Source organism: Pinus tabuliformis, chromosome 4_1 (assembly GCF_031772625.1).
Source record: "Pinus tabuliformis cultivar Carrire ecotype Pingquan chromosome 4_1, CPIR1, whole genome shotgun sequence".
Taxonomy (NCBI): Eukaryota; Viridiplantae; Streptophyta; class Pinopsida; order Pinales; family Pinaceae; genus Pinus; species Pinus tabuliformis.
The window spans coordinates 485,770,499-485,842,587 of record NC_142303.1 but is presented as its reverse complement, the minus strand read 5'-3'; the positions used below and the strand labels follow the sequence as shown (position 1 = coordinate 485,842,587).

The following is a 72,089-nucleotide window of genomic DNA, read 5'->3' as shown; positions in this document are numbered from 1 at the left end:
CAACTCCCCACCCACAATTTTATACAACCTTGGTATGATTGGGCTTCACTGCCAAGAAGGCCTCTTGTAAGCGCCTCACACAACAAATGGCACAATGGTTATTCAATTGCTTTTGTGATATGCAAGTATTACTTGTGAACAGTTCCTCTGCGCCTGCAATAGCTTACTTCAGTGCCCTGCAATAGCTTATGCTCCCTGCAATCGCTTGCATGAATATTTCTTACATGCAAGTTACTTTTTGAATAGATTTTTCCCTTCTCCTCGTTCCTCTATGCCCTATAGTTGCTCCAAAGCATGCATTTTAATGTCACTAGTAAGTGTACTAGAAGTGTGCCTAGTGTCTGTAAATGCATTTCTACGAGTTACTAGTAGTACATACATATGTTGTTGCAAAAGCTCTATTTATTTAAATATTCCAAATCTTGTATTGGGCTAGTTTTATACCTTCGTTCTAGTTAGATACCTCACATGCCTTCTAAACATTGTAGAACTCGTTCATTGTTGACACGAGGGTTTTCAGATACGAATTTTTATAGATAAAGGCTACCATTTAGGTCTTCACCCCATAAATAAATACTTTAAGAGAAAAAAATAAAGGTTCCTTCCACTTACAACAAAAGGCACATGGTTTTTATCATAACATTGTACTAGAATGATCCCTTTACAATAGTTATAGAGAAGTAAAGAAAAACAATAAAGCATGAAATATGAAACAAAAGACCACGATGCATTCACATTCCTTCAGTACACAATCTCGTGCCCCCTCTGTTACTTTTATGGTCTCCTTTAGCTCCTCTATTCTTTTGTTCCTTGTCGTGTCACCTCCAATATTTTTGAAGAGGTAGTTGTTAGCTTTTCAACTCGGGAATTCATAGAAGGGATATCAGTTAAGAGGGTTTGTATTATTAATAAAGAATTTGGTAAGTCTGAAAATGTTGTGTATACAACTTCTATAAAGGCAAGGTACACATGAAGCTTATCCTGAAAATGTTGTGTACAAATTGCATAAACCCAAGGTACTCATGAAGCTTATCATGAAATGTTCATGCAATCCAAAATCTAGATATTAAACAAAAACAACACGAAGTACATGTATTTAAATTTTCTCAAAATGGCAGAATTGTTTTGACATGAATTCAAAATTTGTTTGTTTGATTGAATTTTGGAAGAAAATACCATATGTTTAAGTGATTGTGCATATGCTTCTTGATAAAATTGGTTTGCTTTCATTTTGTTGGCATTACGAGATCACGAGATAACTTACCAGAAAATCATAAGTTTACAAGCATTTAACAAAACTCTCTAAATGGGAAGGTGTGGTGACCATTCAGATTAAACCCTTTAGATAGAACTGCAAACATACTTTTTTTATACAATATAATAATATTGCAAAAAGTTTTCAAATTTAAAGTTTGGTATAGAAATTTATGCATGGGTTTAGAACATACCTGCATATTTTGTGGATTGTAACTAAATGTTACACATGATACAAATATCATTTTAGCATATTCCATTCCGAAAGCATTTCATCGATGGATATGCATGTTCATCTTCCATTGTTGATGTTTCTTCTTCCACTATAGATGGAACTGAATCCACTGTATCTATCGTTTCAAGAATTGTTCCTAGGTTAATGAGAAAGACACATATGGGCTTTCAGACTAACTCTAATGTTGTTGGCACTTGTGCTGAATATGTTACTGGATCCTCTACTAAGTAACATGGCGGGGAAACTCAACCATACCTTGGACTCATCATTAGATATGGAACATCCATTATGTATGTAAGTGTTGGGCTACTGATTTGTCATCATTTCACCGTTATTTACAGTTTTAACCATTTGCGCCATTTTTTAATCTGTTTCTTACCCCATTTTCCACAAGATCTCGTGAACACCTCATCAATATTTCCAACAGTCAAAGTGGTTAATTTTCATACATTTTGTTTGCTTTTGATGAATTAATTAGTATTATGTTTGGTTTTACTAATGATAGTTTGGCCAATTCAAGTTTCTATAGCTGAGTCCAATTTTTGTAGCTATCTCCATAGTTAAGGTAGTAGCACCACTCTACATAGTTTGGCCAATTCAAGTTTCTTCAGCTACCTTCTACAACTTGTGTTTTTTCTCTGCAAGTCTTCAGGAAATCTACATAGTTTGCTCCATTTGCATACACTTCTCTTCTCACACACTAACAATAAATCCAACCAACCTCCACTCCTCAATGTAATCTCGAATATATAACTTACTTGAACTATTAAAGTAATAATTTCAATTGTAGTAATGGAGAGTTAATCATCCTTGATTACACACTCTTGATTGTTTGGGTACTTTGATATTTCTCCTCCTTGCCCCAGTCCTCCATAATATTCATTGGATGAGAGATCTTATTAACTTGAACCCTCTTCTAGAAAACATCCTCACACTTTTCAACCCATTACTAAGTGAAAACCAAAGTATATGCCCATGCAATTAAGTGGAATAAATACAAAATCTAGGAAACTTCACCTACATGGAGTAGCACTCCTCTTTCATTATGGAAGTGCATTATACCACACCCTAGAGAAGCTCAACCTATGTTATAATGCACTATGTATGCTTGTTTACCTATGTTACCCTAACTAAACCCTTATTCTTGTAGCCTTCTTCCACCATATTCTGAGCTCAACTTCACGACATAACATGAAACCATGAGACATTGTGACACTCATATGAAACCACACATTGGACCAATACAAGAGTTTGAAACATTATTGCAAGGTTAGACACTAATAAGGACTAGTTGACATCAATGGAAACATTACAATATCAATGTGCTCCCCCTTTGAAATTGATTGTCAACCTAAACCTCACCTTTGTAGATAAGAAAAATACTCTCCCTCCCTTTGACATCAATGGAAAAGGATAATATCCACACTAAAGAACAATGCCAACAATGTGAGAAACAATATTGCAGAGATAGAGTATAGATCAAAGCTCATATCTAGAGCATATGTTAGAGGATGATGCAGCTATTGTGCATCCTTGTGGCTAACATGCTTGTGGTGTAGTTTGTTTGACCTCAAATATTGTTGATATAGAGATCAGAGTGTTGTTACAGCTGATGTAGTAGAGTTCATAGTTTTTGCTGATATAGAGATCGAAGTGTTGTTTAATAGTTTGCTCCAGTTGCATACACTTCTCTTCTCACACACTAACAATACATCCAACCAACGTTCACTCCTCAATGTAATCTTGAATATATAATTTACTAGAATTATTAAAGTAATAATTTCAATTGTAGTAATGGAGAGCTAATCATCTTTGATTACACACTCTTGATTGTTTCAGTACTTTGATATTTCTCCTCCTTGCCCCAGTCCTCCATGATATTCATTGGATGAGAGATATTATCAACTTTAACCCTCTTCTAGAAAACTTCACCCATTTACTAAGTGCAAAACGAAAGTATATGCTCCTTCAATTAAGTGGAATAAATACATAATCTAGGAAACTCCACCTGCAGGGAGTAGCACTCCTTTTTCCTTCTGGAAGTGCATTATACCACACCCTAGAGAAGCTCAACCCATGTTATAATGTACTATGCATGCTTGTTTACCTATGTTACCGTAACTTAACCCTTATTCATGTAGCCTTCTTCCACCATATTTCCAACTCAACTTGACGACATAACATGCAACCATGAGACACTATGGCTCTCATAGGAAACCACACATTGGACCAATACAAGAGTTTGAAAAAATACTGCAAGGTTAAACACTACTAAGGGCTAGTTGACATTAATGGAAACATTACAATACCAACAGGCTCCCCCTTTGGAATTGATTGTCAACCTAAACCTCACCTTTGAAGATAAGCACAATACTCCCCCCCCCCCGCCGCTCCCTTTGACATCAATGGAAAAGGATAATATCCACACTAAAGAACAATGCAAACAATGTGAGCAACAATATTGCAGAGATAGAGTATAGATCAAAGCTCATATCTTGAGCATATGTTAGAGGATGATGGGGCTATTGTGCATCTATGTGCCTAAAATGCTTGTGCTGTAGTTTGTTTGATGTCAATTATTGTTGATATAGAGATGAGAGTGTTGTTAGAGCTTATGTGGTAGAGTTCAAATTGCTGAAGTGTTTGTGATTACAGAGGTTCCATTGGAGAGTTTATTGCTATAGCTTCATTGGATGTTGAGATTTTTATTGTATGTTACTTCAGGGTTTGATTTTGATGAGAAGATTGATTGTGTGGCCTGGTGTATTGATTGAGTTTGTATTGCAAAGATTGCGTTGGAGGGCATGTATTCAATGTTTGATATATATGAGCATGTTGCTATTGTGAGTCTAGTATGAAATGGAAAAGATGTGGCTACAAGTGTTTGTATGAAGAGATTGTGGACCGTGGACAAGAACAAGAAGAAGATGTCTCAAAAGAAAAATAGTAGCAAACAAGTCAGAGAAGTTTCAAATTTAGAAGAACTCCTCTTCTTGTTGTTAAGAATGGTGAAAAATTACCAAGTTGTCCTTGCACATGTAATGATTATGATACTCTTGAGATTGATGGGTTTGAAGATGATAACCAATTGATTTAGATTAATCTTTCAGATAGAAGTGGAGGTGATCCTTTTGGAGAAAAAGTTAGTAGAAACGACGGAGAAAAGGAGAGAACAATTGAAGATCAAACTCAACATTGGATATAGTACAAAGGCTCTCACTTGAAAATAGAGTTTTGAAGAAAATGCTTCAAATTCTTGAAGAAAGGGAGAATGTTTTCAAGGAAGAAATTTCTCATTTGAAAACCCAACTAGAGGAGGCAAGGAGAACTCAAGAGGAAGCGAACAATCAGATGAAGGGGATTAAAGAAAAATGTGAAGCACTAAAAGCTGAAGCAAATTTTGCTAGAGATGAATTAAAAAGGAGTGGATCTAGTGCAGAAGCATCTACAAGCATAACAAGAAATGTTAGGAGCAACGTGAAAAAGGAGAATCATCAACAAGACTGTCATCGTGAAAGAGGAGAATCATTAGATCCAACTTGTTTTAGATATTTTACACCTTCAACTTTTCATATTACATATGGGCAGCAAGGAGGAGTGAGGGAGGATCTTACAAGTGATTCCCCGAGTGCTAAAAAAGTGTTGTGAAGATCAAAGAGATCCATATACAAAGATATGGGACACCGCAAAAGCTATAGGAAAAATAGAGTTCTAGGCGTGATCAACACAAGATCAACTTCGAGTTTTTTTACTCTAGAGATTTGCAAAGAACACATTCGTTCTTGTCATGATTTTAGACTATTCATAGTAGCGAGAATCTATATTTTTATATAGGATAAGTTCCAATTTTATAGAAGATTGCTTGTAATATAAGCATATAAGTTTTAAATATAGGAATAGTGAGAAAATCCATTCTCTAGAATATGTACTTTCTCTAAAAAATTAACTGAAAATGTTTTTTGTGTTTTGAAAAAAATACTCTACATCCCAACCAACCACTTAATTTTTTAATAAATTCTGAAAAGATGGAAATAGGACGCCTATCAACCCATTAGTTTTATTAAATAACGTGCCACATGATCTTGAATTACTTTTCTTATGTTCACTCATCACTCACACGATGTTATGTTATTTTGCCTATGTTAAGGTGTGTCGACTTGAGGGTGGATGATGCGGTGGTCGTCGTGTGTGACCCACATGGATTACAATTTGCGCCGGAGTAGTCTATAATGCGACTTTTCAGAAAACCGGTCACCCGAAAAGTGCATTTTTCCGGCATCTTGGTATCTGTGCTGCTATAGTGTTCATCTTCCCGTTTCCATGATTCTGTTACCCATCCAAACGCCGTCTCCGTTTGCACCACCGTTACAGCCTCGACATTTGAACTCGCCTGCGTCCCATCTCATACCATCAATTGTCCATACCATCATCCATACATCATTCATTTTGAATTTTGTAATTGGGCACGCAATAATTTTGAAATTTGAAATTTGGCGCATTTAAATTTTGAAATCCCTTCAGCGTCTTCTTCCTTCATTATGCTCTTTACTCTGCAATATCCTAGCTGCCATTAATGGGTTTTATGTCAGTTTTCGCTGCATGACTAGTAATTTTTTCATCAGAGTCTCGGATCTTCCAATATCATCAGAGTTTAGGTCACTGGCAGAGGCATAATGAGGAAGTACTCAGGATTTGGTTGCTCAATCTGCACTTGGACATGGATTTTCCAGACCAAATTCTAATAGGAGCGTGTACAAAACCCTTGGCAGAAGAATCCTGGAGCTTAACACAACATCGATACCTGTCATTTTATTTAAAGGTAATACCTTACTTTCGATCCCAATTTGCTGGTAATCCTGGCAGCTTTAATGTGCACACTGATATTCGCACTATGTATACATTTTATTTTTAAATGGACACTTCGCTGCAGTGAAATGATTGCAGTGAGGTCTTCAGGGGACACATACAAGGAAGTGCCTAACTGTAATGGCTTAGATAAATTGGCCATGAGAGCCCTACCTGCCCACTCTAGTCTATGCCAAAACACAATCCCAACATGCCCAGAATGATTGTCCTGTCTGCTTGGCAGAGTCTGAAGACAGAGAATGTGAGAGTTTTGCCCAAATGCAATCATTATTTTCACACAGTGCATTGACAGATGGTTGCTTTAGTTGTAGACGGTATTGTATTGTTCTTGATGTCATGGTTGAATGTCCAAGCTTGTGGAGGGCTTCTAGAGAAGGTTACTATGAACACTGTCGACATACGCCTAGGGTATGTCTGCAAACTGTATCGACGATGAAACTAATGAGCAAGCACGAAAGAACGAGAAGGTGTTGTTCGACAAGTTCATAGTAGGGAATCGAGATTCCTATTTTGGCCACGAAATTGATGAAAATTCAAGGGAGAAGCATTAATGAATCTTTGTCGGCGATTGCGAAGAAAATAGTCTCCATTCTCTTGAAACGTGACTAGTCTGCTGCAGCATCTGTGCAGTACGGGTGAGACCAAAGAGCTGTTCTACAAGCGACTGAAGACAATGGAAGAAAGTCTCAAGAAAATTCCTATATTGAAACTTGATAAACAACATTGATATATTCAGAGTCCAAAAATATTGTTGTCACTATCGTGGACCGGATTGCAAAGGTTTAAGACATCATATTTCCACCATTGATTAGATTACACTCTTCTCTTTCCTTGCCCTATAGCGATTAATTGTGCTGTGAAGATTAGCGTAATATTGTAAGCAGACTATTAAGTATGTGTCATCTTCAGTTAATATAAAGAAATTATATATATTTTCAAATCGTAATTTTTATAAATTGTGCATGTTATAATTTTTTTGAAAAAATTAATATTCTTAATTATTAGATCCATTTATTAAATATACATTAAAATTATAAAATGAATCTCAAAGCAAGATAAATGGCTCATTGAACCACCCTTTTTGACAAAGAATTTTCAGCATTTAATTTCTTTTTCTTTACTTTTAATTTTTAGGATTATAGCATTGTAAATTACATTTATTAAAAATATTTGTTACTTCTATGAAATATAAAATTCAACTTAATTGAGATGTCTTATCAAATTGATTATTTTAATAAAAAATAATAATATTTTTTTTTCATTTTCATTATTTTGATAATAAATTTATTATTTTGTTTTTTAAATTTCATTATATATGTATATAAATTATATTTAATAATATAAAAATAAAAATTTACTATTTTAATATATATAAATTATATTTAATATATTTAATAATATAAAATAAAGATTTACTATTTTGATAGAAATTTAATATTTTATTTTTTAAATTTCAAGTTATATAGATTATATTGATTGATATAAAAATAAAGATTATTTGATTAATTATTTTAATAAAAAAAACAATAATTTTTTTTTTATCATTAATTTGGATGAAAATTCTAATAATTTTTTTTAAATTTAATATTTTATTCTAATATGGATTTTATTGATGAAAATTTTAATATTTTATTTTATTTTATTTTTATAAATTACATTTTAAATAGTAAATAAATATTAACTAAATATAAAAATATAAAATTTCAATATTTTTTTTTTAAATATTTTGTTTTATAAACGTTTATTTTATTTATATAGTAGTTTAAAAAATAGATTCTATTTTATATATCTTAAGAGATATATCTCATTTAAGTAGTTGAATAGCTTATTTGAATTCTAATAAAATGGAACATTATTTAATTTAATTTTCATTTTATTTCCTAAAATTATATTTAAATTTGTAAGATTATGAATTGTAATTTTTTAGAACAAAATATAAAACTCAAAAAAACATTATAGTCAAATTATCCATGGTGTTTTGGATAAACGGTGATCAAGTGCTCTGTTAAGGCACTCCTTGATGTGAAGTAATCGGTTCAATTTCCCGCACTGATGTGAAGTCACCGATTGACATGATGAAGATGTAGGTGCTCTGTTAAGACACTCCTTGATGTGAAGTAACCGGTTTCATTTCCCGCGTTGAAGTCACCCATTGACATGATAAAGATGTAGTACTTCTAGGCTTACAATTTTTTTATTATTATCTATTTTAATAAGAAACTAAATATTTTCCTCAAACTATTTTTTACTAAATAAAATTAATTATTAATCTAAATTTATTTAGATATTTTCAAGAGTACAGGATCTTAATATGCTGTTCATTGTTGTGTATGTATGTATAGAATATGGCCACTTATAATGGTACTTTTGTGATACATAAGCCATAGCCTTTATTATTGGAAAATATTTTTCAATATAATTTGTTAACTCATTTCCTTATATATAAAAGATTGAATGGATTAAAATTAATTCAAAATAAATAATTTTTAATTTAATTTTTTTTAATATAGTTATGGAAATATTTTTATTAATTGCCAAATTTGTGTTCGATCACAGTTGTATATCAAGAGTTACATTATGGTATCCTTCCAGCTTTAGATTCTTGAACAAAAATTGTCCTCCCAAGAGGAATACAACCTATATTAAGCACATACAAGTTTTTGGAAGTGAATACCTTTCAATAGAACCCAAATTTAAACAAAACTTGCAGTACATATAGCCTACTTCAAAATATAGTCCTTGATTACAACATATTTCCCTCGATCCACTAGATTAGTCAAGTCTTAATACTTGATATTAGAGTTGCTGAAACTAATTGAATCTTTCATATTTAAGACCAAACTATCGACCAAAGATTTCAATTCTTCAGCATGCTAATAAAGGGGTTTGATTTATTCCTCATGTTTATCCAATTTTCCTCTCGCTTCTAGCCAAAGGTCAATGATTGTGGAGGCAGAGGTAGTGTGTTCATCATCTCGTAACTTGAACATAACGAGATCAACCTTGAGATTACACAGAGAGTCATATCACTGTAGACCCACGACTGAAGTCTCCCCGAGAAACAAATAAAGCACTCTCTTCACTGGCTAATTCTTGAAGAAAATTCCAATTATGAACTAAATGCTTTGGGAATCCTTCCAAAAGCTAAGACTAGGAACATATCCATCCCTCTAAATATGACATTAATTTGAATGCACATTAAAATCTTCCATTACCTACGGTGGATTAGTCTATGTTCTCACCATTTGAGTGATCCCACACTGCTCCCAAATCGCATCAAGGTACTATTTCATAACTCCCTCATTAACGTTTATCCTAAGTCCACTACTAAGAATGATTGTAGCATAATTGTGACATGTCTGAAGGGAATGGAGGCACATACAAAAGCTTGAGTATGCATGCATTAACAACGTGGGGGTGCCAAGTTCGCTAGCACACCCCTTCAATTTTTTTGATATTTGAACATAGGATTCATGCTTAATCCACTAAAGGGTGGAGGATGGTCTTAATTGGCCATTAACCATTAACTCTCCAAACTTCAAATTGCAACTGTGGTTGGCACATCGATCACCTTCCTAGTTATTATTGGTTATAATGTGCTTCAAACTCATTTTTGGGATATATTTTTATATCTTCTTAATCATATTCATGAGATATCCAAAACATTATACTTTGACCAAACACTGAATTATTAAAAGGGAGTCACCCAAAGCAGTGGGAGAAGAGACATGGAATTATTTGCAAACAAAAATGTCTTGGAGTAAACCATAAACTTCTTCTTGATTATTTGTCATCTTCCACAAACGCCATGCATATGTAAAAGACTCCTCACCCTCCTACACCACCTCAAATATATTAATATGAAAATTATTATTGTTAAAATGATAGAAATGACATTATATAATTTCAAATAACATTTAAACTTATGACTTCCCAATCGGGATGCGTACGAGAATCTCGACCAATCAAATGTTTTAATGGGAATGGCCTCAAAAGAACAACCCACCACCCTCCACATGCGTGGCAAGGCTGGTGAGGTCCCGTCGGGCAGATGGAAGAGAAATACGTATGTGGGTGACAACATGAGGTGTATTCAATTTCGTTGTGAGGTGATGGGTGATTGCATGAGGTTAGAAAATTGGAGGTTACAAGGAGTTTACAGCTGCAAAGATTGGACGGACCAGGGGAAAGCTCAACCAGGCACTGTGTGGGTGAATTGGTATGTTGTCTGCTCCATCTCACTTTTCGGAATGTTGAAAGTATACTGGATTTACGTTCTAGTTTGGTCGGGCATAATTCAGTGGGGTTCTGAGAGTCTAGGTCCTATAGAGTCTGGGTTTGTGTAGAGTCGAGGGGTCTATATATGGAATTGGTCAGGAGGTGTCACCATTCTATGCAATTTGGCATATGATTGTCCTATCGGGGCATTTTCTTAGCCTGGAATGGAGGGATGGTTTGCATGGAGGGTAGGCAGGGTTGGGGAATTGCATGCATGTGACCTGCTGGGCTTCTGGCTGAATGGCCTTGGGAAATGGTTTATGCTGGGGGGGTGGGTGAATCCATGCAACCATAAATTGTAGCTTGCTTGTTAAAATTGTGGCCTCGTCTCTGCAACTAAGCAGGGTTGACTTGACAAAGAACTGGGTAATTCTAGCGAAGCCTATGTATGACTGGTGTTAGAAGTCTGTGGAAAATTGGGCCGAGGGAGAGTAGAGTAACCAGGTGCATGGGGATATTTTTGTGGCTGTAACCTCCTGTCAGCATGGGGAGGTTATTCCCTCAAGTCGCACTCAAGCAGGGTATAATTTATGGAGCCAAACACATGGAAACCACAATTCTGAGTCTGAATTGGCATGTGTCACTTCTAGAAATTACATTAAAATATGTTCTGAACCTTAGATGGCTGGTAAGAAATTATTTCAAGTTTTATGTATGCTTGTTGCTCTTTGTACAAGTAAGCAGGTTGGAAATAGTTCTGGGTATTCTGAAGGTCGAGGGCTCACTCCTCCAGAGAGCATCCATCGCCACAGAACACCTTGTAGGAAGTGGGATAAGATGGTTTGTGCAACGAATAACTCTCGCAGCCCAACCTTTCATGGTCGAGGTTGAGGCCGGAAAATCAAGGGAAAGCAAGAGGGAGGGAAACTCAACAATCCTGGAGGAAAGCCGAGAGGTCACAAACCAATTGTTAATATCATCAATGAAGCAACGAAAGCCTATCATGAAGGCATAGATGAAGAAATTCAAAAGTTGATAGGGAAGTGGGAGGAATTCATGAACTGTCAGGCAGGTTCTATGGAGATTGAATCTGACAACTAGCGGGTCTTAGTGCCTGAACTAGGGCACACCCGAGGCTGAGTGACCCATTTCAAACACACTCTTTTCCTCTACTGGTCGATGAAGAGAATACTAGGCAAGGCCTTGGAACAAATTTCTTCGAATATGATTGCTACAATGCAGACATCCTCAGACTACAAAAAGGACTTCCAAAAACTCATGTTTCATATGCAGAAGCAAGATGGGCACCTCCAGGGAATCGAAAATCATTTTCCATGCATACTGCCAATAGATGAACTCCCAAGGTCGAATGCAAAAGACCTGACTCCAGTTGAATCTGCCTCAGCAAAGAAGCAGATGAGTGAAACGATGTCTCTATCTTTTTGTAGATTTTGATGTGGATAAAATTTACTTTTACTTGTAATTATAATTATGTTAGTAGGAAATTAGATAGAGATATAAATATGGACATACAGTCATATGTAGCTTGGATAGAAAGACTCAAAATGTATTTTTTTTGGATGGAATACCATGTTGTTAGGTGGCTAATAGACTTGGTTTCCCAAAGGGAAAGTTGAGGCCACCTAAAAAATTTCAGAATTGGTTGTAACTTGATGTTAAAATCAATAGAAAAATGAGGTCCTGCCAATCTTAACAAAAAAAAACCATTTAAACTTATGACCATAAATAAATAAAATACTATTTCTAAAAACAATTTAACCCAAAATATCATTTTGTTTTTCATTAATTTACTCCCTAAAGGAACATATATCATTAAGATTTACATCTTAAACATCTCACAACCTAAGTCAAAAATTTTTATATTTACCAAAGACACACTAAAACAATGTTGTAGAGATAGAAATATAAATAAAATTGCACAAAGAAATGGATTAGATAATGCTGCTTATCATAATACTCAGTGATATAAATATGTAGAAAATTGCATAAAGAAAGTGAGCCCCACTCGGGAGCCTGAGGGTCGTGCGTAGGGATGTGAAGCAGTGTGAGCCATGCTTGGGGGCCCAAGGGTCATAGGCAAGGTTGTGGAGTAGCGCACCGCTTCACAGTCTTACCCGCAGTCCTTAGGCTCTTAAGCATGGCTCCTCTTGGTAGTGTATCTCAGTCCATAGTTGATAGTGTCACGAAGATATCTTAAGAGATTCTTTGCAGCAACCCAATGTATGTGATGAGGCTCAACCATATATTGACTCAACTATTTACGTTGAAGAATATGTTCGGTCGAGATTTTACCAAGAACATCAAGGCCCACACAAGATGTCTATATTCAAAAGGTTTTTCCAATTTGGGCCCAGTAGCACTTCCATATAGCTTCTTGAAGTTGAGTTCCATAAGAGTAGACACAGACTTGCATTCCACCATCCCACATCTTTCTACCAACTTCACAATATATTTTCCTTGAGAGTGAAGAGAGTGTTTTGTTTGTATACCCTAGGCGTATGTCAACAACATTCATGGTCACCTTCTCTAAAAGCCCTCCCGACGCACGGTCACATTTCGTCACCACGGTCAAAGTTCGTTGGCCTCGCTCGTCCACAAGCTTAGACATTCAACGATGACATCAAGAACAATACAATACCTTCTACAACTAGAGAACGTGGAATGAGAAAGTGGCCATCCGTCAATGCACTCTGTGAAAATAATGATTGCATTCGGGTAAAACTCTCACATTTTGTCTGTCTTCAAAGTCTGCCAAGGAAACAGGGCAATCGTTCTGGGCATGATGGGATTGTGTGCTGGCATAGACAACAGTAGGCGGGGCTCTCATCGTTGATTTATCTAAGCCATTACAATTAGGCACTTCTTCTAATATGTCCCATGAAGACCTCACTGCAATCATCTGACTGTGACAAAGTGCCCATTTAAAAATAAAGTTTATACATAGTGCGAATATCAGATTGCACATTAAAGCTACCAGAATTACCAATAAATTGGGATCGAAAGTAAGGGATTACCTTTAAATTAATTGACAGGTATCCACGTTGTGTTAAGCTCCAGTGTTATTCTGCCAAGGGTTGTGTACGTGCTCCTATTAGAATTGGGTCAAGAGAATCCATTGTCCAAGCGCAGACTGAGCACTCAAATCTTGAGCACTCCCCCATTATGCTCTGTCAGTGACCTAAACTCTCATAATCTTGGAAGATCCGAGACTGCGATGAAAAAACTACCAGTCATGAAGTGAAAACTGACATAAAACCCATTAATGGCAGCAAGGAGATTCCAGAGTAAAGCGCAAAATGAAGGAAGGGAACCTGAATGGATTTCAAAATTATTGCGCGCCCAATTACAAAATTCAAAATGAATGATGTATGGATGATGGTATGGGCAATTGATGGTATGAGATGGGATGCAGGCGAGTTCAAATGTTGAGGCTGCGATGGTGGTGCAAATGGAGACGGCGTTTGGATGGATATGTTTCTAGTCTTAGCTTTTTGAAGGATTCCCAAAGCCTTTAGTTCATAATTGGAATTTTCTTTAAGAATTAGCCAGTGAAGAGAGTGCTTTATTTGTTTCTCGGGGAGACTTCAGTCATGGGTCTACAGTGATATGACTCTCTGTGTAATCTCAAGGTTGATCTCATTATGTTCAAGTTACGAGATGATGAACACACTACCTCTGCCTCCACAATCATTGACCTTTGGCTAGAAGCGAGAGGAAAATTGGATAAACATGAGGAAGAAATCAAACCCCTTTATTAGCATGCTGAAGAATTGAAATCTTTGGTCGATAGTTTGGTCTTAAATATGAAAGATTCAGTTAGTTTCAGCAACTCTAATATCAAGTATTGAGACTTGACTAATCTAGTGGATCGAGGGAAATATGTTGTAATCAAGGACTATATTTTGAAGTAGGCTATATGTACTGCAAGTTCTGTTTAAATTTGTGTTCTATTGAAAAGTATTCACTTCCAAAAACTTGTATATGCTTAATATAGGTTGTATTCCTCTTGGGAGGACAATTTTTGTTCAAGAATCTAAAGTTGGAAGGATACCATAATGTAACTCTTGATATACAACTGTGATCGAACACAAATTTGGCAATTAATAAAAATATTTCCATAACTATATAAAAAAAAAAAAATTAAATTAAAAATTATTTATTTTGAATTAATTTTAATCCATTCAATCTTTTATATATAAGGAAATGAGTTAACAAATTATATTGAAAAATGTCTTCCACTAATAAAGACTATGGCTTATGTATCACAAAAGTACCATTATAAGTGGCCATATTCTATACATACATAAACAACAATGAACAGCATATTAAGATCCTGTACTCTTTTGAAAATATCTAAATAAATTTAGATTAATAATTAATTTTATTTAGTAAAAATTAGTTTGAGGAAAATATTTAGTTTCTTATTAAAATAGATAATAATAAAAAAATTGTAAGCCTAGAAGTACTACATCTTCATCATGTCAATGGGTGACTTCACATCAACGCGAGAAATGAAACCGGTTACTTCACATCAAGGAGTGTCTTAACAGAGCACCTACATCTTCATCATGTCAACCGGTGACTTCACATCAGTGCGGGAAATTGAACCGATTACTTCACATCAAGGAGTGCCTTAACAAAGCACTTGATCACCGTTTATCCAAAACACCATGGAGTTAAAATAGACAATTTGACTATAATGTTTTTTTGAGTTTTATATTTTGCTCTAAAAAATTACAATTTATAATCTTACAAATTTAAATATAATTTTAGGAAATAAAATGAAAATTAAATTAAATAATGTTCCATTTTATTAGAATTCAAATAAAAATAAAATAATACTAAAAAAATATTTAGCTATTCAACTACTTAATGAGATATATCTCTTAAGATATATAAAATAGAATCTAATTTTTAAACTACTATATAAATAAAATAAACTTTTATAAAACAAAATATTTAAAAAAAAAAATATTGAAATTTTATATTTTTATATCTAGTTAATATTTATTTACTAGTTAAAATGTAATTTATAAAAATAAAATAAAATAAAATATTAAAATTTTCATCAGTAAAATCCATATTAGAATAAAATATTAATATATATATATTATGAAAATATCTAGTTAATATTTATTTAATATTTAAAATGTAATTTATAAAAATAAAATAAAATAAAATATTAAAATTTTCATCAATAAAATCCATATTAGAATAAAATATTAAATATATATATATATATTAGAATTTTCATGATAAAAAAAAAATTATTGATTTTTTTATTAAAATAATTAATCAAATAATCTTTATTTTTATATCCTTCAATATAATATAATCTATATAGATTGAAACTTAAAAAATAAAATATTAAATTTCTATCAAAATAGTAAATCTTTATTTTATATTATTAAATATATTAAATATAATTTATATATATTAAAATAATAAATCTTTATTTTTATATTATTAAATATAATTTATATATATATTGAAATTTAAAAAACAAAATAATAAATTTATTATCAAATTAATGAAAATGAAAAGCAATATTATTTTTTTTTATTAAAATAATCAATTTGATAAGACATCTCAATTAAGTTGAATTTTATATTTCATAGAAGTAACAAATATTTTTAATAAATGTAATTTACAATGCTATAATCCTAAAAATTAAAAGTAAAGAAAAAGAAATTAAATGCTGAAAATTCTTTGTCAAAAAGGGAGGTTCAATGAGCCATTTATCTTGCTTTGAGATTCATTTTATAATTTTCATTTTTATAATTTTAATGTATATTTAATAAATGGATCTAATAATTAAGAATATTAATTTTTTCAAAAAAATTATAACATGCACAATTTATAAAAATTACGATTTGAAAATATATATAATTTAATATATATAATTTCTTTATATTTACTGAAGATGATAAATACTTAATAGTCTGCTTACAATATGACGCTAATCTTCACAGCACAATTAATCGCTATAGGGTAAGGAAAAAGAAGAGTGTAATCTAATCAATGGTGGAAATATGATGTCTTAAACCTTTGCAATCCGGTCCACGATAGTGACAACAATATTTTTGGACTCTGAATATATCAATGTTGTTTATCAAGTTTCAATATAGGAATTTTCTTGAGACTTTCTTCCATTGTCTTCAATCGCTTGTAGAACAGCTCTTTGGTCTCACCCGTACTGCACAGATGCTGCAGCAGACTAGTCACGTTTCAAGAGAATGGAGACTATTTTCTTCGCAATCGCTGACAAAGATTCATTAATGCTTCTCTCTTGAATTTTCATCAATTTCTTGGCCAAAATAGGAATCCCGATTCCCTACTATGAACTTGTCGAACAATACCTTCTAATTCTTTCGTGGTTGCTCATTAGTTTCATCTTCGATACAGTTTATCAGGCAGACATACCCCAGGCGTTTGTCAACAGTGTTCATAGTCACCTTCTCTAGAAGCCCTCCATGAGCTTGGACATTCAACCATGACATCAAGAACAATACAATACCGTCTACAACTAAAGCAACCATCTGTCAATGCACTGTGTGAAAATAATGATTGCATTTGGGCAAAACTCTCACATTCTCTGTCTTCAAACTCTCCCAAGCAGACAGGACAATCGTTCTGGGCATGTTGGGATTGTGTGTTGGCATAGACTAGAGTGGGCAGGTAGGGCTCTCATGGCCAATTTATCTAAGCCATTACAGTTAGGCACTTCCTTGTATATGTCCCCTGAAGACCTCACTGCAATCATTTCACTGCAGCGAAGTGTCCATTTAAAAATAAAATGTATATATAGTGCGAATATCAATGTGCACATTAAAGCTCCCAGGATTACCAGCAAATTGGGATCAAAAGTAAGGTATTACCTTTAAATAAAATGACAGTTATCGATGTTGTGTTAAGCTCCAGGATTCTTCTGCCAAGGGTTTTGTAGACGCTCCTATTAGAATTTGGTCTGGAAAATCCATGTCCAAGCGCAGATTGAGCAACCAAATCCTGAGTACTCCCTCATTATGCCTCTGCCAGTGATCTAAACTATGATGATATTGGAAGATCCGAGACTGATGAAAAAATTACTAGTCATGCAGCGAAAACTGACATAAAACCCATTAATGGCAGCTAGGCTATTGCAGAGTAAAGAGCATAATGAAGAAAGAAGACGCTGAAGGGATTTCAAAATTTAAATGCACCAAATTTCAAATTTCCAAATTATTGCGCGCCCAATTACAAAATTCAAAATGAATGATGTATGGATGATGGTATGGGCAATTGATGGTATGAGATGGGACGCAGGCGAGTTCAAATGTCGAGGCTGCGACGGTGGTGCAAACGGAGACGTCGTTTGGATGGGTAACAGAATCATGGAAACGGGAAGATGAAAACGATAGCAGCACAGATACCAAGATGCCGGAAAAATGCGCTTTTCTGGTGACCTGTTTTTCTGAAAAGTCGCATTATAGACGGCGAGTCCTATTTCCACCTCTATAGCAAAGTTAATGCTATAGAGGTACCCCTCTGACAGCCTCATAGAGCATCATCGACCATACATCATCGGACCATGCATCGTAAACTTTATCTGTCTCCGGCATCCCGCTCCGGCTGCCCATCGAAACCCCCGGCGACCCTGCCCGCAGCCACCCGCAGCCTCCCATCAGATCGTATTTGTTGCGGCAACAGTCCCTCTATTTCAAATTTCAGATTTGAGTTTTGAGCGGGATGCACCTTTGTATACGATACATATACGATTGAATTTTGAAAACCCTCCAAACTTTGAAATTTGAATTTCAATGCGCGCTCAAATTTTTGGAATGAACTGATGACAGAACCATTGTTGGGTTTCCACCATGGTTTTTGTGTTACATTCGCCCAGCGCTGACGTTTCATGAAGTTTGTGGTGAAAGTATCAAAACGTTTTTGAATGAATGCCTCCGCCTCCTCCTCATGGTTTGAGGTCCCAATCCCCGCCGTGGATGAACGGGGTCGAGGACTGCGTGGAAATTTTGGTCAACACATGCTGGGAGCTGGAGTTTCCGTTCATCGAATACACAGAAAAGGAGATAGAGAAGCCCATCTGGGCAGCAGGGCCTTTTCTGCCCTTCTCCTCTTTCTGGAATCAGTCAGAACCATGTACTGCTATAACGCATGATAGCGCCATCCGCAACAGGAAGAGCAGTATCGATGAAGACCGATGTCTGGAATGGTTGAATTCCAAGGCGCTTGTATCAGTTCTCTACGTTTCTTTCGGCCGCATAGTCTGTCCCTCCGATGAAGAGATGACAGAGCTCGCTCTTGGATTGGAAGCTGCCCAGAAGCCATTCATTTGGGTTTTACAGAACCATCGCCGTCCTCCTCCTCCTCATCCTGATCATCGTCCTCATGATCATCAGGTTAGTAATGGCGGAGGAGGAGAGTACGTGCTTCCAGAGGGCTTCGAAGGTTGAATCGAGGGATTGGGTTTGATAATCCGTGGTTGGGCGCCTCAGCTGCTCATACTCTCTCATCCCTCCACGGGAGGATTTCTCTCGCACTGTGGATGGAATTCCACTGTCGAAAGCATCATCCAGGGCGTTCCTATCTTGGCATGGCCCACCAGAGGAGATCAGCACTACAATGCCAAAATGCAGGTTAATCACCTCCAGGTTGCTGCCATGATCGACCGGCCAACCCAGGATGGACGGATGAGCAGGAAGGAAATTGGCAATGGAGTGACGTTGTTGATGGATAGCGAGCATGGAGTCCAAATGAGAGAAAGAGCAGCGTCTCTTAAACTCAAGTTGGGCTCTAGCTGCCCCTCATCTTCTGAAGCAGTATTAGACACGTTTGTTAATCACCTTTTATCGAATCAGTCTGAAGTTCTTGAAAGGAACATAATTGTGTAGTGCTGAAGTTATCACAATGAAATGAGCGGAGGCCCTAGAATAAAATGCCCAACGTGCAGGTGCAGAAATTGGGAAAACAATGAAATGGGAGGAGGCCATATATTGTTCACCTATTTTACTGATGTAAAGGTTTTTTTCAGAGTATTTTAATGATGTAAAGGTTGTGATGTGGGACCTGCATCATAATGCCCAGATGATTTTGCAATGAAGTTTTGGTTGCGAATTCAACTTAAAGAGGCTTTACAATTTCATTATATGACCGAAGAATGTGATATTATGTTTCTCAATTTCATTATTCTACAGAACGATGTGATTTTATTGTGCATCATTCTTGACGTTTAACTTCTACACAATTCTATTTTTCGAAGGCATATCTCTTCCTCGACGTACCCAGCAATATGGTTTCATTCAATCCTATAGATTTTGATTAAATATGCGGTGAAAATGAATTGTATTAGTTTCACTAGTACAAGGATTGATTTGAATTATTCAAATCGATTTATTTCTCTAAACCTCTCAAAAACACTTAAATTGAATTTAGTTATCTATTATTTCTCTAAACCTCTCAAGTGTTCACGTCTTCTGAAGAGGAAGATGCTTTCCCTAATGCCATTCAATTTGAATTTCTATATAAATAAATGTTTTCTTTAGCTGTTTTTGTCCTCTACTCCAATTGTAAATAAAACTAGCAATAGGTATGATAGCAATCAGTTAAACCATAAAAAGAAGTTTCTTATTTTTCAAGTTTTTAATTTAAGTTTAAATTGTTTATAGGGAAGAAAGTATTATTATTATGTTATTGGTCTGATTATCAGTTAAACCATAAAAAAAAGTTTCTTATTTTTTAAGTTTTTATTTAAAGTTTAAATTGTTTATAGGGAAGAAAGTATTATTATTATGTTATTGGTCTGATTTCTCATGAAGTAGGTCGGTAAGCATAGCTAATCTTGTAAATATTTTTTCAGTAAAGTAATGCTAATGCTATTGCCTGAATTATTAAAAAAAACAAAGAAAAAACATTTATGTTGAAGCAACAATTTATAGGTGTGATGTTTGATAAATTAATATGATGAATTTGTAATGTGCTATACTATTTGCTAATTTTACAAGTTTACATGAAATGAGGGAAGTTGTGGAAATAGTTATGGACTTAGTTGATTTAAATAAGTTTTTATGGTCACTTATAGTTATATAAGGTACTATTGGTACACTAAATTAATAAGTTTTATGGTCACTTATAGTTATATAAAGAACTATTTGTACACTAAATTAATATTGGGGAATGACATAATTTAATAGATTTTCTACTAAATGAGGGAAGTTATGGAGATATTTATAGAGTTGGTTGAAATGATCACCTATAGTTATATAAGGGACTATTTGTAGACTAAATTAATATTAGGGGAATGATATAATTTAATAGATTTTCCCCTTAGAGGGTTTTCTTGATCCCTTTGTTCCTTCATATTTTTTTGTGTAATCTTTTTCATGTTTTTGTTGTGGGCTATTAAAGCCAACAATGGTATTAGAGCATTGGTAAGGAGTAATAGAGGAAGCTGGTGAAAGACTCGAGAGATTGCTATGAACCAAGGGTGTTGTGGATTGAGGGTTTGTAGAAAGAGAACAACATATTTTGCACAAAACCTTCGAAAAAATAAATAAGAAGTCATCACTACCCGCAAGGAAGGTCGTGAATGCAAGAACATGGAAAACCATTGTCCAACATTTGGGCAGTGTGCAAGAGTTGTTTGGAAGTAGTTGTAAACTTTCTTTGGCATTCAACTATGAATGCGAGTGGATTAAGGAGATGTAGTCACCATAGTTAATACTGAAGATCCTAATATTACGAGCTTAATAGCCCTAACCAGGAACAATCATATTGGACGAGTATCCACTATGTGGAACTATGATCAATTGTCCCAAATTATATACTTGTTTCCAGGAAATATGCAAGACTCACCATCGGCATTCAAAACGTAGATAACATTCAACACAATTGGTGCCTCTACAATTCGAAAAGAGGAGTGAGAAATTTTTTTGAAAACAAACTGATCTTCTCCAACACCTTAAAGTATGAATTCAACAATGATTTTGATAAAGATTTAAATGATAAATGCAAAACCATTCAATGGACTTGGCATTAGTTTTGCAATTCATATTTATTGTTTTGTATTTCTTTGTAGTTGTAGCAATAGTCGTATTTGAGTGTTATTTCATTCTCTTTGATTAAAAAATTGTTAGTTTGTTAAAAGCAAATTTGTAAATTAAATGGGAAGGAACTCATAAAAAAGAGGAGGCACTCACAAATAAAGAAGCCATTATTCTTAAATTAAATGGAAAGGAACTCATAAAAAAGAGGAGGCAATCACAGATAAGGGAGCCATTACTCTCTCCTTCACGCTAAAGAAAATAGCAATGGAGAAGTTAGATGAGAGAAAAATTGGAAAGAATGAAAGAAAAAGAAACAAAAGAAGAATGAAATAAGCAATTTTCACAAGTCATTTTTAGAATTTGGTAATGTTTTAAATGTTGTTGAAAAAAATTATGGGACTCTATATCGAAGAGAGTAATGTATTATACATTTCAAGACTTGTAGTGAAATGCAGAGTTTTTTCATGGTTTATGTGGATTCCTCTTATGGATATTTTATAATATATAATTTGTTTTAAATTATTTTCTAAGAGTGGTTTAAATAAGGAGTCCTCATAAAGTAGAGTTAAAGTTGACAAGTCCAATCAAATTTAGACTGAATTAAAGTCAAGTGAAAATTAAAGTTATTGATTTATTTTATTGAAAAGAGAAAAGAAGAGGGTTGCATGATTGATTATACCCAACATTCCAAAGGGTTGGTCCAAGCTGTAAAAGTCTAGCCATAATAAAGTGGATTTCCCTAGGTATTTCGTAAGAACCGTTGATTCAAGCCTACATGCATTATTGTGGTAGCACATGTAATTATGTAGCATGTATGCTCTTATGCATAGAGAGGATGCAACATCAAGTTGTGGAATGAACCACTAAGTAGTTATGAAGGTGGAAAGTGTACTTGTATGCTATCTTTATGTGCAATAAAAGAACTTGAGTCTTGACTAAGGAATGAATGTCAGATGGAGTAATATTATAATGTGAGAAGGTTGGGATCAAATTATGATTAAGAAATTTTAACATGTTGTTGAGCCATGTGGGTGAAAAGGATTCTTAGAGAATTGGTGAGTACATTAGATGTCACTCATGTATCTTAGTAGATTGAATTCTTTTTTATTGACATCAATGATCAATTGTTTGCGGGAAGAAGCAGAAAGCTCATGTAATAATCAATTTAATGTAATGATTGTAGTGAAACATATAGATGAAGAATTAAGAAGAAGATGCAATTCCAAATGAATGAAAAATTTGTTACAAGTGTAAATGAAAGAAGAAGACTTCATGAATGAAGTATCCAACGAAGAATGATGAAAAAAATGGATGAATCCATGAAAATAGAAGATGATAGCCAAAGAAGACTAATGAAGAGACATGAAGAAGCAGATGACATGACAAAATAAGATGATAGTTAAATAAAGAAAATGAATGATGAAGTGTAGTAGAAAAAGTAATGATAGGATGAAAGAAGATGATGACAAATATAATGATGTAGTAACAAAAGGAATGTCATGGGAAAATGAATGATCAAGACATAAAGAAGAAAGAAAGATGGTGAACATGTGTGAATGAAGAAGAAACTAGTGAAGCTGTATGTTCATGAAAAGAAGTGTATCCATGAAAATTTAATCTCTAAAAAGCTTAATGGTTCCTAATGTTTTTGGATCATGGAAAGAAAATTATCTTGATCCAATGTTTGTATAAGTGATAGATGACCTAAATAAAAAAATTCAATTGAATGTACATGAGTCAATGTTAATCTAAATCTAATGAGGCAAGTCCATCCATATTGAAAAATTTGTAGTGCTCTAAAAACCATTTTTTAGGGAAAGGTTTGTAGTAATCTAAAACCACTTGTCATGACAATGCAATGTTTTGTGGTAATATGAAACCATTTGATGGTTTGTGGTCATCCAAAACCACTAATGTTTTTCGTAAAAAAAAATCCATTTGATGTCATGTATTATTTGTGGTAAGAAAAAACCACTTGAGGGTTGTAATAGTTAAGGGTAAGCCAATGTAAAACCTTGAGATGTGATGGTTGAGGGTCATCCACAAAATCCCATAGGTGTAATAGTTATAGGTTAGCCAAATAAAACTCAAGATGCAGTTACTAGTAATCTAAAGAAAACCCAAGATGATAATTGGTCATGATGTAGGTAAACTGAAATTGTTTATATTTTTGCAGGTACAAGATGAAAATTGAAGAATATCAAGGCTAAATAATGAAAAAGACCAAATATCATAGAATACTTAAGATGAAAAAAAGAGCATAAAATATGAAGATGAATAAAGGATCACTTCAAAAATACTTGAAGAATACATATTGATATCATAAGCACTCATTAAAGGGGAATATAAAGAGATCACTCCTACATGTGTTGTTTAATAAATCAATATGATGGATTTGTAATGTGTTTTAATAATGTAGACCAATTCTAAAATTATGTGGGAAATGAGGGAAGTTATGGAGATATGGATTTGGTTGAACTAAATAAGTTATTATGGTCACCTATAATTGTATAATGGATCATTTGTACTATGAATGCAATATGGGTGGAATAATATAATTTCATAAATGTTTCTTTATTGATCTTATGTCCCTTGCTTCATACCTCTTTTATGTGTTTGCATATGTTTTTTATAGGCTATTAAAACCAACACACTCTACTTCTAGTCATATAGCTTTCCTATTAAGATATGTAGCAGCAACTCTACAAAATTTGAGCCAACATATTTGCATGGAGTCCTCCATAAAACACATCGGAACATTCAAAATTTAGATAGTTTGGAGTGTATCTGATTGAACAAATTGAGAAGATTTTAGTCCAATATTAATGAAGTATAATTTAGAGAATTCAAATTTTGAGACATCTCATAGAAATAAACTATAATTGCAGATCTTAAAATTAATTTGAACATTGGTTAGAATGGCTTTTTGGACTTTAAAGAAAGCTTCGTCTAAGTAAATGATAGCCTTGGAAAAAAACATAATCCATTTTAAAGATGCCAACTTTATAAATTGAAGCATAATCTATGCATCTTCAAAGTTGTTCCATCATATCACTCACCAACCGATAGGTCTATAGTTAATGCAATGATTTAAACCTCTAAGGTGGCTCACTAGAAAGCAGAGGCAATTTTTCAAAAATACGGAATGTTAGGTTGTATGTACATGAAAACTATGGATTTCCTCTTTTATTATTAGGATATATGTATGTATATATTAAACGTTGCTATTAAATTTTTGAACAAAGGTTCAATTGGTGGCAATCTCGAGGAGGGACACGTATCAATGACCGTTTAACTTTGGGCATTTTCCAAATAAACAAAATAGGGTTTCTGATGTGAGGTTTTAATGCACTTTAATTATTTCTCCCTGCCCTTTGTACTGGCCTTGGTTTTGCAAATGCAGTCATTTCACACCTGCCGAGGGAAACTAGGAGTTGGTCTCCATTCTTGCATCCGCTGTTGATCTGGTACGGCTCTGTGTGTGCGTTGTGCCTTCGCTTGTCTCTTGTGGTGGTTTGTTTGCTGGTTCTCAGAGGTTTTAGGTCGACTTTCAATCTGCAAGTTGTTTCATTTATTCTTTGTTACCGAGGCTCATGCTTCGTCTTTACTCTGCTCGTGGTGATTTTCAATGCTGGTTCTAGTGTTGATCTGGCTCTGTGTAACCACAGGTTCTTTCCTTGCTACTGCGGTGGGCATCTCAGCAAACACTACTTCAGGTAATTTCTTATTCCAGTTTCATTCCTGCATCTCGTTTTTGTGATTCTAACCCTCTGGCTCCTTAGTGAGCAGGTAAATTTTCCTCTGGTGAACCTGCTAAGAGAAACCCTCTGGCGAGAGACTTGGTTCTCATCCTCTGGCTCAGAATCAGGCCTTTTCTAGGTAAACCCTTGCTCCTCCCTTCTTTTATATGCTTTTTGTCACTTTGTTTTGTCTGCCCTTCTGGTTTCTTGACTACCCGTATTGTTTTTGTGGTGGTGTGTAGGTCGTGCCTGGAGAACGCTGCTCCATGGCCTCATCCTTGGGAGTCTTTGCAAGCTTGGGAAAAAAAACAGGGTAGGATCCTTCTGTGATTGTATTGTGGTTTTTTTCTTGCGCTATCCTTAGTTGGGCATATCCCTTGGGGTTTCGCTTTCTCCGTAAGTTTGTATGGTTTCGTCGGTTTCACACCCTTGCTTTTTTACTAGTCTTGGCCTGCAAATCGTTGTTTTTCGGTGTTCGTGGGTTTCAGAACCCTCGACTGTTTTGGTTGTATATATGTATATTGAACGGTTAAATTTGGAACTATAACAAATGCACAGGTGTGCTTTAATACTAAATGTAAATGTACTTGGGTTTTTGTTGAGAAAGGATTGTTGGTTTTGCCTTTGTCTGGTTCCTGGTCTGAGATGCCTTCAGTCACGAGATTTTTGTCGATGTCATTAGGCCTCTTAATGAAATATTTCACTCTTTTGCTTTAAAACAATATCTGAAACATTAATGCATAGGAAAAGAAGAAATTGTATTTCTTTCTTAATGACAGAGGTTTTAGATTCATTTGCTTTCATGTATATTCAAGAAAATTGTAATTTCAATTTCTGTGTCCTCTCTTCTCTCTGGATGGAAAACTCTCCTTAATGAGGATCTGGTTTTTCTTTTAATGCCTTACTAGCAGTCTCTTACACTTGAGGAACTGTTCCTCAGTTACCTTTCAGTTATCTAACAGTTTCTTCAAACATACTCTTAACTAATCCTACTTTATGATCTGAATTGGATCCTAAAACACTCTCTAAGTTTTCATGAACTCTATAAAATTCATGCCAAAGTTTCCAAGTCTTATAAAGATCGAGCTTATCAGAGATATCCTTGTAATAGTTAAAATTTGTGATCAGCGCGGAGCAACGAGGACCCTCGGTCAAGCGCGCAGACCATCGGCCCATGGTAACGTGCACTGTCACGAATTAGCAGAATAGGAGGTCATTTCAAGAAACGGGGGTAGTTTCTGATATGCGATTAGCGACATATCGCAAGGAAAACCCATCGAAGAAGGAAAAGCCCCGAACGCCCGGACCCGAAAAACCATAAAATGCAACGGATATCGCGCCGATTTCGTCAGAAGCGGGGCCCACAAAAACCGGCAGAATATCGGAAGGGCTTCGAGCGGTAAGTGGTTTCAACCGAGTCCCGCCCGATGCCACACAATGGGTGCCACGCGTCCGGCGGAAGAGAGAGGAAACCGTTCACATCAGACGGGTAAACATCATGTTACTTACTCGCCCGATATGAACGATGACCATAGGATCTGGGGCCCCCAGATCGACGACGGAGATGCGTTCCGATGGAAATGTGCATATACGGAAATGTGCACATATAAGAAAGTTATGTATATACAGAAGATATGCACATATCTTCCGTATATATACAATTTCCGTATATGCACAATTTCTGTATGCATAATTTCCGTATATGTGCAATTTCCATATATAGAAATTGTGCATATACGGAAATTGTGCATATACGGAAGATATGCGCATATCGCATATCTTCGGTATATCCCTAAGGTAATTGTCAATAAACTCTCAACGAACTATCACAAATTATATCACGAAACCATATATTAGCTGTAGATCATAAACCAATCTTAGCACAGCTCATTCTATCATTAACCAAATGGTATATGGAAAACGCATTCACCACAATCAAACTCGGATTTAGCTATTTGTCTCAACCAATAAAATAAAATGGAGAGCTAATCGAAGTCAATTTGTGAAAACGCATTTCCCAAAACTAAAATGTGTTTGCAATTATTCTTGTGAGTGTTATAGGATTAATAAACGGAGAGTAATTGGTGATATGGTGTTTTATAAAATATTAATAATTTGAAAAATTATGGTAAAAAGGTTAATTGTTGAAAATTTAAAAATACAAATTTAACTATAATAAAATTCTGTAAATTGATATGCTAAAAGGAATATGATCTCAAAAATTAAAATGAATGCAAATAAATTAGGGATATAAATTAAGTATTGATGGTGGGTAAAGAGTGATAAATATGAATTTATAATTAATATCAAAATTTCATATTGCTAAAAAAATATTAATAAAATTTTAGATTATTATTATTAATAATAAATAGTATATATATATATATATATATATATATATATATATATATATATATATATATATATATATATATATATATTTCTGACCAGATTCAAATTTCTTTCCATTTTATAATACTAATTTCTTTCCATTTTATAATATTATAGATTAATACCATAATTTATCCATGTTTAAAAAGTTATTACTCATTTCTTCATATTATATTTGTTCATATGACTTTTTTCTTTAATTAATTAATTTAATAAAAATAAAAACAAATACAATTATTTTGCCAAATAAATTTCAATTATTTTACTCAGATCTATTAAAAATATTCTATTCTAAAATTTACCATCCATTTAATAATTATATTTAAATTACTAAAATTCTATTCCAAATTAAAGAAAAAATCGTATGACTAAAAATATCCTATTCTAGAATCTACCATCCATTTAATAATTATATTTAAATTAAGAAAATTCTATTCCAAATTAAAGAGTCGACGTATCGCCCTACTTACAAGTTACTCGCTCATTGACAATGTCCATATCAACCTTTCTTAAAGGCACGACAAGGACTACTGCAGCATAGTATTATTCCCTATCAATCTTTGGGATTAGGAAATTCATGTAAATAATGTAAATAAAAAATAAGGAGATTGGGAATATGAAGAGACACTGGGAGGTGAAGCCCAAGAGTCTCTCCCTCCATGTATATATCCATGAGCAATCTTAATGCAAAAACACAATTCGCATTATGGAGTTACCTCCTGGCCTGACATGGTATTAGAGTCAACTCCATTTTTAGCTTTTATGCCCTTGTAACTCCCTTCTTCTATTTCTGCAGTCTGCGGGGAATGGTTCTACCCTTATGTCTATTGAGGTAACATTTACTTTTGTTACATGACTTTTCTTGTTATAGATATTTAGTATGTGTTGTGATTATTCAAGAATCATTTTTGTGGGCGTGGAATTCAGTCGAAACTGCTAAGATGGTTTGTGATTTTTTCTCGAATTACTAAGCATTGAGATAAACCAGTGTAAGACGTTCTCCCTCACTGCACAGTTGACTCCTATAGTGTTTTCTAGGTCGTTCTGGTGCAAGATTACAGACTTTGGTTTATGAATTTTGTAAGTTTATGAGTACTATATACCAGGTATTCAAGTTCAATTATTGGCATACACAGTCTTTGTCCTCGACTGTGCTCCTCACAACGGTTTCTCCTTCCAACTGCGCTCTGTTCCCTTGGCATACCACACTTGAATTCGCTACCTCCCCACATAGGTGACTCCTCACCTCACTCCCACAACACCCTCGACCATCACAACCTTCGTTCGAGTCACTGCAGCGAACCATACCATAGTCAGGACCCGAAAAACTGCTAAAAATAGTGAATTGTGCTACAATTACGGAAACTGAAAAACTAAAAGAGACAGTTGTGGGGGTCCAAGTGGGATAGGTGGGTGGCCACCAACATCCACCTGGATCATGGCATCCTACAGTGATACCTCCCACACACTTGTCCCAAGATCGACCTCAGGATTCCCTACACTGTACACAATCTCCACTGGTCACCCATTGTGGCTCCTCGTTACCGCACAACCCAACTCCTCCCCTCCACCCTCCTACTCACATTTTCAACAGTTGCTCAGAGCCTTGTCCTCTCGGACCTCTCCCTCGAGCTTGGGTCACTCGGCTGCAATTGCTCATTATAACGCATTGCTCCCCTAGTCGACTCCCATACAATGCTCCCACCACACTGATAATACCGAATCTCAATTCAACCTCCCCCACATCATTCTCCCCCATATACAACCTCCCCTAAGTAATACCTCTTTCCTATATATCAGTGCAATTTTTACTATTTTTACACCAAAAGTGCATTTTTTGCCACTAGAACTGCATATATTTTCCACCAGAAGTACAATTTTTTGATATATTGGAAGCAAAGTACATTTTTAATACATTCATTGATATCTATTGTTGGAGTAGTTCTGCTGGGAAAAGAGAACTATCCTGATTGGTCAAGGAAGATAAAACAAACTCTCATTTTCAATGAGTTGTGGAAAGGAGTGTGTATAGGAGAAGGAGAGAATGAACCTGCAAAGGCCACCTCGGATAAGAAGATTACCATTTGGGAAAACAAGAACAAAAATGCCTATGCCTTGATTGCATCATCTGTAAATGAAGAGGTGAGTCGTCATAATGCACCATTTTCAAATTCTTTTGAAGCCTTACATAAGTTGAAGGAACTTTATGACTCACTCTCTCAACTTGAAGTTGTCCAATTGATGATTAAATTATTCAGTCTTGAATTGAAAAATGATGATCCTCTTGCTTTAGCATCAAAAGTAAGATCTATTATGCATGATATCAAAACCACTGGTGTTCAAATAAACATTCCTCTTATAGCTTATGTCAATGCACTATATCCCACTTATTCAAATTATCTTGAGTCATTGCAAGCAAGTGAAACTTCAAGGAGATTAACTTTGCCTCCCTTGAGAAGAAGTTTGCTGAGAGAGAGAAGGTTTCTGGGAAGAAGACAACTCCTTAGTCTTCTAAAGAAGTTGTGTGTATTGAAGATAAAGAGAAGAATCATACTCAAGATTCTTCTAGAGGAATAGGTGGCCGAAGAGGTAAAGGAAGAAGAAATTTTAGAGGCAGGGGTGGCAGACAGTTTCAAGGAGAAAAGTCTGATCTTCATTGCATACGTTTCAATAGAGATGGATATGATGCATCGACATGTAAGTTTCTTTAGGACAAAATTGAGTAGGAAATAAATGAGGCCAAAGGTAAAACCCTTGACGATGAGACAGGTATATACTTGTTTCTATGGCAGACTTGATGGATGGCACATTGCAGATATGATGGAGGTTGCTTCATAGACCTGGATTTGGCACATCGAGAGTCAGAGTTTGATGAGATGATCTCTTCATATTGAGGAGATACACATATGGATGATGATGTTGGGATAGATGCGGCTGATTTCATGTAGCACATTAGTACCAAACATCATGGACAACATGTTGCAGATGAGATGGAGACTACTTCATGGACCTGAGCATGGCTTACTTATATGGAGATGAATTCTTGATTGAGTTGATGATGTGATGGGATGTTCAGAGAAACAATTGATGGTGGCATGAGGATGTGCATTCTCATGGTTTGAGCGTGACAGTTGGATTAGCTACCCAACTAGTTCAAGCTATGGGGGCTTGCGGTGTGCAGAGATGTGTTAGCATTGTTGGAGTATCATGGCAGCAGTTCACATGATGACGATACATGATGAGGTCGACACGATATGTTGCAGGAAGCATGTAGCTTGAGATGGAGGGGCCAGCCTTCCATGATGGGAAGCAGCATGAGGAGACTATGACAAGGTGGTGATGATCATGGATTGAGATGATTTTCCGATGTATGACATATCGATGGGGTGTATGCCTTGGTATGGATATCTTGGTGACAGATGGTTGCCGGGATGAGATATTATCGAGGACGACAATGACTTCAAGTGGGGGAGGATGTAAGGACCTGCGGTCCGTGCGACGGGCAGGGCGACTCCACCATGCGAAGGACGTTCGAAATGCGAAGTGAATGACCAAGAGACGAGTTTATATGATGTTGGGCGAGTTGAGAAGGCGGTCCCACGAGTTGGGCAGGCCGACCCTCCACTAGGGTGAAGGAAACATGTTGAACGAGTCGGCTTGGGCGTTGGGTGTGGGTCGGCCGAGTGACATAACCCACCACCCGCCCGTATATATTGGAGGGCGTTTGGAGGCAAATAACCATCATTCGATCAACACGAGTTCGAACAAGGAGTTTTGCGGTGCGTGGATGAGCCCGCACGACAGGCGGAACTCGGGTGAAAAACTCGTTCAGAAAAGTTGGGTGAAAAACTCGGGTGAGAAACTCGGGCGAAAAACTTGTGGAAGAAACTCATGCAGGAAACTCGGGCGAGGTCGTCGGGCAGAAAACTCGGGTGAGGTCGTTCGGGCGAACCGAGCGAGGTCGTCGGGTGACCCGGGTGAAGTCGTTCGGGCGACCTGGGTGAAGTTGTTCGGGCGAGTCGGATGAGGTCGTCGGGCAACCCGGTTGAAGTCGTTTGGGTGCGCTGGGTGAGGTTGTCGGGCGACCCGAGTGAAGTCGTTCGGACGAACTGGGTGAGGTCGTCGGGCGACCCGGGTGAAGTCGTGTGGTGACTCGGGTGAACGGGTGGGCGTGCGTTTGGACGGGCCGGGTGAGGGCACGCCATGTCTTCCGTGTATGCATAGTTTCCGTATATGCGCAAATTCTGCATATACGGAAGACACACGCACATCTTCCGTATATGCACAGTTTTCGTATATGAGCAGTTTCTATAACATAAACGAAGATGTGTACAAATTCCATATACAGAAATTGTGCATATACGGAAACTGTGCATATAGGGAAGATGTGCGCATATACGGAAACTGGGCATATACGGAAGACATGCCCATGTCTTCCGTATATCCCTAACTTTCCTGTATGTGCATACCTTCTGTATATGCACGTCGTTCGTGTATCTGCATCGCAGATGCACAAATTCCATATACAAAGATTGGGCATATACAGAAATTGTGCATATACGGAAGACACGTGCATAGCTTCCGTATATGCACAGTTTCCGTACATGCGCAATTTCTGTATATTGAATTTGCGCGTATACAATGCAGATACACGAACGACGTGCATAATCGAAAGGCATGCACATATCTTCCGTATATGCCCAGTTTCCGTATATGCGCACATCTTCCGTATACGGAAACTGGGCATATACGGAAGATGTGTGCATATACGGAAACTGGGCATATACGGAAGATGTGCCCATATACGGAAACTGGGCATATACGGAAGATGTGGGCATATACGGAAACTGGGCATATACGGAAGATGTGCGCATATACGGAAGATGTGTGCATATACGGAAGATGTGCGCATATACGGAAACTGGGCATATACGGAAGATGTGTGCATATACGGAAGATGTGCGCATATACGGAAACTGGGCATATACGGAAGATGTGCGCATATACGGAAGATGTGGGCATATACGGAAGATGTGGGCATATACGGAAGATGTGCGCAAATAATACATGACATCAAATGGATTTTTTTTTACGAAAAACATTAGTGGTTTTGGATGACCACAAACCATCAAATGGTTTCATATTACCACAAAACATTGCATTGTCATGACAAGTGGTTTTAGATTACTACAAACCTTTCCCTAAAAAATGGTTTTTAGAGCACTACAAATTTTTCAATATGGATGGACTTGCCTCATTAGATTTAGATTAACATTGATTCATGTACATTCAATTGAATTTTTTTATTTAGGTCATCTATCACTTATACAAACATTGGATCAAGATAATTTTCTTTCCATGATCCAAAAACATTAGGAACCATTAAGCTTTTTAGAGATTAAATTTTCATGGATACATTTCTTTTCGTGAACATACAGCTTCACTAGTTTCTTCTTCATTCACACATGTTCACCATCTTTCTTTCTTCTTTATGTCTTGATCATTCATTTTCCCATGACATTCCTTTTGTTACTACATCATTATATTTGTCATCATCTTCTTTCATCCTATCATTACTTTTTCTACTACACTTCATCATTCATTTTCTTTATTTAACTATCATCTTATTTTGTCATGTCATCTGCTTCTTCATGTCTCTTCATTAGTCTTCTTTGGCTATCATCTTCTATTTTCATGGATTCATCCATTTTTTTCATCATTCTTCGTTGGATACTTCATTCATGAAGTCTTCTTCTTTCATTTACACTTGTAACAAATTTTTCATTCATTTGGAATTGCATCTTCTTCTTAATTCTTCATCTATATGTTTCACTACAATCATTACATTAAATTGATTATTACATGAGCTTTCTGCTTCTTCCCGCAAACAATTGATCATTGATGTCAATAAAAAAGAATTCAATCTACTAAGATACATGAGTGACATCTAATGTACTCACCAATTCTCTAAGAATCCTTTTCACCCACATGACTCAACAACATGTTAAAATTTCTTAATCATAATTTGATCCCAACCTTCTCACATTATAATATTACTCCATCTGACATTCATTCCTTAGTCAAGACTCAAGTTCTTTTATTGCACATAAAGATAGCATACAAGTACACTTTCCACCTTCATAACTACTTAGTGGTTCATTCCACAACTTGATGTTGCATCCTCTCTATGCATAAGAGCATACATGCTACATAATTACATGTGCTACCACAATAATGCATGTAGGCTTGAATCAACGGTTCTTACGAAATACCTAGGGAAATCCACTTTATTATGGCTAGACTTTTACAGCTTGGACCAACCCTTTGGAATGTTGGGTATAATCAATCATGCAACCCTCTTCTTTTCTCTTTTCAATAAAATAAATCAATAACTTTAATTTTCACTTGACTTTAATTCAGTGTAAATTTGATTGGACTTGTCAACTTTAACTCTACTTTATGAGGACTCCTTATTTAAACCACTCTTAGAAAATAATTTAAAACAAATTATATATTATAAAATATCCATAAGAGGAATCCACATAAACCATGAAAAAACTCTGCATTTCACTACAAGTCTTGAAATGTATAATACATTACTCTCTTCGATATAGAGTCCCATAATTTTTTTCAACAACATTTAAAACATTACCAAATTCTAAAAATGACTTGTGAAAATTGCTTATTTCATTCTTCTTTTGTTTCTTTTTCTTTCATTCTTTCCAATTTTTCTCTCATCTAACTTCTCCATTGCTATTTTCTTTAGCGTGAAGGAGAGAGTAATGGCTCCCTTATCTGTGATTGCCTCCTCTTTTTTATGAGTTCCTTTCCATTTAATTTAAGAATAATGGCTTCTTTATTTGTGAGTGCCTCCTCTTTTTTATGAGTTCCTTCCCATTTAATTTACAAATTTGCTTTTAACAAACTAACAATTTTTTAATCAAAGAGAATGAAATAACACTCAAATACGACTATTGCTACAACTACAAAGAAATACAAAACAATAAATATGAATTGCAAAACTAATGCCAAGTCCATTGAATGGTTTTGCATTTATCATTTAAATCTTTATCAAAATCATTGTTGAATTCATACTTTAAGGTGTTGGAGAAGATCAGTTTGTTTTCAAAAAAATTTCTCACTCTTCTTTTCGAATTGTAGAGGCACCAATTGTGTTGAATGTTATCTACGTTTTGAATGCCGATGGTGAGTCTTGCATATTTCCTGGAAACAAGTATATAATTTGGGACAATTGATCATAGTTCCACATAGTGGATACTCGTTCAATATGATTGTTCCTGGTTAGGGCTATTAAGCTCATAATATTAGGATCTTCAGTATTAACTATGGTGACTACATCTCCTTAATCCACTCGCATTCATAGTTGAATGCCAAAGAAAGTTTACAACTACTTCCAAACAACTCTTGCACACTGCCCAAATGTTGGACAATGGTTTTCCATGTTCTTGCATTCACGACCTTCCTTGCGGGTAGTGATGACTTCTTATTTATTTTTTCGAAGGTTTTGTGCAAAATATGTTGTTCTCTTTCTACAAACCCTCAATCCACAACACCCTTGGTTCATAGCAATCTCTCGAGTCTTTCACCAGCTTCCTCTATTACTCCTTACCAATGCTCTAATACCATTGTTGGCTTTAATAGCCCACAACAAAAACATGAAAAAGATTACACAAAAAAATATGAAGGAACAAAGGGATCAAGAAAACCCTCTAAGGGGAAAATCTATTAAATTATATCATTCCCCTAATATTAATTTAGTCTACAAATAGTCCCTTATATAACTATAGGTGATCATTTCAACCAACTCTATAAATATCTCCATAACTTCCCTCATTTAGTAGAAAATCTATTAAATTATGTCATTCCCCAATATTAATTTAGTGTACAAATAGTTCTTTATATAACTATAAGTGACCATAAAACTTATTAATTTAGTGTACCAATAGTACCTTATATAACTATAAGTGATCATAAAAACTTATTTAAATCAACTAAGTCCATAACTATTTCCACAACTTCCCTCATTTCATGTAAACTTGTAAAATTAGCAAATAGTATAGCACATTACAAATTCATCATATTAATTTATCAAACATCACACCTATAAACTGTTGCTTCAACATAAATGTTTTTTCTTTGTTTTTTTTAATAATTCAGGCAATAGCATTAGCATTACTTTACTGAAAAAATATTTACAAGATTAGCTATGCTTACCGACCTACTTCATGAGAAATCAGACCAATAACATAATAATAATACTTTCTTCCCTATAAACAATTTAAACTTTAAATAAAAACTTAAAAAATAAGAAACTTTTTTTAATGGTTTAACTGATAATCAGACCAATAACATAATAATAATACTTTCTTCCCTATAAACAATTTAAACTTAAATTAAAAACTTGAAAAATAAGAAACTTCTTTTATGGTTTAACTGATTGCTATCATACCTATTGCTATTTTTATTTACAATTGGAGTAGAGGACAAAAACAGCTAAAGAAAACATTTATTTATATAGAAATTCAAATTGAATGGCATTAGGGAAAGCGTCTTCCTCTTCAGAAGACGTGAACACTTGAGAGGTTTAGAGAAATAATAGATAACTAAATTCAATTTAAGTGTTTTTGAGAGGTTTAGAGAAATAAATCGATTTGAATAATTCAAATCAATCCTTGTACTAGTGAAACTAATACAATTCATTTTCACCGCATATTTAATCAAAATCTATAGGATTGAATGAAACCATATTGCTGGGTACGTCGAGGAAGAGATATGCCTTCGAAAAATAGAATTGTGTAGAGGTTAAACGTCAAGAATGATGCACAATAAAATCACATCGTTCTGTAGAATAATGAAATTGAGAAACATAATATCACATTCTTCGGTCATATAATGAAATTGTAAAGCCTCTTTAAGTTGAATTCGCAACCAAAACTTCATTGCAAAATCATCTGGGCATTATGATGCAGGTCCCACATCACAACCTTTACATCATTAAAATACTCTGAAAAAAACCTTTACATCAGTAAAATGGGTGAACAATATATGGCCTCCTCCCATTTCATTGTTTTCCCAATTTCTGCACCTGCACGTTGGGCATTTTATTCTAGGGCCTCCGCTCATTTCATTGTGATAACTTCAGCACTACACAATTATGTTCCTTTCAAGAACTTCAGACTGATTCGATAAAAGGTGATTAACAAACGTGTCTAATACTGCTTCAGAAGATGAGGGGCAGCTAGAGCCCAACTTGAGTTTAAGAGACGCTGCTCTTTCTCTCATTTGGACTCCATGCTCGCTATCCATCAACAACGTCACTCCATTGCCAATTTCCTTCCTGCTCATCCGTCCATCCTGGGTTGGCCGGTCGATCATGGCAGCAACCTGGAGGTGATTAACCTGCATTTTGGCATTGTAATGCTGATCTCCTCTGGTGGGCCATGCCAAGATAGGAACGCCTTGAATGATGCTTTCGACAGTGGAATTCCATCCACAGTGCGAGAGAAATCCTCCCGTGGAGGGATGAGAGAGTATGAGCAGCTGAGGCGCCCAACCACGGATTATCAAACCCAATCCCTCGATTCGACCTTCGAAGCCCTCTGGAAGCACGTACTCTCCTCCTCCGCCATTACTAACCTGATGATCATGAGGACGATGATCAGGATGAGGAGGAGGAGGACGGCGATGGTTCTGTAAAACCCAAATGAATGGCTTCTGGGCAGCTTCCAATCCAAGAGCGAGCTCTGTCATGTCTTCATCGGAGGGACAGACTATGCGGCCGAAAGAAACGTAGAGAACTGATACAAGCACCTTGGAATTCAACCATTCCAGACATCGGTCTTCATCGATACTGCTCTTCCTGTTGCGGATGGCGCTATCATGCGTTATAGCAGTACATGGTTCTGACTGATTCCAGAAAGAGGAGAAGGGCAGGAAAGGCCCTGCTGCCCAGATGGGCTTCTCTATCTCCTTTTCTGTGTATTCGATGAACGGAAACTCCAGCTCCCAGCGTGTGTTGACCAAAATTTCCACGCAGTCCTCGACCCCGTTCATCCACGGCAGGGATTGGGACCTCAAACCAGGAGGAGGAGGCGGAGGCATTCGTTCAGAAACATTTTGATACTTTCACCACAAACTTCATGAAACGTCAGCGCTGGGCGAATGTAACACAAAAACCATGGTGGAAACCCAACAATGGTTCTGTCATCAGTTCATTCCAAAAATTTGAGCGCGCATTGAAATTCAAATTTCAAAGTTTGGAGGGTTTTCAAAATTCAATCGTATATGTATCGTATACAAAGGTGCATCCCGCTCAAAACTCAAATCTGAAATTTGAAATAGAGGGACTGTTGCCGCAACAAATACGATCTGATGGGAGGCTGCGGGTGGCTGCGGGCAGGGTCGCCGGGGGTTTCGATGGGCAGCCGGAGCGGGATGCCGGAGACACATAAAGTTTACGATGCATGGTCCGATGATGTATGGTCGATGATGCTCTATGAGGCTGTCAGAGGGGTACCTCTATAGCATTAACTTTGCTATAGAGGTGGAAATAGGACTTGCCATTATAGACTACTCCATTTGCGCCCACTCCACTCATGATGGAGACAACAGTCTAGTCAGGACAGGCGGCCAGCCGGCTAGAATGAGTCGTGCATTTCGGGACCATCTACCGACGTCCAACACACATGAGTTATCCATAACTCTACCACAGGGAGGCCTATAAATGGAGGCTGCCTCAACACATTGATAATCACATTTCCCACTGTAGGAGTTTATTAGAGGTTATATACCATTCCACCCAGCCTTTCCCTTTTCATTTCCCATTGTAGAGGTTATATATATCATTCGAGATGAGGTACTCATTTGCTTTTGCATTGGCAGTAATGGTAGTAGCTGCACTGGTTGTGGGCAGTGCTGTAGGCACTCCCAACACGAACTTCGTATCGTCTGCGTGTAACACGCAGGAGATCCCAAGCGGAAGTTCCTTTTATAGTACTCTCGGATCCCTCCTCGTAGATCTAGAGGGAAACACTGCCTTCAGCGGTTACGACAACAAAGCATCGCGCGCAGGCTCACCCACCGCCTATGGGCGTGGGGTTTGCAATCAGGGAATCTCTCAGTCTGATTGCACCGCCTGCCTTAAAAACCTTGGGGGCCGCATCTGGAACATTTGCGGCAACGCCATCAGTGCTCGAGTTCAGCTAACTGACTGTTTCATCCGCTACGAGCAGTACAGCTTCTAGTTATATACTCAACGTCTGCACCCCAACGTCTAGTTATATACGCATTCAGCGTCTGCATGATTCTAAGTTTCAATAAAACGTGATTCTCTGAGCAAGAGAATCTGATGATGTTTCCTATGCTGAAACTAAGTACCATCAACAAAAATCAATTTTTAAATTTTTTTTGACTAGTAAAATTTTCTCCTTACTTCTTTGACATGCCAGAGACCCTTTGAAGGGCTCTGACGTGTTCAATTTTGATCCCTGGGAGGCCTATAAATGGAGGCTGCCTCAACACATTGATAATCACATTTCCCATTGTAGGAGTTTATTAGAGGTTATATACCATTCCACCCAGCCTTTCCCTTTTCATTTCCCATTGTAGAGGTTATATATATCATTCGAGATGAGGTACTCATTTGCTTTTGCATTGGCAGTAGTGGTAGTAGCTGCACTGGTTGTGGGCAGTGCTGTAGGCACTCCCAACACAAACTTCGTATCGTCTGCGTGTAACACGCAGAAGATCCCAAGCGGAAGTTCCTTTTATAGTACTCTCGGATCCCTCCTCGTAGATCTAGAGGGAAACACTGCCTTCAGCGGTTACGACTACAAAGCATCGCGCGCAGGCTCACCCACCGCCTATGGGCGTGGGGTTTGCAATCAGGGAATTTCTCAGTCTGATTGCACCGCCTGCCTTAAAAACCTTGGGGGCCGCATCTGGAACATTTGCTGCAACGCCATCGGTGCTCGAGTTCAGCTAACTGACTGTTTCATCCGCTACGAGCAGTACAGCTTCTAGTTATATACTCAACGTCTGCACCCCAACGTCTAGTTATATACGCATTCAGCGTCTGCATGATTCTAAGTTTCAATAAAACGTGATTCTCTGAGCAAGAGAATCTGATGCTGTGCTATTCTCATTCTCATAGGTCGCTATCTTATTTTACAGTTATCATGCACTCTCTTATTTTACTTTTCGTTCCGCCGTCGCTGCCAATAATTTCAATTATTTTCACGGTGTCACCGCTTTTGTTTTGAACATTTTAAAAGAAATCTGGCTGAAACTAAGTACCATCAACAATTACGTATAGTGCAACTAATGTAGTTTTTTAGTTTCCGTATTCTTAAATCGATCGTACTTCCTAAATTAATTATCAAGTATTTTATATTTTTATTTCTATGCTGTAACTGTAACTGGAATAATTTTATAATCTTATTATGCATAAGTATATTTATTGAGTATTAAAGAACCCAGAATAATTTAGTTGGATTATGCAATGAATCAATCAACCAAAATCTCGGGTTCAACCGTTTCATGGAAAAATAATTGAGTTGGATTCGTGCAATGAATCAATCAACCATTTATTCGTTATTTCCATGGGTGAACCAATTACTAAGCGCAGTCCATTCTTTTGATCTTGTTTACCTTATTTTACTTTTCTCAAAGGCGCAAGGACAGCCTCAGATTTCTCTGCCTCGAACGGAAATGGCTTCCTCTTCACATTGTATATAAACGTTATAAGAATGGCTTCTCCTCATAGATATTTTTCAGTAGAAGACTTCAGAAAGTTTAAATGGAAGACCAAATTTCAATGGCTATTAAATGTTTTGATAGGAAAAAGTTATATAAAATTTATCTAATGTGTGATATTTTTAAATTAATTTAAATTAACATTAAATTTAGGGTAGGTGTCTTAAAACAATACTTTTCATTACAACAACTATATACCTTTCTCATTATACATGTGATTTTTTTAACATATTTTTGGAACATTGAACCTGAATTATATTATATTCTAATCACCATAATTCTGGTTAATTAATATCTGAATTATAAATATATGGATCATAAAAACTTATTAAATCTATTCCATAACTATTTCCACAACTTCCCTCATTTCATGTATAACTTGTAAAATTAGCAAATAGTGTTAATGTCTTATTAATCCTATAAACATACACTATTATAAACTGTTGCTTCAACATAAATGTTTTTTCTTTGTTTTTTAATAATTCAGGCAATAGCATTAGCATTACTTTACTGAAAAAATATTTACAAGATTAGCTATGCTTACCGACCTACTTCATGAGAAATCAGACCAATAACATAATAATAATACTTTCTTCCCTATAAACAATTTAAACTTTAAATAAAAACTTAAAAAATAAGAAACTTTTTTTTATGGTTTAACTGATAATCAGACCAATAACATAATAATAATACTTTCTTCCCTATAAACAATTTAAACTTAAATTAAAAACTTGAAAAATAAGAAACTTCTTTTATGGTTTAACTGATTGCTATCATACCTATTGCTATTTTTATTTACAATTGGAGTAGAGGACAAAAACAGCTAAAGAAAACATTTATTTATATAGAAATTCAAATTGAATGGCATTAGGGAAAGCGTCTTCCTCTTCAGAAGACGTGAACACTTGAGAGGTTTAGAGAAATAATAGATAACTAAATTCAATTTAAGTGTTTTTGAGAGGTTTAGAGAAATAAATCGATTTGAATAATTCAAATCAATCCTTGTACTAGTGAAACTAATACAATTCATTTTCACCGCATATTTAATCAAAATCTATAGGATTGAATGAAACCATATTGCTGGGTACGTCGAGGAAGAGATATGCCTTCGAAAAATAGAATTGTGTAGAGGTTAAACGTCAAGAATGATGCACAATAAAATCACATCGTTCTGTAGAATAATGAAATTGAGAAACATAATATCACATTCTTCGGTCATATAATGAAATTGTAAAGCCTCTTTAAGTTGAATTCGCAACCAAAACTTCATTGCAAAATCATCTGGGCATTATGATGCAGGTCCCACATCACAACCTTTACATCATTAAAATACTCTGAAAAAAACCTTTACATCAGTAAAATGGGTGAACAATATATGGCCTCCTCCCATTTCATTGTTTTCCCAATTTCTGCACCTGCACGTTGGGCATTTTATTCTAGGGCCTCCGCTCATTTCATTGTGATAACTTCAGCACTACACAATTATGTTCCTTTCAAGAACTTCAGACTGATTCGATAAAAGGTGATTAACAAACGTGTCTAATACTGCTTCAGAAGATGAGGGGCAGCTAGAGCCCAACTTGAGTTTAAGAGACGCTGCTCTTTCTCTCATTTGGACTCCATGCTCGCTATCCATCAACAACGTCACTCCATTGCCAATTTCCTTCCTGCTCATCCGTCCATCCTGGGTTGGCCGGTCGATCATGGCAGCAACCTGGAGGTGATTAACCTGCATTTTGGCATTGTAATGCTGATCTCCTCTGGTGGGCCATGCCAAGATAGGAACGCCTTGAATGATGCTTTCGACAGTGGAATTCCATCCACAGTGCGAGAGAAATCCTCCCGTGGAGGGATGAGAGAGTATGAGCAGCTGAGGCGCCCAACCACGGATTATCAAACCCAATCCCTCGATTCGACCTTCGAAGCCCTCTGGAAGCACGTACTCTCCTCCTCCGCCATTACTAACCTGATGATCATGAGGACGATGATCAGGATGAGGAGGAGGAGGACGGCGATGGTTCTGTAAAACCCAAATGAATGGCTTCTGGGCAGCTTCCAATCCAAGAGCGAGCTCTGTCATCTCTTCATCGGAGGGACAGACTATGCGGCCGAAAGAAACGTAGAGAACTGATACAAGCGCCTTGGAATTCAACCATTCCAGACATCGGTCTTCATCGATACTGCTCTTCCTGTTGCGGATGGCGCTATCATGCGTTATAGCAGTACATGGTTCTGACTGATTCCAGAAAGAGGAGAAGGGCAGAAAAGGCCCTGCTGCCCAGATGGGCTTCTCTATCTCCTTTTCTGTGTATTCGATGAACGGAAACTCCAGCTCCCAGCGTGTGTTGACCAAAATTTCCACGCAGTCCTCGACCCCGTTCATCCACGGCGGGGATTGGGACCTCAAACCAGGAGGAGGAGGCGGAGGCATTCGTTCAGAAACGTTTTGATACTTTCACCACAAACTTCATGAAACGTCAGCGCTGGGCGAATGTAACACAAAAACCATGGTGGAAACCCAACAATGGTTCTGTCATCAGTTCATTCCAAAAATTTGAGCGCGCATTGAAATTCAAATTTCAAAGTTTGGAGGGTTTTCAAAATTCAATCGTATATGTATCGTATACAAAGGTGCATCCCGCTCAAAACTCAAATCTGAAATTTGAAATAGAGGGACTGTTGCCGCAACAAATACGATCTGATGGGAGGCTGCGGGTGGCTGCGGGCAGGGTCGCCGGGGGTTTCGATGGGCAGCCGGAGCGGGATGCCGGAGACAGATAAAGTTTACGATGCATGGTCCGATGATGTATGGTCGATGATGCTCTATGAGGCTGTCAGAGGGGTACCTCTATAGCATTAACTTTGCTATAGAGGTGGAAATAGGACTTGCCATTATAGACTACTCCATTTGCGCCCACTCCACTCATGATGGAGACAACAGTCTAGTCAGGACAGGCGGCCAGCCGGCTAGAATGAGTCGTGCATTTCGGGACCATCTACCGACGTCCAACACACATGAGTTATCCATAACTCTACCCACAGGGAGGCCTATAAATGGAGGCTGCCTCAACACATTGATAATCACATTTCCCACTGTAGGAGTTTATTAGAGGTTATATACCATTCCACCCAGCCTTTCCCTTTTCATTTCCCATTGTAGAGGTTATATATATCATTCGAGATGAGGTACTCATTTGCTTTTGCATTGGCAGTAATGGTAGTAGCTGCACTGGTTGTGGGCAGTGCTGTAGGCACTCCCAACACGAACTTCGTATCGTCTGCGTGTAACACGCAGGAGATCCCAAGCGGAAGTTCCTTTTATAGTACTCTCGGATCCCTCCTCGTAGATCTAGAGGGAAACACTGCCTTCAGCGGTTACGACAACAAAGCATCGCGCGCAGGCTCACCCACCGCCTATGGGCGTGGGGTTTGCAATCAGGGAATCTCTCAGTCTGATTGCACCGCCTGCCTTAAAAACCTTGGGGGCCGCATCTGGAACATTTGCGGCAACGCCATCGTGCTCGAGTTCAGCTAACTGACTGTTTCATCCGCTACGAGCAATACAGCTTCTAGTTATATACTCAACGTCTGCACCCCAAAGTCTAGTTATATACGCATTCAGCGTCTGCATGATTCTAAGTTTCAATAAAACGTGATTCTCTGAGCAAGAGAATCTGATGATGTTTCCTATGCTGAAACTAAGTACCATCAACAAAAATCAATTTTTAAATTTTTTTTGACTAGTAAAATTTTCTCCTTACTTCTTTGACATGCCAGAGACCCTTTGAAGGGCTCTGACGTGTTCAATTTTGATCCCTGGGAGGCCTATAAATGGAGGCTGCCTCAACACATTGATAATCACATTTCCCATTGTAGGAGTTTATTAGAGGTTATATACCATTCCACCCAGCCTTTCCCTTTTCATTTCCCATTGTAGAGGTTATATATATCATTCGAGATGAGGTACTCATTTGCTTTTGCATTGGCAGTAGTGGTAGTAGCTGCACTGGTTGTGGGCAGTGCTGTAGGCACTCCCAACACAAACTTCGTATCGTCTGCGTGTAACACGCAGAAGATCCCAAGCGGAAGTTCCTTTTATAGTACTCTCGGATCCCTCCTCGTAGATCTAGAGGGAAACACTGCCTTCAGCGGTTACGACTACAAAGCATCGCGCGCAGGCTCACCCACCGCCTATGGGCGTGGGGTTTGCAATCAGGGAATTTCTCAGTCTGATTGCACCGCCTGCCTTAAAAACCTTGGGGGCCGCATCTGGAACATTTGCTGCAACGCCATCGGTGCTCGAGTTCAGCTAACTGACTGTTTCATCCGCTACGAGCAGTACAGCTTCTAGTTATATACTCAACGTCTGCACCCCAACGTCTAGTTATATACGCATTCAGCGTCTGCATGATTCTAAGTTTCAATAAAACGTGATTCTCTGAGCAAGAGAATCTGATGCTGTGCTATTCTCATTCTCATAGGTCGCTATCTTATTTTACAGTTATCATGCACTCTCTTATTTTACTTTTCGTTCCGCCGTCGCTGCCAATAATTTCAATTATTTTCACGGTGTCACCGCTTTTGTTTTGAACATTTTAAAAGAAATCTGGCTGAAACTAAGTACCATCAACAATTACGTATAGTGCAACTAATGTAGTTTTTTAGTTTCCGTATTCTTAAATCGATCGTACTTCCTAAATTAATTATCAAGTATTTTATATTTTTATTTCTATGCTGTAACTGTAACTGGAATAATTTTATATCTTATTATGCATAAGTATATTTATTGAGTATTAAAGAACCCAGAATAATTTAGTTGGATTATGCAATGAATCAATCAACCAAAATCTCGGGTTCAACCGTTTCATGGAAAAATAATTGAGTTGGATTCGTGCAATGAATCAATCAACCATTTATTCGTTATTTCCATGGGTGAACCAATTACTAAGCGCAGTCCATTCTTTTGATCTTGTTTACCTTATTTTACTTTTCTCAAAGGCGCAAGGACAGCCTCAGATTTCTCTGCCTCCAACGGAAATGGCTTCCCTTCACATTGTATATAAACGTTATAAGAATGGCTTCTCCTCATAGATATTTTTCAGTAGAAGACTTCAGAAAGTTTAAATGGAAGACCAAATTTCAATGGCTATTAAATGTTTTGATATTATAAAAGTTATATAATATTTATCTAATGTGTGATATTTTTAAAATAATTTAAATTAACATTAAATTTAGGGTAGGTGTCTGAAACCAATACTTTTCATTACACAATATATACCTTTCTCATTATACATGTGATTTTTTTAACATATTTTTGGAACACTTGAACCTGAATTATATTATCTTCTAATCACCATAATTCTGGTTGGAATTAATATCTGAATTATAAATATATGGATTTATATAAATATTATATCTATTCCTCTTATATGGACAATGCCCAATTTATATATATATATATATTCTTTTAAGTGGTGTTAATGTCTTATTAGTCCTTAGACATACACTATTAGTAATCTCTTTTCAAATTAAACTAAGTTTTTATTCATTGTGGGTTAATCTATCTCAATCTATCTCATGAGCGCAATGATTTTGGCCACTAATAATATTTTCAATATGATTTCTTGGTTGAAAGGATTTACATGATTGGTATTTTATGTACATAAACTAATGTTGACATTAGTTTATTAGAATTAAATGTTTGGTTTCCTATTATATATAGGTTGTCTTATTCGCCATAGACCACACCACACGGCCATCTCCATGTAATCGCCATGCACTACTTTCATTTAGTGGCCATTTGCTACTTGTGAACGGTTTCACAAGCTGCATTTTCCAGGTAAGTGGTTTCAAGCATGGCCTTCTTTTGCGCCCTGAGTAACTTCTCCTACTGTGCAGGGTTCACATTTCCTTTAAGTTATCCTTTCACCCACCCAACTGTCCACCTACAATTTTCTACAACCTTGGTATGATTGGGCTTCACTACCAAGAAGGCCTCTAGTAAGGAGACCACAGCATGTAATGGACAAGTGCTACTTGCATGTACTCACCATATGCTACTTGTGAATGGTTCCACAAGCTATGCTTTCCGAGTAGGTGGTTTCAAGCATGGCCTTCTTATGCACCTTGCAAGGCAGTGTCTACAAGGTTCACATTTCCTTTAAGTTATCCTTTCACCCCTCTCGTTCTTTGCATTAGCTTCTTAATAGGCTCAATTGTCCACCCACAATTTTATACAGCCTTGGTATGATTGGGTTTCACTGCCAAGAAGGCCTCTACTGGGCAACTCCCACAACAAAAGGCAAGGGTTATTCACCACCTTCTGTGATTTGTGCATATTACTTGTGAAAAGTTCCTTTGTGCCATGCAATAGCTTACTTTAGTGCACTGCAATAGTTTCTGCTCCCTACAAGTTTATGCTCCCTGCAATAGCTTGCATCAATATTTCTTACCTACAAGTTATGTTTTGAATAGATTTTGCCCTTCTCCCCGTTCTTCTATGCCCTACAATAGCTCCAAAGCATGCATTTTAGTTCTCCTTTAGGGCTACCAAAACTGAATGAATAGGAAAGAGGTGAATGAAAAAGCTCAATCAATGTCACTAGTAAGTGTACTAGAAGTGTGCCCTACATCTGTAAATGAATTGCTACCAGATACTATTAGTACATACATATGTTGCTGCAAAAACTCTATTTTTTGAAATATTCCAAATCTTGTATCGGGCTAATTTTATACGTGCCTTCCTTCTTGTTAGATACCTCACGTGCCTTCTAAACATTGTAGAACTCATCCATTCTTGACATTAGGGTTTTCAATTAGGAGCCTTTATAGATAAAGGCTACCATTTAGGCCTTCACACCCTAAAGAAGTACTTTAAAATTTAAAAGTTCCTTCCACTTACAACAAAAGGCTCATGTTTTTTATCATAACATTGTACTAGAATGATCCCTTTACACTAGTTATAGAGAAGTGGAGAAACAAAATAAAGCACCAAATATGAAACAAAATACCTTGATGCCTTCATATTCCTTCACTGCACAATTCCGTGCCACCTCTGTTAATTTTATGGTCTCCTTTAACACCTCTATTATTTTTTTCCTTATCGTGTCACGTCCAATATTTTTGATGAGATAGTTGTTAGCTTTCCAACTAGGGAATTCATAGAAGGGGTGCCATTTAAGAGGGTTTGTACTATTAATAAAGCATTTGGTATGTCTGAAAATGTTGTGTATACAACTTGCATAAACCCAAGGTACTCATGAAGCTTATCCTAAAAATGTTGTGTGTACAACTTGCATAAAACCAAGGTACTCATGAAGATTATCTTGAAATGTTCAAGCAAGCCAAATCAAGATATTAAAGAAAAACAACACAAAGTACATGTATTTAAATTTGATCAAAATGGTATAATGGTTTTGACATGAATTCAAAAATTGTTTGTTTGATTGAATTTTAGAAGAAGATACCATGTGTTTAAGTGATTGTGCATATGCTTCTCGATAAAATTGGTTTGCTTTCATTTTGTTGGCGATAGGAGATCACGAGATAACTTACCATAAAATCATAAGTTTAGAGGGATTTAAAAAAACTCTCTAAATGGGAAGGTATGGGGACCATTCAGATTAAACTGATTAGAATGCAAACATATTTTTCTATACAATGTAGTAATTTTGCGAAACATTTTCAAATTTAATGTTGAGCGGAGAAACATATGCATGGATTTATAACATACCTATAAATTTTGTGGATTGTAACTAAATGTTACACAGAATACAAATATCATTTTAGCATATTCCATTCCATAAGAATTTCATCAATGTATATGCATGTTCATATGCCATTATTGATGTTTTATCTTCCCCTATAGATTGAACTGAATCCAATGTATTTGACTTTTCAGGAATTGTTCCTAGGTTAATCAGAAAGGGGCTAACTCCAATGTTGTTGGCACTGGTGCTAAATATGTTACTAAATCTTCTACCAAGTAACATGGCGACCAAACTCAATGAAACCTAGTATTGATCATTAGATCTTGAACATCCATTCTATATGTAAGTGTTGGGCTGCTAATTTGTCATCATTTCACCGTTATTTACAATCATCCTTTTAACCATTTGTTCCATTTTTTCATTTGTTCCTTACCCCATTTTCCACAAGATCTTGTGAACACTTCATAAATATTTCCAACACTCAAAGTGGTTAATTTTCATACGTTTTCTTTGCTTTCAATGAATTAATTAGGATTATGTTTGGTTTTACTAGTGACGGTTTGGCCAGTTCAAGTTTCTTCTGCAACTCAGTCCAATCTTTGTAGCTCTCTCCATGGTTAAGGTAGTAGCACCACTCTAGAATGAAATCCGACACTTGGACTTGGTTTCTAGAAGCTCCAATATGGATTTGTATTGGTCAAATTCCACCCAGCTTGCACGTGTGGACCTCCAACAAGAGATTAGAGGAAAAATACAATAATTTTGACTAGCTAAATTCTAACGCATTTTCTGAGCAAATAAAAATGAATTTTGAAAAATGAAAACATGGGTTTAATTCAAAATGAGCCCAACGAAGTTCTCACTCAGAAGTTTCCTCAAACTTATTACCATTTGAGAGATTCTCTAGGTTCTTTGGAGCCCTATTTCGAAGATTGCGTGAGTAAATGGTACAGTCAATACCCAATGACCAAAAACATTGGAACAAGTTGTTCTTTAGTGAATTTATGGCAATGAGATCATTCTTATCATAACTGGGCTGAATTTTTATCCAAGGATCCATCAAATAAGATTGGATTTTATTTTCAAAACTAATCTATAAAGATCTCATGAATAGAACTTAAACACGAAAATTTTGAGTTTGTTAATTGCCTAAAAACTCTATAAATTGTAGTTTGTTTGATGAGAATATCGATCATATGTAAATGATGAATATTAACCTGTAATTATTGTTTCTATTTGAAGAAGAAGAAATCTATTTTTTTCTAGTGAATTTAATCTCTGATCTCGCCCAACACTGAATGAAACTGGTGATTTAAATCAAGTGATCTGAGTTTAATATTCCTCACCCTCATCAAGAGGTACCCTTGTGGAGTTTTGAGATAGTATATTTGTCATTTTAATTTCATTTTTTCAGTATTTTCTTCGATTTAATTTTCAATCTCTTTAGATGTTTGAATGATTTGTTTTCAATATAGTTTTCTTACATGCTTTCTGTCTATTATAGGTTGAGTGCTCGATTAAAACTTTAAAATTCAAAAACACTTTCCTTAAGTATTTTCTTTCATTTTCATGGTTGTTGTAGTCGTCATTTTATATATATCGTTGGTTCTTGATAGAATATGCACATGAGTAATCTTTGGAGGCTCTTTCACTTGAAATTTTATCAACAGACCATTGTCTTTTCACTACTTTCTATAATAGTTTTCAATTACAAGTTTTTAGAATAGTTGTGCTTTCAATTTGATAGTTATATTTCATTTCAATAGTTTAGATTAAATTTATTTCAAGTCTCATAGATTAAAATTAGAGTTGAATTGTTTTACAGATCATAGAATAAATTTCCCTTTTCAAGTTGGTTATGTAGATTTCCTTTCATTGTTTAATAGAATAGACTTTAATTTATGTTCAGTAGAATAGATTTTAATTTCTTGTCAAACTAGAATATATCTCGAAATTTTCATAGTATAGATTGCTTTAAAAGTTCATTTAAATTTCAAAGTTTTCAGTTTGAAATCATTGGCCTTTTTAGACAAAACATGTGGGTATGCTTATCAAAATTTAGTCATAAATAGGTTTAAATACTCATGTGCAATTAGATTAGTTTCTTTGAATTGAAAGAAGATATCCTAACACATATAGTGCGCATATACTTCACAAGTTCATGAAACCCGATTTTGACAATTAATGATAAGTAATTTAATAGTCGATTAAATTACCCAACATTTTGGCGTAGTTTTCGAGGAAGTATACATAGGTGTTAGCTTTAAATTGCATCCATTTAGTTTCATAATATAATCTCATTTTAGTACATCCTAGAGGTAGATTCATTAAAAAAAAAGTCAAAAAGACGTCAATCACCTACCACACCCACTAAATCAAGTGGTGCAATAAGAGGTAGATCACCTTCCACATCTTCAATTCATATTTTTGCAAGTAGAAGAAGCATTGAAAAAAAGAGGTTGAAGAAATGGATGGAAATGATGTCAATGAGGAAGATCCTTTTGGATTTCCCATTCAAGAAACTAATATCAATGTTCATATGAAAAACATCACTCCATCCGTACTTCCTAGATTCAAAGGTATGAGATCAAACGACCCGAACACCTTATTTTTCGAATTTGAAACACTTTGTAGATCTTTTGGCTACTCATTACACACTCAAATATTGAATTTGTTTCTGGAAACATTGAAGAATAAAGCTCTTTTATGGTTCATGAATTTAGGAAAAATTTCTATAAGTACATGGGATGATATGAAACAAGTATTTTTGGAAAAACATAAATATTAACGCATACACCATGACCTTAGAAATGAAGTCTTTAAGATGACACAAAAAGAGAATGAATGCCTAGAATATTTAGTAGAGTGGTTACTTATAGTATAAAAAGATCTAAATTACATAATTTAGAATTCGACACATTAAAAGCTTTCCTATTAAAAGTTATAAGGGATGAAAGGATTAATCTTCTTAACCTGATGAGAAAAAGAGATGTCTCTCAATTTCCATTTCAAGAGATTTGTGAGTTGTGCAAGAACATATCAAGAGGAAAAGCAAAGTATGGAAGATACCGTCAAGATCCAGTTATGGAAAGAGTAAGTAAGTCAGCATTAGGATTGGTAAGTCAAACTGAAATTAAAAATTTATTAGACATTCATGGTAATTTAAATGAAGAAATGAATATGCTAAGAATGCAAAACAAGCAAAAGGTTGAGGGTGTTGCTTCATTTATATTTTTCCCTAAATGTAGAAACAAACATTCTTTGCATGAATGTCCACTTGATAACATTAAAATTTGTGAAATTTTTGCAGGATCACATACTACTAAAGATTCCCATCATTACCAAGGTTAAAGGTAGTTTACCAGGGAGAAAATAAAACACTAGAACAATCCTGTTATGTAGCTCTAAGAAGACCATGGCAGTCCCATCAACTTTGTATGATGCAAGATCTTAATTCTCAATTTCATGGTTATGTACAAAAATCTCAAAGTAATTGGAAAACACATTTGCCTTGGAAATCTTTGCCATCTCAATCCCAACCGCAAAACCAATGTTGGCAAGAAGATTCACAACATTGTTACAAAGGAAATCCACCATATCTTGAATATTTTCATTATTATCCTCAATACCAATATCAATCTTATCCATACCATTCACCTCAATCACAACATCAGTTTCACCCTTAGATGACCTCAATTCAGCCTTTCTCAATCAACTACATGCACAACCATTTCAAATCCCCAATAATAAAACACCTCAATCTACTTAAAATGTGGAGGTATTGCAAAAATGATGTCCAACTATCATTGATGAAAAAAACAAGAAGAAGAAGATTCAGATAAGGGTGAAGAATCATGGATGCTCGTTAAATATGAGCAGTTGTTGGAAACCGAGATTGAAATGGTCTTTGCATGCCTATCACAAGATTCTATTAATGGGGATTACATCTATGAAGACTTGATTGGAATGGTAGAAGGCAGCCAAGGAAGACAAGATTACAATGAATCTTGGTTCAAAATAGCCATCGGATCCTAGTACTCAATTCCTTAGTATTTGCTGACATCATCTCTATCAAGGAATTTGGTCTCTCATATACAGGTATATATCAAAGTGTTTCTTTCAAACCTGCATATGAGTTTATCTATCATCTTGTTATACACATGGTTTCATTGGAATTATTCCTATACTTGAACAAGATTTATTTTTCAAGTAGAGTACGACATAAAAAAAAAAAAAAATGTGAAGAGAAAAATAAGACCTATTATGAAAACCAACCTGGTGGTGCAATTAGACATGAGATTTTCTTAAAAGCCAGGGAACTGGCGAGAAAAGTTCACAATAAGTTTTGTAATTTAATGATGGTTTCAATCTTTTATTATGGTTCTTCAAATATTTTTGTTCTATGCTTGAGTTGGCTGATGTGGGATTAAGGCCCACCTTCCAATAGATCTTCTCACATCGACTTCAACACCTTATCTGGGATCAAGATTAGAGTTTCTTTTGAGGGCCTTGGAACTTGCATTCATCAATGGCAAGCCTCCTCGCTGACAATAATGGGAATAGGAAAATGTCTATTGATTGTGATATCTTGCAAGTGACTCGACCTCAACACATTCATTCGTCCCTGTCAAGATGCACTTAGGTACCTTGACACTCATTTACATTATTGGTGAGTTTTATTGCATTGGTTAATGATTGTCATTAGCAATCGATAATCCAATGATTTATTTCCATGCTCAACTTCGACGCATTCATTCTCATGGTAAGAATTGTACCATGTATTTTGGTTTTGATGAAGACTATATGGTTTAATAGAATCAACAAAAATTTGCAGCAGTTCATTTTATGGTTCTAAAATGTTTCTTGTAGCAACATGTTTGTATTTTGTTCCAATAAAATATGTCATCCAATAGAAACAATAGGGCACTTCATTCAATTCCTTTTCAAGCAAATCAATAAAATTGGATCTATTTCAATAAATCTTCATTCAAATTTCATGGTCTCTACTTCATCATAAATCACACAACCGAAATCATCATATTAGACTGAGAGAAAACAACTTTCGAAAGAGTTTGACATTTTCTGCAACAACTACATAAAGTTGCATTTTCTGCGGCTATTGTTGTAGTCACTTGTTCTTTTTACTGTAGTAGCTTGTTCCAGAGTAGTTTTTGCACAGTGATCGCAAGAAATTAGAGCATAAATAAAAAAGTTTCAGATACTACGTTTTCATTTTCACTACTGTGCACACATCAAGATAGAATTTATTATTTTTATACAGTAACATCTCTTCTTCATCAAAATGGAATTCTGAAGGCATGTGGTAGTAAAATAGGTAAAATTGCATCATTTACCTTTTTAAGCACTCAATTTGGCCTTAAAATGAGTTTGTGGCATATGTTTTTGGTTCGACATTGGTTGGCATGAAGGGTGAAACAATGGGGAAGTTGATTCGACCATATCTTGCAAATGATGCATATGTTGGTCCTAAAATTCTTATGGTAAATACATCATGGTAGTGTAAATAATTATAGAAATTTTCAAGAAATTCTAGTGTGTAGTTTTCAATAAATTGGCCACCATCATCTATAGCCATTTCTCATTTTTTTCTCAAGAAGTGTGCACCCATTGGGCAAAATTTCTTGTGGGAAGATGCATAATATTAATGGTAACAACCTTAAAAAAAATTAGGAGAATCTGATTTACCATTAAAGATAAATTGGAAAAACAAGTTTGCTACAAGAAGGGGACAAATTTTGTGGAACAAGATCAAAGTGATGGTCAACGCATCATGCACCAACAGAGTAGCTGAGTAAAATCAACATCAAATCAGTGTTCAAATCCTTTTCTCTTCTCCGCCAATTCGAAGAGGTAAACTTGATGTAAAATCACTTATGAAACATTTTAATTTGATGAAAGTTTAGAAAATTATGATGAGAAACCACAATAAGTATAACATCCTTTCATTTTGTCACCATATATTTCATTTTGTAGACCAATCATACCATCAACCATCCCTTTCACTTTTACTCATTTTCATTAAATTTTTCTTTGTTCAAAAAGAAATCTTTATGACAGCAATAAAAACTCAGCATATAGGGTTGCAGAAGATGAATTCAAAAGTTGGGAAATGAAGACAATTTCTAGAAGCAGCTTCGCAAGTTTTTCTTGCTAAAAGTTTATTATGGAATCAATAAAGCTAGTAAAATCAAGAATATGAAACCATAATACAACCTATTCTTATGTTTTTGTAAGATGCTAGGAAATTATTCAAGTGAATCCAATTTTTTGTTCACGAGGTATTAAGGAAGTTTATCACATCTAAAGTTACAAGAGATGTCAACATCAAGATACTCTTTCTAGCAATTGAAGGCAATCAAGCAACAATTCTTGAGTACCAAGCTTTTATTACCTTGAAGACTGGAGGTATGGCATATTTAGAAGTTGAATTGGTAGTTGAATGATGTGCTTCATTCAAGGTGGAGACAGAGTATAGTTATAGTTTAACAAGGAGAGGCTACAATGTCTTGGTAAAAATATGAAGGCTCTGTGATATGGTTCTTTTGATATAAGAGAAACTATGGGAGAAGTAGACAAGAGAAACCTCACTTTCTAGCTATGTTTCTCTCCCGAAAGAGTTTACTATGTCATATCTTGATTCAAACTGTGGTTTGTGAGTTTTTATTTCACTATTATTTATTTTCTAGATAATTTTAATCTGCATGCACACACAATTAATAGTACTCTACAAATCGAGAATTCTAAAGAGAAATAAAACCGTTATAGTGTATATTTCAGATTTTCAAATATAGTTTCATTAGATCTATTTTGAAGAATTATCCGATGGAATATCCACGGCACTTTATGGATCAAATTAAATTTAGCGAGGAATCACATAATAATAAATTGAAGTCTAATGATGGCTAAAAAAAGGTTAATGATCCATTTAATTAATTAAGGTTGTTGGAGGGGAGAGACTTGATGCTAGGAAGACGTGTGATGGTGATTAACAACATAACATAAAACTTGATTAGTTAGAAAGGGAAAATGATTTAGTAGATCCATGAGGATCTACTCGGAATCAACATCAGTTTTTTACCAGCATAGTAAAAGGGAAACTAACACCTATCATTTTATATGTGTGTGTGTGCCAACTAATTGCTAACCAAGTCCTCAGTTGCACTAATAAGACTTGTGTGTCACTGAGATAATTGAATAGTTCAGAATGGTGAATATGTGAGGGAATCGAGGCAGAGGAGAGTCATCACAAAGAGCACCTACTCTAAGAACCCCATTGCCATCACTAGAGCTAGCTCTCATATTGTGCTCTATAGAGATGATTAATGAAACTTTAAGAGGGCACAAAACCATTGAGGTGGACCTAGAGCACCTTCGATCAAGGGTGGGAATATCAAGGGATCAAAGGACTTTAATAGAGGATCTCCAACTAAGGACATTACTTGGAAGCTTCAAAATATTAAGCCCCGATAATTTTTTAGAAGTCGTGCAAGCGAACAAGTAGAAGCCTGGTTGGAGGCAATGACAAGATGTTTCACACTAAGATAGTATACTTCCCATTTGAAGGCTAATATAGAGACATTCCAACTCAATGATAGTGATATTAATTCATATTATAATTGATAAACCAATTAGTAGACTCAATTGATAAAAATGATTTCATTTAAGTTATTATATATATGTAGACTCAATTGATTTTGTTATATTACAAACAATTTATTTAGATGAATACTCACCATATGGATATTACATTAAAGAAAAATTAATTAGTCATCATTCATATTGGTAACTCTGATATTTTATAATGAAGAATATATTTTCATATTTAAATGGTAGAATGGTTTTGACATGAATTCAAAATTTGTGTTTGTTTGATTGAATTTTACAAGAAAATACCATATGTTTAACTGATTGTGCATATGCTTCTTGATAAAGGTGGTTTGCTTTAATTTTGTTGGCGATAGGATATCACGAGATAAATTACTAGAAAATCATAAGTTTATAGCCATTAAGCAAAACTTGGTAAATAGGAAGATGTGGGGAACATTTAGATTAAACCCTTTAGAGAGAATTGGAAACATATTTTTGTATAAAATGTAATAATTTTGCAAAAAAAATTGAAATTTAAAGTTCGACAGAGAAATTTATGCAAGGGTTTATAACATACCTATAAATTTTGTGGATTGTAACTAAATGTTACAAAATATGCAAATATTGTTTTAGCATATTCCATTCCAGAAGCATTTCAATGATGCATATGCATGTTCATATGCCATTTTTTATGTTTCTTCTTTCACTATAGATGGAACTGAATCCACTGTATCTCTCTTTTGAGGAATTATTCGTAGGTCAATCAGAAAGACACTTATGGTCATTGGGACTATCTCTAATGTTTCTAGCATTGGTGCTAAATATGTCACTAGGTCTTCTACCAAGTAAAATGGTGGCCAAGTTGAACCAACCCTGGGACTGATCATTATTTGTCATCATTTCATTCTTATTTATAGTCATCTTTTTAACCATTTGTGCCATTTTTTTATCTGTTTCTTACCCCATTTTCCACAAGATCTCGTGAACACCTGATAAATATTTCCAACACTCATAGTGGTTAAATTTCATACATTTTCTTTTCTTTAAATGAATTACTTAGGAATATGTCTAGTTTCACTAATGACAATTTGGCCAGTTCAAGTTTCTGTAGCTCAGTCCAATTTTTGTAGTAGCACCACTCTAGAAGGAAATGCGACACTTGGACTTGATTTCTAGAAGCTGAAATATGGATTTGTATTGGTCAAATTCCACCCAGCTTACACGTGTGGACGTCTAATAAGAGATCAAAGGAAAAATGCAGCAGTTTTGACCAACCAACTTCAAACACATTTTCTGAGCAAATGAAAATGAATTCGAAATACGAAAACATGGGTTTATTTCAACACCACCCGAATTAGGTTATCATTGAGAATTATCCTCAAATTTGTTACTGTTTCAAAGATTCACGGGGTACTTTGGATCCCAATTTTGAATATCGCGTGAGAAAACAGTTTTGTAATTTCACAGTCAACACCCAGCGACTGAAACGATTGGAACAAGCTGTTATTTAGTGAAATTATTGTAGGGAGATCATTCTTATGATATATGGGCTGATGTTGATCCAAGGTGTTTTGAGACAGTATAGTTGTCATTTTTATTTCATTTTTTTTTTATTTTTATTTTTTTTCAGTATTTTCTTCGATTTAATTTTCAATCTCTTTAGATGTTTGAATTCTTTGTTTTCAATATAGTTTTCTTACATGCTTTCTATCTATTATAGGCTGAGTGCCAAATATAAACTTTAAAATTCAAAAACACTTTCCTTGAAGTATTTTCTTTCTTTTTCATGGTTGTTGTAGTCATCATTTTATATATATCATTGGTTCTCGATAGAATACCCACATTAGTAATCTTTGGAGACTCTTGCACTTGAAATTTTATCAACAGATCATTGTTTTTTCACTACTTTCTATAATGCTTTTCAATTCCAAGTTTTTATAATAGTTGTGCTTCCAATTTGGTAGTCATATTTCATTTCAATAGTTTAGATTAAATTTATTTCAAGACTCATAGATTAAAATTAGAGTAAAATTGTTTTACAGTTCATAGGATAAATTTCCTTTTTCAAGTTGGTTAGGTAGATTTCCTTTCATTGTTTAATAGAATAGATTTTAATTTATGTTCAGTAGAATATATTTTAATTTCTTGTCCAATTAGAATATATTTCGAAATTTTCATAGTATAGATTGCTTTAAAATTTCATTTAAATTTCAAAGTTTTCAGCTTGAATTCATTGTCCCTTTTAGACAAAACATGTGCATATGCGTATCAAAATTTAGTCATAAATAGGTTTAAATACTCATGTGAAATTAGATTAGTTTCTTTGAATTGAATGTAGATATCTTAGCACATATAGTGCGCATGTACTTCACAAGTTCACGAAACCTGGTTTTGACAATTAATGACAAGTAATTTAATAGTCAATTAAATTACCCAACATTTTGGCGTTGTTGTCCGGTAAGTATACGTAGGTGTTAGCTTTAAATTGCATCTCATTCTTAGTTGCATCCATTTAGTTTCATAAGCTTAATCTCATTTTAGTACATCCTAGAGGTAGATTCATTAAAAAAAAGTCAAAAAAACTTCAATCACCTACCACACCCACTAAATCACGTGGTGCAGTAAGAGTTGGATCACCTTCCATACACTGAATTCATATTTTTGCAAGTGGAAGAAGAGGTGAAAAAAAGAGGTTGAAGAAATGGATGGAAATGATATCAATGAGGAATTTCCTTTTGGGTTTACCATTCAAGAAACTAATATCAATGTTCATATGAAAATCATTCCTCCATCCATACTTCCTAGATTCAAAGGTATGAGATCAAAAGACCCGAACACCTTTCTTTTCTAATTTGAAATTATTTGTAGATATTTTGGCTGCACATTACACACTCAAAACTTGAATTTGTTTATGGAAACGTTGAAGAATAAATCTCTTGCATGGTTCATGAATTAGGAAAAATTTCTATACGGACATGGGATGATATGAAACAAGTATTTTTGGAAAAATATAAATATTAACGCATACACCAGGACCTTAGAAATGAAGTCTTTAAGATGAAGCAAAAAGAGGATGAATGACTAGAATATTTAGTGGAGAGGTTTGCTTATAATATGAAAAGATCTAAATTACATGATTTAGAATTGGACACATTAAAAGCTTTCCTACTAAAATCTATAAGGGATGAAAGGATTAATCTTCTTAACCTGATGAGAAAAAGAGATGTATCCCAATGGATTTTTCAAGGGATTTGTGAATTGTGCAAGAAAATATCAAGAGGAAAAGAAAAGTATGGAAGATACCCTTAAGCTCCAGTCATGGCAAGAATAAGTAATTCGACATCAGGATTTGTAAGTCAAACTGAACTTAACAATTTACTAGAGATTCTTGCTAATTTAAATGAACAAATCAATATGCTAAGAATGAAAAAAAAGAAAAACAAGAATAAATTTCCTTTTTCAAGTTGATTATGTAGATTTCGTTTCATTGTTTAGTAGAATAGATTTTAATTTATGTTTAGTAGAATAGATTTTAATTTCTTGTCCAATTAGAATATATCTCGAAATTTTCGTAGTATAGATTTCTTTAAAAGTTCATTTAAATTTCAAAGTTTTCAGTTTGAATTCATTGGCCTTTTTAGACAAAACATGTGCATATGCTTATCAAAATTTAGTCATAAATAGGTTTAAATGCTCATGTGTAATTAGATTAGTTTTTTTGAATTGAAAGTAGATATCCTAGCACATATAGTGTGCATATACTTCAGAAGTTCACAAAACCCGATTTTCACAATTAATGACAAGTAATTTAATACTCAATTAAATTACCCAACATTTTGGCGTTGTTGTCGGGGAAGTATACATAGGTGTTAGCTTTAAATTGCATCTCATTCTTAGTTGCATCCATTTAGTTTCATAAGATTAATCTCATTTTAGTACATCCTAGAGGTAGATTCATTAAAAAAAATGTCAAAAAGACTTCAATCACCTACCACACCCACTAAATCACGTGGTGCAGTAAGAGCCACATCACCTTCCACATCCTGAATTCATATTTTTGCAAGTAGAAGAAGAGGTGAGAAAAGGAGGTTGAAGAAACATATGGAAATGATGTCAATGACGAAGATCCTATTGGATTTCCCATTCAAGAAACTAATATCAATGTTCATATGAAAAACATCACTCCATCCGTACTTCCTAGATTCAAAGGTATGAGATCAAAAGACCCGAACACCTTTCTTTTCAAATTTAAAACACTTTGTAGTTATTTTGGCTACTCATTACACACTCAAAAATTGAATTTGTTTCTGGAAACATTGAAGAATAAAGCTTTTATATGGTTCGTGAATTTAGGAAAATTTTCTATAAGGACATGGGATGATATGAAACAAGTAATTTTGGAAAAATATAAATATTAATGCATACACCAGGACCTTAGAAATGAAGTCTTTAAGATGAAACAAAAAAAGGATGAATGCCTAGAATATTTAGTGGAGAGGTTTACTTATAATATCAAAAGATCCTGCTAAAAGCTATAAGGGATGAAAGGATTAATCTTCTTAACCTGATGAGAAAAAGAGATGGCTCTCAATTTTCATTTCAAGAGATTTGTGAATTGTGTAAGAACATATCAGGAGGAAAAGAAAAGTATGGAAGATACCCTCAAGATCCAGTTATGGCAAGAGTAAGTAAGTCAACATTAGGATTGGTAAGTCAAACTGAAATTAACAATTTATTAGACATTCTTAGTAATTTAAATGAACAAATGAATATGCTAAGAATGTAAAACAGGCAAAAGGTTGAGGGTGTTGCTTCATTTATATTTTTCCCTAAATGTAGAAAGAAACATTCTTTGCATGAATGTCCACTTGATAACATTGAGATTTGTGAAATTTTTGCAGGATCACATACTACTAAAGATTCCCATCATTACCAAGGTTAAAGGCAATTTACCAGGGAGAAAATCAAACACCGGAACAATCCTGTTATGTAGCTCTAAGAAGACCATGGCAGTCTCATCAACCTTGTATGACAGAAGGGTCTTTATTCAAGGAGAGGGTCGGAGATTGTTGGAAGGGACTTGCAACATCAAGACTTCAAGGTTGTAAGCTTATTCTCCATTTTATTAATATAAAAGAAATTGTTCTTTCTCAATTATTTCTTTGTTGATATAATTTGTAGGATTACTTGATCACCCGCATATCTTATGATTTCATATTGATCAATTTATGATATATGATTGAGTTAATTAGTTCATTTATCTCTTATGCTATATATTGGATGCTTTGATCTTGTGTATGTTTCTCTCTCTATGTAGATTTCCTTCAGGACATCACGGAGAGGCTGTGGGAAGCAATGGGAATATCTATAAAGAATCGAGGAGAAGTGGAGGGTCGAAAGCTCTGAAAGGGACTTCATCAAGTATGTCTATTAAACGATAAGTGATCTTGATCATAATGTTTGTTTGAGTGAATCACAATCTAGAGAAAGGTAGCAGTTCTTGGTTGTTTGTTACTAGATTTCTCTAAGGTCTAAGGAGATCGCTCTTGTTTGTAAGACCGATTTGTCCACATAACATTGAGTATAAGGAGAACTACACAGATAAAAAATAACACACCGACCCTCTACAGAATGGTAAATCTAATAAAAGAAACATTTCATATGATAATCTGGTAAACACATTAACAACAACAAAATACACTAAATATATCTTCATAACTTTTTTTTCTCCATCTCCTTGCTCTCTGCTCAATATGCCAACTGAAATATGCTTCTGTTACCTTCTACAACTTGTGTTTTTTCTCTGCAAGTCTTAAGGAAATATGCATAGTTTTCTCCACTAGCATACACTTCTCTTCTCACACACTAACAATACATCGAACCAACCTCAACTCCTCAATGTAATCTACAATATATAATTTACTAGAATGATTAAAGCAATAATTGCAATTATAGTAGTAGAGAGCTAATCATCTTTGATTACACACTCTTTATTGTTTTGGTACTTTGATATTTCTCCTCCTTGACCTAATCCTCCATGATATTCATTGAATGAGAGATCTTATCAACTTGAACCCTCTTCTAGAAAACTTCCTCGGACTTTTTAACCCATTAACAAGTGCAAAACCAAATTGTATGCCCCTGCAATTATGTGGGGTGCATACAGAATCTAGGAAACTTCACCTGCAGGCAGTAGTGCTCCTCTTTCATTCTGGAAGTGCATTATACCACACATTACAGAAGCTAAACCTGTGTTATAATGCACTATGCATGCTTGTTTACCTACATTACCCTATCTTAACCCTTATACTTGCAGCCTTCTTCCACCATATTTCCAGCTCAACTTCAGGACATAACATGCAAGCATGAGAAACAATGACACTCATAGGAAACCACACATTGGACCAATACAAGAGTTTGAAATATTATTGCAAGACTACACACTACTAAGCACTAGTTGACATCAAAGGAAACATTACAATACCAACATGCCCCCCCATTGAAATTTATTTTCAACCTAAACCTCACCTTTGACGCTAAGCACAACACTCTCTCCCCCTTTGACATAAATGGAAAAAGATAATATCCACACTAAATAACAATGCCAACAATGTGAGCAACAATATTGCAGAGATAGAGTACAGATCAAAGCTCATATCTGGAGCATATGTTAGAGGATGATGGAGCTATTGTGCATCTATGTGCCTAACATGCTTGTGCTGTAGTTTGTTTGATGTCAATTATTGTTGATATGTTGTTGGAGCTGATGTAGTAGAGTTCAAATTATCAATGTGTTTGTCATTAGAGAGGTTCCATTGGAGAGTTTATTGTTGTAGCTTCATTGGATGTTGAAATTTTTATTGTATGTTACTGCACGGTTTGATTTTGAATAGAAGATTGATTGTGTGGGTTGGTGTATTGATTGAGTTTGTATTGCAAAGATTGTGTTGGAGGCATGTATTCAATGTTTAATATATATGAGCAGGTTGTTATTGTGAGTCTAGTATGAAAATGGACGAGATGTGGCTCAAAAGTGTTTGTATGAAGAGATTGTTGACCATGGACAAGAACAAGAAGAAGATATATCAAAAGAAAAACAGTAGAAAACAAGTCAAAAAAGTTTCAAGTTTAGAAGAACTCCTATTCTTTTTGGTTAAGAATGGTGAATAATTACCAGGTTGTCCTTGCACACGTAATTATGACGATACTCTTGAGATTTATGGGTTTGAAGATGATAACCGATTGATTTAGATTAATCTTTTACATAGAAGTGGAGGTATTCCTTTTGGAGAAGAAGTTAGTAGCGATGATGGAGAAAAGGAGAGAACAATTGAAGATCAAACTCAACATTAGATATAGTAAAAATGCTCTCACATGAAAATAGAGTTTTGAAGACAATGCTTCAAATTCGTGAAGGAAGAGAGAATAATTTCAAGGAAGAAATTTCTGATTTGAAAACCAAACTAGAGGAGGCAAGGAGAACTAAAGAGGAAGTGAGCAATCACATGAAGGAGATTAAAGAAAAATGTGAAGCACTAAAAATCGAAGAAAATTTTACAAGAGATGAATTAAAAAGGAGTGGATCTAGTGTAGAAGCATCTACAAGCATATCAAGAAATGTTAGCAGCAACGTGAAAAAGGAGAATCATCAACAAGACCATCAACATGAAAAAGGAGAATCATTAGATCCAACTTGTTTTTAGATATTTTCCACCTTCACCTTTGGATATTCATATGGGCAGTAAGAAGGATCTTACAAGGGATTCCTTGAGTGCTAAAATATATGTTGAGAAGATTAAAGAGATCCATATGCAAGGATATGGGACACTGCAAAATCTATAGGAAAAATACAGTTCTAGGCATTATCAACACAACACAGGGAATTCATTCAAGGTGGAGATAGAGTATGGTTATAGTTGAACAAGGAGAGACTACAAGATCTTGGTAAAAAAAATCAAGGCTTCGTGATATGGTTCTTTTGAGATAAGAGAAAAGGTGGGAGAAGTAGAGCAGAGAAACCTCACTTTCTAGCTATGTTTCTCTCCAGAAAGAGTTTACTAGGTCATATCTTGATTCAAACCATGGTTTGTGAGTTTTTATTTCACTATTATTTATTTTCTGGATAATTTTAATTTTCATGCACACACAATTTAATAGTACTCTATAGATCCAGAAATCTAAATAGAAATAAAACCGTGATAGTGTATATTTTGGATTTTCAAATATAGTTTCATTAGATCTATTTTGAAGAATTATCCGATGGAATATCCACGACAATTTATGGATGAAATTAAATTTAGTGAGTAATCAGATAATAATAAATTGAAGTCTAGTGATGACTAAAATAAGGTTAATGACCCATTTAATTAATTAACGTTGTTGGAGGGGAGAGACTTGATGTTAGAAAGGCGTGTGATGGTGACTAACAACATAGCATAAAACTTGATTAGTTAGCAAGGGAAAATTATTTAGTAGATCCATGAGGATCTACTCAGAATCAACGTCACTTGTTTACCAGCATAGTAAAAGGGAAACTTACACATATCATTTTATATATGTGTGTGTGCCAAATAATTGCTGACATCCTAAGTTGCACTAATAAGAATTATGTGTCATGGAGATAATTGAATATTTTAGAATGGTGAGGATGTGAGGGAATCAAGGCAGAGGAGACTCATCACAATGACCACCTCCTCCAAGAACCCCATTTCCATCACCAGAGCTAGCTCTCAAATTGTGCTCTGTAGAGGTAATTAATGAGACTTTAAGAGGGCACGAAACAACTGGGTGGACCTAGAGCGCCTTCCATCAGGGGTGGGAAATTTCAAGGGATCAGAGGACTTTAATAGAGGATCTCCAACTAGGGAGATTACTAGGGAGCTTCAGAATATTAAGCCCCCATAATTTTCTAGAAGTCGTGCAAGCGAACAAGTAGAAGCCTGGTTGGAGGCAATGATAAGATGTTTCACACTAAGAGAGTATACTTCCAATTTGAAGGCTAATATAGAGATATTCCAACTCAATGATAGTGATATTAATTCATATTATAATTGATAAAACAATTAGTACTATTCTAAATTTTTTAATTATAGAAATTATTTCATTTAGTTTATTAAGTATAAGTAGATTTAACTGATTTTGTTATGTTACAAACAATTTATTTAGAAGAATACTCACCATATGGATATTACGTTAAAGAAAAATTAATTAATGATAATTCATATTGGTAACCTCGATATTTTATAATGAATAATATATTTTCAAATTTAAAATATGAAATTTATAAATAATGTTGTTATTTGTTAGCATAAATTTTAACACCAATTTCAAAATGAAATATATTTATATAAATATAATTTTTATTTTGTTAGCCAATTTGGAGTTTACAACCAGTTCGACCTTTGGCTTGAGAAACCATGACCTAGGGGCATCTAAGCCATCAAAATCACCAATCACCATGGGATCGCGCACTGAATTATTTCCCACGAACTGGTGACGTTCACATCACGAAGTGACTTAACTGTATACCCCATCACCACCGAATGAGCTTATATAAATATAATTATTTTAATTAATATAATTCCCAATTAAATATATTTATATATATATATATATATATATATGATTATATATATATATTAGCAAAAATATCTAACATTGTTTTTATTATATTCAATGTGAGTCAATTTAAGCCAAGTAGTATTACCCTAAATGTGAATCAATTTAAGGCTAGGATATGGTTATTAGTAGATGATCTTTTTGTTTCTCTCATGTTCTCATTAATTTTATTGCAATGTTACTTGTTTTTTAAAGAAAATAACATTTTAAATTTTATGGACCAATAAGTTTTTGTGGCTAAAAGACTATATTTATTTTAATTTTTATTTAGTATATAATTTTTAATATTTAATATTTATAGTATAGATATATTAATTTTGGATCTACATAGTTGCGAGATGAATGAAATCTTTTGAGATGCAAAAAGTCTAAAAAATTACAAGTTATTTATAAGTGGAGAGATTATGCCATCTCTTTCATCTTGAGCAACAAGATAATAAAAATATTTTATTTGTTAACTATTTCTCATTTGTTTTATATAAAATATATCTTTACAAATATCTTATTCCAAAACTATCTAATTTTAGGTTTGCTACATATTGCAAATTTGATCCTGTAAGTTTGGAGATGTTTAACCTATGTGTTAATCATGGTCGTTGGGGCCTTAAAGACACTCCGTTTTTCAACTTGGCATTGCTTCTAAAAAAAAATTGGTTAGCAGTTAGCAGTGATGGAATTTGGAATCAAACCATCATGGAGAAATATATGTAGAACATGGATCTCATTGGTTGGCTACATGTTGGTGCTTGAGACCCTCCTTATATTTGATTATCATGGCGTAGTCTCCTTGATACTATGCATTGGTTGTTTGGGAATCTCAGGTGGGACGTTGGCTTGAGATCTATCATGGAGATAGGCCTAGACTCGCTCTAAGGCATGATTGGTCCACATTTATTAACTCTTCCTATCATTAGATTTATGCAAAATCACAAATTTTTTGTGATTAAAGATATTGCAAACATTTCTATTTCCTCTCCTCCATTCACACATTGGAAGGATGCAACTGAGCTAGAGATTTTAGATCCCCTTATTCTGAAATGGAAATTATATATTACCAAAAGAAGACAAATTTATTTGGTTTGGTGGCTTATAGCAGGGAAAGGTAATTTTTCAACAGACATATCGGATAATCACCCAACTCGCCAGACATATTTTGTTTTTCTCTTGGTTGCGTGGTCTTGGAAATGGAATTTTCCTCTGAAACTCAAGTGTTTTTCCTGGTTGGTGGTACACAACTAGATCCCTGGTAGATGCAACCTTTGCCTTTTCTTTGGAGAGGACATCTATCACCTCTTTCTCCACTATCCCTTTGCCACATAGGTTTGGACATGCATTTTACACTTGATAAACTCCAGTGTCTCTTGCCTTGGTAGGTGGACAATGGATCATCAAACCCATAGGACATTGTATTTATTTATCATTTGGGGACTTTGGCGATCTAGGAATGGTCTTATCTTTAAGCAAGTGATGCCTGATATCTAGAGGAAAAGTTGTAGAATCATATCTTACTATCTAGAGTATTCTTCCTTTTATCCTACAGATTCTAAAAACCCTCCTCAACCTCGCAATATATGGTCTACCTTTCCTATCCATTTTTTTTATGGGCCACCTTCTTTTGGCATGTGTGGATGTGGTATGACCATTCATTTAGGGCCACTGAACTCCTACAGATTTCACAGGCACTATGGCAATGGCTCCAACACTCGTGTTGAATTACTCGCACTCTGGGCGTGTCTTGCACTATGCTAATTGGCTCGACCCTAAGGATTTTATAGTTTTTGGAGACTCCAAATGTGTGATTGATTAGGAAAATGATAGAGGTTCTTTAAACTCTTGTCTCGACTCATGGAAAAGAAGAAGTAACACTTCGATGAAAGTTTTCCACTTTGGCTCCATCACCCACATCTATTGGATCCAAAATTGCAAAGTTGATGGACTCTCCAAACAATGTTGTATTTAAGACCCTAAGTACAAAATCAACTTCCAGTGTTTTTACTCTCCCAATTTGCAAGGGACAGGTCACGTTATGATCTAACACATCCATTCTTGTCATGATTTTAAACTATTCAAAGTAGCGAGAATCTATATTTTTGTATGGGGTAAGTTTATATTTTGTAGAGAACCTTTTATAGTATAACCATATAAGTTTTAAATGCAGGGACACGGAGAAAAATTCATTCTCTAGAATATGTTCACTCACACGGTGTTATTTTTCTTATCTTAAAGGTGTGTCGATTTGAGTATCTGTTCTATGTGACCCACATGGATTGCAATTTGTGCCCACTCGAGTGGCACTCATGATAGGGCCAATGGTCTAGTCAAGACAGGCGGCTATAATGAGTCGTACATTTCGGGCCCACCTAACGTCGTCCAGCACACATGTGTTATCCATAATTCTCGCTAGAATGAGTCGTACGTTTCGGGCCATCTACCCACAGGGAGGCCCATAAATGGAGGCTGCCTCAACACATTGATAATCACATTTCCCATTGTAGGAGTTTATTAGAGGTTATATATATCATTCGAGATGAGGGACTCATTTGCTTTTGCATTGGCAGTAATGGTAGTAGCACTGGTTGTGGGCACTGCTGTAACACGCAGAAGATCCCAAGCGGAAGTTCCTTTTATAGTACTCTCGGATCCCTCCTCGTAGATCTAGAGGAAACAATGCCTTCAGCGGTTACGACTACAAAGCATCGTGCGCAATCAGGGAATCTCTCAGTCTGATTGCACCGCCTGCCTTAAAAACCTTGGGGGCCGCATCTGGAACATTTGCGGCAACGCCATCGGTGCTCGAGTTCAGCTAACTGACTGTTTCATCCGCTACGAGCAGTACAGCTTCTAGTTTAGTTATATATTCAACGTCTGCATGATTCTAATATCTCATATCTTCTCTATCTATGTTTCAATAAAACGTGATTCTCTGAGCAAGAGAATCTGATGCTGTGCTATTCTCATTCTCATAGGTCGCTATCTAAATCCTTCCTATAATAAAACAGTTATCATGCACTCTCTTATTTTACTTTTCGTTCCGCCGTCGCTGCCAATAATTTCAATTATTTTCACGGTGTCACCGCTTTTGTTTTGAACATTTTAAAAGAAATCTGGCTGAAACTAAGTACCATCAACTAATGTAGTTTTTAGTTTCCGTATTCTTAAATCGATCGTACTTCCTAAATTAATTATCAAGTATTTTATATTTTTATTTCTATGCTGTAACTGTAACTGGAATAATTTTATATCTTATTATGCATAAGTATATTTATTGAGTATTAAAAGTACTGTTCCAGTGATATCTTGATATAATATTAATAAGTTGATAAATAGAGAAGTAGTTAATGTAAATTGATAAATTTAATTACAATATTCCTAAAAGATGGAATTACAAATTTTAACTGATATTCCAAAAGCAAAATATACATCTCTGGCTCTATTTAATTTTCTCAAATCGCCAGCTCTATGGCTCTATTTAATTTAACTTATTTTTATGTAATAAATTACTATTATTATTTTTATGATTATGGAAATCTGAAAATGTATTTGTTGCACCATGCTAATCTTATATTTAAATATATGAAATCTGATAAATATTATAATTTTCCATTACATCCAACTTCCGGTGTCAGATATAAAAGTTTTTCAGAAGAAAAATCATAATATATTATATTCAGGAAATATAAAAGATCTGTATACATATCAAAATATGAGATAAACAGAAACAAACAGCAGGACTGGCTGTTGCAAGAGCATATAAACCCCTGTAACCAATCATGATAAAGCCAGCAAAAAGGACAAGCCACCTGTAGCCGAACTGAGAGTAACAAAAACGCCTGAGGGCCATCATCATCTTTACAGTGCGCTTCATATGGGCAAGCAAACATATAACGCATCCAGGGGATGGATCAAAACGCTATTGGAAACTATTGAATCATTTAAAACGAACAGCATGCCATAATCCTATAGAAACACCCACATTGTGTGAAACAGGACCAAGTAGACGAAGAATAGAAACAGATCGGACCATGATTTAATCTGAGGGGGGCATATGGCCCGTGATTGAGATGAGGACGGAATCGAGGGGCTTCCTGATGTTCTGAAAAATGCATGTATTGCGCCACTTCCATAGGAACCAACAGGTGAGGATAAATAGTGAGCGCCAGGAAGGATTCTTCGCGCTCCACCAATTGAAAGCATCCTGTACAGATAAAAAAGCTTGATGAGGAAAGCCATAAATCAAAGATAATTCATACCAGATTGTTGATGAAGAGGCACAGTTGAAGAACATGTGCGAGTTGGATTCAGCTTCCGAAAGGCACATTTGACATCTGCCCGGGCCCTGCCACCCCTTTCTTTGTAGAACGTCCCAGGTGAGGTTCCTGTTGGAGAAGATAAGCCATGTGAAGAGGATCATTTTGAGCGGGCATGCAGCCTTCCATAATTTAAGTGGAAAGATAGGGGAGGAGGGCGCGTGGCCAGATAGGATTGCAGCATAGATATCTCTGACGGCGATGGGCTGAGAAGAGTTCTGAAGAGACCAGATAAGAGCATCCTTTGGTCCCGATTGAGTGAGGCCTTTTGAAGTGAAACTGTTTATAGCTGATGTCCATAGAGGACGAAGAGAGAGGGGCATAAATAATTCCGCTGCATCCTTCCAAATGGGGGACTGAGATAACCATGATTTTATTAATTTATCCCATGTGAAATAGCCCCTGGAGAGAAAAAAAGAAATCAGGACAGAGGGGATCGACGATTCCAGATTGAGCACCGTCGAATCAATGCCGATGAAAATGCTAGATCCCGAGCCAAAATTCCATCTCAAATTCATAAAGAAAAGAGACTGAAACTTTTTGAAACTTTGCCAGATGGGGGAGCCACTTCTGATACCCAGAGAGCGCCTTCAAAACCAAAAAATCAAGCTTTTTCCTTTGAGGTATCGCTGGTTAATGAATGTGCTCCATTGACATTTCCCATAAATGCCTCGGATAAGGGATTGCACAGAAGAGCCTTGCCGAAAGAAGGCATGTGCAACAAACCCCAACCACCCATCTTCTTCGGTCTAGAAATGTAATCCCATTTAATCAAATGGATCTTGGATTGTTTAGATGTACCGCTCCATAAAAAGGTGGCTGCCAGAGTGGCCATTTTACTAGTAATGGAGACAGGAATAAGGAAGAGATGACTCCAATAAACCGCCAATTAAGTAAGAACGGACTGCACCAAAATATATCTCCCTGCCAGGGATAAAAACCGCATTTCCCGACAAGAGATTTTATTATAAAAACGCTCAATCAGCCACTGCCAATCCCGAGCACGATAACCATTTGATTTTAGGTGGAATCCAAGGTATTTGAACCCATCCTTTATCAGAGCAAGATTTATGCCAAAAAGAGCAGCGATCCAATGTGCCAATTCCGGATTTGTATCATTATGATACACCGTGGACTTGCCTTTGTTGATAGAGAGGCCCGAAGCAGATTGAAATTTTTTGAATATCTCATAAAGGCAGATCCATGATGTTTTGCATAACATCGCGAAAAGGAGAATGTCATCTACAAAAAGGTTATGTGAGAGAGAAATGTCCTTGCAGATCTTGATCGGCTTGCATCTCCCCTCCTGAACTGCCAGATTAATCTGAGAGCTGAGAGAATTCATCACTAATATAAAGAGAAGAGGAGAAAGAGGGCACCCCTGACGGAGCCCCCTTTCTGCTGGAAAGAAAGAAGATGGAATGCCATTAACGAGAACTGAGAATTGGACGCTTTCAACACACGCCATAATCCATTTGATAGCCTGTGCTCTTAACCCAATTTTAGCCAGAAGGACTTTGAGGAAGCCCCAATCTACGCAATCGTAGGCTTTATATAGATCAATCTTCAGGGCTGCAGCATCAATATTATTTGAAGAGATTGAAAAGAGGCATTCTTGCGTCAGAGCAACAGCGTCCATAATAAATCTGTCTTTTAAAAAGGCATGCTGTTCCTTAGAAATGAAGGAGTTTAAAATAACCTTCAGTCTTTCCGCAATAACCTTGGATATAATTTTATTTAGGGTATTGCAAAGCGCAATCGGCCTAAAATCAGCGAAAGATTCAGATCTTTCCTTCTTTGGAATAAGAGCCAAAAAGGTGGTGGATAACGCCTTGTGAATGTCCCCAGACATACGGGACGCATCCACCATGCTCAGCAGATCCTCTTTGAACAGATCATAGAAATGACAGAAGAACTGGCTGACTGTTACAGTCGAAACAGCAGCAATAAACATGGATGATACACCAACATCTCCCAAAACGGAAACGAAGATCTGAGCACGGACTATAGACATAAAAAGAAGCTTTTAGTCTATTCAAAAGGGATATCAGCATGGTTATCATATATAACAGATAATAAGACGCCCATCTCCTGTGAAAGAGCTTAAATTTTTATGTGAGAACAGCCATGAATAAATTACAAGACAGCTGACTCCAAACCTTTTGAGCTTTAAAAACAAAACTAAGATCAGAAGATTAGATCCTAAGCTGATGGATGATGACTGACCTGCATGGAAGACCGCGAGCGCGTCGAAGACCCAGAGAGGCGAGTCGAGAAGGTAGCCAAGAATAACGAGCAAGCCTCGG

The 72,089-nt window shown here is 35.5% G+C and overlaps 2 protein-coding genes and 5 pseudogenes across 2 annotated transcripts; 5 read left to right on the top strand and 2 right to left on the bottom strand.

Moving 5' to 3' along the window:
* The first annotated feature begins 18,528 nt into the window (after positions 1-18,528).
* On the top strand, positions 18,529-19,576 carry LOC149176616 (zeatin O-glucosyltransferase-like; annotated as a pseudogene).
* A 17,044-nt stretch (positions 19,577-36,620) lies between these two features.
* On the bottom strand, positions 36,621-37,889 carry LOC149176615 (zeatin O-glucosyltransferase-like). The gene is made up of 2 exons (XM_089423866.1): positions 36,804-37,889; positions 36,621-36,772 (listed from the first exon to the last, which is right to left on the bottom strand). Exon 1 carries the CDS (start codon positions 37,887-37,889, stop codon positions 36,933-36,935), a length of 957 nt encoding a protein of 318 aa, XP_089279992.1. The 3' UTR covers positions 36,621-36,772; positions 36,804-36,932.
* A 665-nt stretch (positions 37,890-38,554) lies between these two features.
* Positions 38,555-39,114, top strand: LOC149176614 (antifungal protein ginkbilobin-like protein pseudogene; annotated as a pseudogene).
* Positions 39,115-39,304: 190 nt separating this feature from the next.
* LOC149176613 (antifungal protein ginkbilobin-like protein pseudogene) lies at positions 39,305-40,074 on the top strand (annotated as a pseudogene).
* Positions 40,075-41,703: 1,629 nt separating this feature from the next.
* On the bottom strand, positions 41,704-43,196 carry LOC149176612 (zeatin O-glucosyltransferase-like). The gene is made up of 2 exons (XM_089423150.1): positions 41,887-43,196; positions 41,704-41,855 (listed from the first exon to the last, which is right to left on the bottom strand). The coding sequence occupies exon 1, from the start codon at positions 42,970-42,972 to the stop codon at positions 42,016-42,018; it is 957 nt and encodes a 318-aa protein (XP_089279276.1). The 5' UTR covers positions 42,973-43,196; the 3' UTR covers positions 41,704-41,855; positions 41,887-42,015.
* A 442-nt stretch (positions 43,197-43,638) lies between these two features.
* LOC149176611 (antifungal protein ginkbilobin-like protein pseudogene) lies at positions 43,639-44,129 on the top strand (annotated as a pseudogene).
* Positions 44,130-44,386: 257 nt separating this feature from the next.
* Positions 44,387-45,157, top strand: LOC149176610 (antifungal protein ginkbilobin-like protein pseudogene; annotated as a pseudogene).
* Positions 45,158-72,089: the final 26,932 nt, after the last annotated feature.

What these genes read in the sequence shown, in the direction of transcription:
- LOC149176615 (XM_089423866.1), bottom strand. Translation starts at nt 37,889, where the DNA reads ATGCCTCCGCCTCCTCCTCCTGGTTTGAGGTCCCAATCCCTGCCGTGG.
- LOC149176612 (XM_089423150.1), bottom strand. Translation starts at nt 42,972, where the DNA reads ATGCCTCCGCCTCCTCCTCCTGGTTTGAGGTCCCAATCCCCGCCGTGG.